This window comes from Lathyrus oleraceus, chromosome 5, assembly GCF_024323335.1.
Source record: "Lathyrus oleraceus cultivar Zhongwan6 chromosome 5, CAAS_Psat_ZW6_1.0, whole genome shotgun sequence".
In the NCBI taxonomy this organism is placed as follows: Eukaryota; Viridiplantae; Streptophyta; class Magnoliopsida; order Fabales; family Fabaceae; genus Lathyrus; species Lathyrus oleraceus.
Window position 1 is genome coordinate 384353866 of NC_066583.1, and position 72089 is coordinate 384425954.

The window sequence follows — 72089 nt, forward strand, 5'->3', positions numbered from 1 at the left end:
ATCCTTGTTTGTTTTCCAATCTGACATTCTCCACAGATTTTTCCCTCATCAATCTTTAAGTTGGGAATTCCTCTAACAGCTTCAACAGATATGATCATTTTCATACCTTTAAGGTGGAGATGGCCCAATCTTTGTTGCCATATCTTCGCCTCTTCTTCTTTGGCTAAGGTACACATTGAAGAGTATCCAGTTTCTTGAGAGCTCCACATGTAGCAGTTGTCTTTGGACCTAACCCCCTTCATGATTACTTTATTTTCTTTGTTAGTAATCAGACATTCAGTTTTGGTGAAGTTTACATTCAGACCTTGATCACACAGTTGACTGATGCTTATAAGATTAGCAGTTAATCCCTTAACAAGTAGGACATCATCAAGGTCAGGAACTCCAGGGCAATCCAGCCTACCCATTCCCTTGATTTCCCCCTTTGCACCATCACCAAAGGTAACATAACTCATGGCATGAGGATAAAGTTCAGTTAGCATATATTTGTTCCCAGTCATATGTCTGGAGCAACCACTGTCAAAATACCAATCTTCTTTGGCTGAAACTTTGAGGGAAGTGTGAGCTATTAGACTTGTGACCTTTGTCTTAGGAGCCCATTGCTTTTTGTTGACAGTCTTGTGATGCTTGGACCTTGATTGGTATTGAGACTGAACAAGGCCAGGATAGCCACATAGCTTATAGCAAAAGGACTTTAGGTGGCCAAATTTTCCACAGTATTGGCATTTCCATCTTTGATGCTTCCTTTTTTGTTGTTGTGACATCTGATGTGACATCTCTTGTTTGCTTTTAACATGGCTGCACTTAGGTTTGGATTTTGATTTGCAACCAGTGTAACTGCACTCAGCCTTGAATCCAATACCAGATTTGTTTCCTGTTATTTGGCCAGTCTGGAGAATCTTGTCTAAGATAGCAGATCCATTGTTAAGCATTCTTACATACTTAGTTATCTCATCTAGTTTGGAATTCAAGAATACAGTTTCCACCTTCAATTTTGAGATGGTTTCCACAAGCTCTTCCTTTTCATTTTCCAGCTGAGCTATCACTTTCTTCTGGCTTTCAACTTGTCTGCACACTCCTGCCCTTCTATGGCACAACTCTTTAAGGGTTCTTTAATCATCAATTGACTCTTCCTCAGACCCCCATCTTTCTGTCAATGCAGTCACATGGTTTGTAGCTTCTTCTGTTTCACTTCCATCAGACCAAGAGGCCACAAGACTCCTCTTTTGTTTCTTGAGGTAGGTCCCACATTCAGTTTTGATATGACCATACACATTACACTCATAGCACTGAACTTCTTCGGGCTTTTCTTCAGACTTTGGTTTCTTACCAAAGCTGTTGGATTTACTGATGTCAGATGTGATGTTCTTGACATTGCCCTTTGCTCTCACATCTACCTTTTTTATCAGTCTGTTGAACTGTCTTCCCAGCATTGTTATCTCATTTGCCAGGTCTTCATCAATATTTTGACCACCTTCCTCATCTTCTTCTTCAGTGTTTGACATAAATGATATGCTCTTGGCTTTCTTTTCAGCTCCATCACATATTCCCATCTCAAATGTTTGGAGGGATCCAATTACCTCATCAACTCTCATATTTGAGATGTCTTGAGATTCTTCTATGGCTGTTACTTTCATAGCAAATCTCTTGGGGAGTAATTTGAGTATTTTTCTTACTAACTTTTCATCTGACATCTTCTCACCCAAGGCTCCATAGGCATTGGCAATTTCAAGGATACTCATGTAGAATTCATGAATATTTTCATCTTATTTCATTCTTAAGTTTTCAAACTTAGAGGTGAGCAGCTGAAGTCTAGACATCTTTACCCTAGAGGTGCCTTCATGAGTGGTCTTGAGAATGTCCCAAGCATCTTTGGCCATTTCACAGTTGTTTACCAGCCTGAAAATATTCTTGTCTACCCCATTGAATATTGCATTCAATGCTTTAAAGTTTCCAAGAGAAAGATCATCCTCTTCCTTGGACCATTGTTCTTCAGGTTTCTTCTCAGTAGTGGCTTCTCCTTCTTTAGTGATGACAGGATGCACCCAACCTGTTAGCACAGCTTTCCAAGCCTTGTTATCAAGGGATTTCAGAAACGCTACCATTCGAGGTTTCCAATAGTCATAGTTAGAACCATCCAAAATTGGTGGCCTATGAACAGATCCTCCATCTCTCTCCATTGTACCAGAAAGTATTGCCCCTAGATCTCACCCAGAACCAGAGCAGGATGCCTGCTCTGATACCAATTGAAATTCTGGTATCAGATAAAATGTCGAAGGTAATGTCACGACACTAATATCTGTTAACACACAATGGATAAAAAAATATACAGAATGGTAAAGCGAATAACACAAGCAATTGTTAACCCAGTTCGGTGCAACTCACCTACGTCTGGGGGCTACCAAGTCAGGAAGGAAATTCACTAAAATAGAATTAGTTCAAAGACTTTCCGTACACTTCAACAAGTTACAGTCTTTCTCACCTAATCTGTACCCGTGCAATTTCTACGTAAGCACTCTTAGATATGAGAACCCACTCACTTCCCTACAATCACACACCAGTGATTTTAAACAACAATCCCTTGTGAAAAGAAAATACTTTTCAATTACACACTCTTGATTTTACTTCACAGTTTCAATCAAGAACACACACTCTTGATCTTGCTTCACAGCTTTGATCAAGAAGACACACACTCTTGCTTAACAGCTTTAGAGTGACAAATTACAACCACAAATCAGTCCAATTCAATCATCAATGGATGACTTGAATGACCTATAAGTCTTACGACTAAACAGACACAAACCCTAGCTCTCTCTCTATATTTCGCTCAGTATTGGTTGTGTGTTCAAACAGGTTTTCTAAGTCCCTTTTTATAGAAACTTTCAGATGGGCTTGGACATCTTGAAAACCCTTCTATTTTCCAATCAAATCTTTTTATAACAGCTGGTTAGATCTCCTTGGAAAATAAGTAAATCTGGTTGTAATCCATGATTGAATGCACCAGCTAATCATATATTCAATCATACAAAGATTGTCATTAATTGTGCAATCACAAAACACCAGACATTCATACTGAATGTTCTGTGTACAGGATGTCATGACATCGGGTCTGACATCCTGGAAAAATCCTGCATAATTCAATAATTCCTTTTATAACTTCCAGCAGGTACAGCCATATCAGATGCCATGACCTTGTGTATGTCATCTGAAACAATCTTGCATGAACATGTCTTTCATTTAAGCTCCCGCAGGTACATCCAATATCAGAAGCCTTGTCATTGTATGTGGCATTCTGAAACAATTCTGCATGAACATGTTCTTGAACTCCAACAGGTACATAGGATATCTCATGTTAAGACATCACATATAACATCTTGTGAACACTCTTTGTTTTACCAAAATTGCTGCCAACACTTAGAATCAACAGAAAATAACATCATTAAAAATTAAGATACAATAAATCATCAATAAAGAATATAAGTACTTGTTAATTTTTCCATATGCCTACTTGATGATCGTTACAAATAACATGTACATCATCTTTATCAACTTCTCATATGAAGTAGGCACTTGTTTTGGATAAGAAGGAGAAGAAGAAATATCAAAACTTTCATCATCCCTATAGTGAATGTGTTTTCCTTTGAGAATAATTGACCATCTATTCGATAAGTCGGCATGGTCTATCACATAAAAAAACTTGTTTTTCCTGAGTGGCCATGATGAATTGTTCGGTGTTATACGTTGCCTTGCCAAGGTCAACCCGCATGAATCCCAACTCATCAGTATGTAAACCATTGTTATTAGAAACTCACTTGCATTTAAATAAATAGATTTTATCTTTCAAAATCTCTTCAATCACACTATAAAATGTTGTGGTTGCCAAAATAGGATTCTTTTCTTTCAAACTAGAGATACATGGATTCGTCCTCAACCATAACCCTACTATATTTCATTATACTTCAATCATCTTTTGATTTTTTATAAAAGGACTAATTATAAATGTCATATGTCGTCCAAGTTATCACATTAAGTTTTGACATGTATGACAACCATTTAATTGTCTCAGACTCCCAACCATCATTAGAAATCGCCTTATTAAATTAACTTATGAATTCCTTGTTATGTCGTTTCAACAACTATTTTTCATTCGTTTGGGGATATTTTTCTTTATAACTTTTATGTGTGTAGCTATTTAAGGTTCAACTACACTAAGATTATTCAATATATAGAATTGTGCTTCAAGTACGACATCCCAATTCATTGACTTGACATTTAAATCTTGAGTACCTCTACCTTCAAATATATCATCATGACGAGACTTTGGAATTCCAATAAACTCTGTTTGACAAATGATTTCAACAAAACTCAAGACCTTCTTTTATGATGTACCTTTCAATGATTGAAGCTTCAGGTCGGTGATGATTCTTCGTATATCCTGTAAATATCTTCATGTATCTCTCTATAGGATACATCCACCTTAAATAAACTGGACCACAAAATCTGATTTATCTCACTAGATGAACAAGTAAGTGAACCATAATGTAAAAAATGGTTGAAGAAAATATATCTCCAATTGGCACAATATTATTGCAATCTCTTCTTCTAATTCATCTAATTTTTTGAAATCAAGAACTTTATTACATATAGAATTGAAGAAAAATCACCAGTAGAAGTTATTACATCAAGACAATCATGAGATTTTAAGCCAATTAAATTGAGATGTTTCACTAATACATGTTTCTTGATATTTGAAGAGTAACCTTGGGGAACTTTAATACCATGCAAACACTCGCAAAAACTTTTCTTTTCCTTTTTAGATTGAGTGTGACATGCCAGAGGCAAAAAAGATCTTTTTCCTTTATCTTTTGGAGACAATTGTTATCGTATATCCATCTTCACCATATCTAAAACGAGAATTCTTATTATCTTTAGTCTTGCTTTTAATGTTTATAAGTGTTCCTATCAAACTCTCACACATATTTTTCTCCACATGCATCACATCAAGACAATATCTTACAACGAGTCTAGACCAATATGGAAGATCAAAGAACATCGAACTCGTTTTCCAAATATTTATCTCAACGAGACCGTATTTATTCTTTCCAAAGACAACATTAAGGTGTTCTTGTCATTTATAAACTTCAAAACTAGTTAAAGGTTTATGAGTGCTTTCAAACTCCCGCTCTCAGTTAAAAGCCTTTCGCAATCTATGATAACGATGATTGGGTTTTAGAAATTTCTGATGCCCAAGGTAAACGGTCTTTTTCCAAACTCAAGCATGTGAAAAAATGTATTAGATTTACATATAGGGCATACTTTATGTCCTTTGACACTATATCCATCCTAATTCCATATGCGGGAAATTCTTTGATTGTGCAAAATAAAATTGCACGCATCTTAAATATTTCACCAGAATATGCATCATCAGTGTTAACACCTTTATCCTACAAAAGTTTTAAATCCTAAACTAATGGACTTACATCTATGTCGTTTCCAGGTTGTCTTGATCCATAAATCATCATGCTTAACATCATATACTTGCGCTTTAGCACAACCAAGGAGATAGGTTATAAATCGTGAGAATAACAGGCCATGAAGAATGGTTACTACTCAGATTACCAATGGGGTTCATGTCATCTGTGGAAATCCAAAGCCTAAGGTTTTTTGGCTCATGGTCAAAATTTTGAAACAATGAATCAATTTCCTTGCATTGCAAATAATCAGCTACATGGTGAATGTTTCCATCATATTTTCTTTCATCTACATGCCATCTAATGTCATTTGCATCATTCGCATTAGCAAAAAGTCTCTTTAAACGTGAAATTATTGGCAGGTAACATAAAACTTTAGCAAGAGGACGCTTCTTACTAACATTGTTATTGTCATCACGATTGTTGTTCTTCAACTTGTAACGCTACTCACCATATTCTAGACATTGATCCAAATTTGCATACTATTTCCTGTATAATATGCAATCATTAGGGTATGCATGTATTTTGACATAATCCAAACCCATTGGACACAATATCTTCTTGGCCAACAATTTGACAAATTTTTATCTTGTGGTAGCATTTGTTTCAACAAATCAAGCAGTTATGTGAAACTTTTATCGACCACCCACCTTTTACCTTCAAATTAAACAATTTTAACAACGCAAACAATCCTATAAAATTGGTTTATCCTTTATATAAAGGCTCATCTTTATCGATACCTAAAGTATCATAAATATGGGATTTCATATAAGACGATTCTCCAATATCATGAATCATATCTTCTAGTCAATCATCCATATCTTCATCATATGCATCCATTTGTGACATCGGGTTTCGATTATTATCCACTTCTCCATGCCACATTAATATCATATAGTTTTTACATATTACATCACAACATAGATGATGGAATATTTCTTTCTTTGGCCATTTTTTGATATTCCTACAAATAATACAATGACAATAAAAGATACAATCATTGTCGGGAACATTTTTTAGTGAATTCAAGGAATTCAAGAACTCCATTCTCATACACCAGACATAATCTATCAGCTTTCATCCAATTACGATTCTGACAAATTCTAAAATTTATATCAAAAGACTAATGTGAATCACAGACTAATGCTACACACAGAACATCCAAATATTGATTATATGCACATGATCTGAATAAAACATGAACACTGACACATGAACAAAATAGAAACACCTAAAGCATATTCACCAAATTGCAACACAAACATGGCAATATAGCAACACCTAATGCATATTCACAAAATCTGAATAAAACATGAGCATGAAAATATGAATAATACACATGACAATATCAATGCTGAAAGCGTTGATTCATGAAATGCAACAACAGCCAACATCATTTATTTGTTAAAACAAGTAACCAGTAACCCTAGCGAAGAACATAAACATTTAGAAGCATCAAGGACAAAGAATGGTAATGTACCATAATTCATTCACTAGGGCAGCCTTGTGTGTCAAGAACAAAAGTAGGTACATGTTATGTTTTAGTTTAGTGGGAAAAAATTTCATAAAGGTTGCAAGCTTCAACCGTAGTGAAATATGGAACATATAACCACGGTTAAATGAAACAACTATAGTTGTTATACTTTAAATTTTTAAATAACAACAAATGTGAAGGGACACGCGCTTATTTTTATTGAAAAAATGGGAAAATGTTAAAGTTGGGATTCGAAGCTTGTCATCCAATTTCTATGACAACGGCTAGTTTTAGGAATCGTGATGAAACGTTTCTTAGTAAAAAAAACATGTGCATAAAAATTTGACATGACTACGGTGGAAAAATGGATGTTGTAATATTGTGTCACCGAAGGTATATTTTCTAGTAGTGTGAGATAAATGATGAGTTACAAAATGCCCAAAAATCATTAATTAGTGTAATTTTTTCTTCCAATATAATTGTTCATATAATTATTTTGTAAACCAATTTGAAAAGTTATATTTTCAACTAGGGCTAAATGATACAAGCAATCCATATTAGGTATAATAAATTCAAGCTTATTTTACCCTTCGACTATATTTCAAAATTAAGGGTGCAAGACCCCAATTTTGACCCGAAGATGCCTCATGCAATTTCATCATAAGCATCAGCATTAGGATCATACCTTGGCATCCTCCTTACCCCTCTTTCATTGGGTTTGTTTTAGGAGAGATCACCAAGCACCATGTGATTGTATCATACTTGTATATTATCATTTTTACTAACCAAAATACCAAAAATATGTCTTTGCTTTTGCCTAACTCTTTTGTAGGTAGAGCATGATCACCATTGATCTATCAAGTTTACATCTAGGGTTTAAGACCCTCATGGCTAAAAGCACAAACCAAGGAATGATCCACAATGTCTCTAAGCATCATATATGAGTCCCAATTATCTTTACATGTTATTTTGATCAAGATTTCTTCAAGAGTTTGGAGTTGATTTTCCTTGGAAACCCTAGTTTATCTGGATATCTTGAGTAACTTCTTCAACAAGCTTCCTCACCAATTGATCAAATTTCTCAAGGTACACTTAAAAATTCCACCCTCTTATGCATATATGATCTACCATGAGCCTAAAAAGTCAAGAGAATTGCAAGTTAGCAAGTTGGTTGATGGTGGTTGGCCAGATGAATTCATCTGATCAAAACTAGGTCTCCCTAGACGCTATCTCCTACAATTTTCATCATATGAATATGATTCCAAGCGAAACTTTACTCTAAATGACATTCCAAACAACTTTCATGTTGAGGTCTAGAGCTAATTTAGCTTGGAAAGTCATTTTCTATGTTGAAACATTATAGGTCATTTTGTCTAAACCCTAATTTGAAAGACAACTTCCCAAGGCCATAACTTGCTCAATTTTTATGAGATAAAATATTTCCAAGTTGCAAAATAAAATTCAAGATGTATAATTCAACATTGATGTTTGGATCTAGAGCTAAATCAACTTTTATGAGCATGTGATATTGTCGCATTACGCGAAAAAACCGACGGGAAAACAAAACAGCAGAGCCGCCACCGTGCGTTATTTATCCCAAAAGAGGGAAAGGAAACGCTCGAAGTAAACCTGGAAAAGACATGGTCTCGCGACCAAAGAGAGATGGGATCGGGAGTCGGTTATGCGAAGGGAAGGTATTAGCACCCCTACGCATTCGTCGTACTCGACGGGATCCACGCACAAAAGGAAGGATAAAGGTTGCTAAAAACTGCTCAAACAAACATCAAACACTGGCTGAAAAGAGACACAGAAAACAACAGAAACTAACTCGGCAGGATATCGCATCCTGGGCCTACGTAGTCTGTCAGGCGCAGACATCAGAGTCGACGTAGTTCGGGACTAGGGGAAACGTGCTCGCTAGGATGTCGCATCCTATGCATACGTATCTTCTCAGACTAAAGAAGAATCAGAGCACTCGTAGCTCGGCTAACGCACGCCAAACAAAACACAAATAGGAAACCGACTGCCAATCGCTGGACTTACGTTAGACTCCACACAAACAGGCAAACATGGAAACCGAATGCCAATCGCTGGACTTACATCAGACTCCGAACCAAACAAACACACACTGGAAACCAAATGCCAATCGCTGGACTTACATTGGACTCCAAGCACACAACAATAGGATACGGAATGCCAATCGCTGGTCTTACATCCATCTCCTAACACACACAAAGGACAAAAACAAAAAGGGCGCCCGGAGAGATCAGCTCATCTCCTGCCTACGTACCTCATCTGGTATGAGGATCAGGGCGACGTAGTTCCCCTACGCAGGGACAAAGGACTAGCCTAACCAGATACAAAGGGAGACACAAACTACTAGGGAGACTACGACTCGAGCCTAGAAGTTGTCATGCATACGATCCCTAAGTTAAAGTTGCTATCTAACTTGCACAGGGAGCAAGTTATCCTAAACAGCACAGGCAAAGCAATCATCACACAAATAGCACACACTATATACAAACAAAGTGGGCTCACACAAGGTTAGGCTTTAGTCAAGGGGTCATGTCAACCTCGACAAACAAGCCACTGTATCAGGGTGATGTTAGCTCTTAACCCTAACATTGAGAGTTAGGGTGAAGCAAATGAAATGGGAAGTGAAGATAAGACTTCACAGCTCTTATCCCTGGCCTGGGAGAGCTTGACTCAAACGAAAGTGTGGGAGTTCAGAAAGTTGGAACTCTTCTATCCACATATGACTGACTCAACAATGATCTTGGGTTAATATCCACAATGCATCAACATGTAATGTGAGCAAAGGGATGACACACTGACTAGCAGGAGATGGACTATACATCTCTTTTATCTTCCAATTGCCTTATCAAAGGACTTTTCCTGCTTGGCACAAAGATAAACAAACACAAGCATTGCCTCTTAAGGAGGACTTCAGACAGGTGCCTGCCCAAGTAACAGGACAGGTCTTCCAGACTACATGAAGTCGGTGAATTATACCTCAAATGGTTAAGCAACCAAGCAACAGCAAAAGCAAGTTCAAAAGAACTTAGGCAACTAATGTACCTGAAAACAATCCAACTCAATCAGTACACAACTCAAAAAAGTCAAACAGACAGTTAACAGTCAACAGTCCACAAACAATGCACCAATGTGCAAGGCACAAGATCAACTCAAATGAGCTAAAAGCCACCTACAAAACAAGTCAAGATTAGTCAACATTCAACAATCAACCAACTTTAAGCAAATAAGTCAATCTCCTCAAGGCCATATGCTTCTTATCCTGAAAAACAAAGCTCAAACATAAGCACCAACCACTAGGACAACGCCTAGGGTCAAAGAGGGAGAAATAATTCAAAACAGAACATGAAAATTGACATGAAGCAACTTCAATCAATTAAGAACATCATCCAAAAAGTTCCACATCCATATCATGCACCAAAATCATTTCACAAGTCAAATAAGGCAAAGCATACAAGTTGAAAGCTCATTGAAGCAACAGAATAAACAAATCCACATTAATTCAAGAATGATTCAATAAATCTCAAGACAAATCATGGCTAAACAGCACACATAACATGATCAACACACCAATAATCAAGGCATTTGGACAAATCTAAGCATGGCAAATAAATTCCATAAGGCAAGGTAGGCACAAACAAGCTCAATTGAGACACAAAATGCTACATCAACTTAGCACAAGCCTAAAACAGAATTGACAAATGATAAATTCCTCAAACCAAAGCCACAATAAACTTCAAAGTGTCTAGAAACAATGGTCATCCAGAAAGAAAAATGTCAAACAAATCAGAAATGAGTCTAAAAATTCCACAAAGATTCATGATCAATCCTAACATCCAGAAGTAGCATCATGCAAAAAAACACATCAATTGACATTTATTTGGCATGGCAAAGAAAATAATCAAATTGAGCAAGCAATGGTGTGACACACATTGTCACACCTACATTAACCAGATCATAACTCAACAACCAGAAATGAGAAAAATGCAAACTCAACACCAAAATATCCTTAAAGATGTCTAGTTTAAGCATGCAAAGTTTCAAAGGCATTGGATTAAAATTCACTCATTTCACAAGAAAAATGGCAAGGTAGGTCAAGAAAGCACACATGTGAACAAACCCTAGGCAAAAATATTTTTCAACCGTGCACAATTTCTGGAAAAATAGTCATAAAAAACTAGAAATCATGAGGAACAACATGCAAAAATCCACACATCATTTGGATCATTATTGATGAAGTTATGCATTTTTTAAGTGAAGAGAAAAATAAAAAAATGTGAATAAAGCATAGTATGAACATGTGAGAAAAATGCAAAAGGCTTTTGAAAATGTCCATCAGCCCGGAATCGAACTGGAGAGAGTTTTGAATTGAGCGCGTTCAACATATGAAATGCGCCGTTTCATTAAAGTTGCGTGGCAAGGCAAAACGAGCTGAACCAATCATAACGCCATGTAACTGCCAGCGTGGACCAATGCATGGGCTTAAACATGAAACAACATGCAAACATGCGCTAACAAGATCTACAGCGTTCTGGAAAACGAAAACCTAACTTCTTCATGCACATTCATCATGTTCTTGAGCTCAAGAACACATATGTCCAGAAATTGAAAATAACCACATCATCTTGTAGATCTTTCCCCGTACATTAACATGCTATGCTCAATTTGACCTAACTCTCACTAACATGAATGGATCGAGCAAGAGAAGTTTTATCCATCAAACTTAAAGTCACAATATCTAACTCATTTCTCCATGGAAATTGATGATTCAAAGCTCAATACACTCAGTGTTCAAAGATCTACAACACGCATATCATAATTTCAAGAATTGTGAGATTCGAATTCTGACCTTAATGGAAGTGCAGAACTGGATTTGATGGATTTAGGCTTGGCAATGCAGAAACAGATGATCCTAAGCTCTCATATGACTTAATGGATGAATGTTGATAGCTCAATCTTGCTTGATATTGCTTAAATCTCCAACTGCCATTAATGGATGTATGCTTCAACAGTCTCAAATCTGCACGAAATCCTTGAAACCTTGCTTCAATCTTGTTCAATTATGCTTGTGGATGATGGCTTAATCAAGAATAAAGCAATGGATATGAAAATATTGGAGAAAAGTGAGAGAGAAAATTGTGAAGATTGGATCTAGATCTGAATTCTGGTCTTGTTTTTTTCCCATTTCTGTTATGATTATGCTATATATATGTTGTGCTAATGAAACTCCTAATCACAATTAAGCTAATGCCAAGGGATTAGTGAGAATGGAGTGTAATGCCAATATGTCAATTCACCCTCATGTAATGCATGCCAATGCTACAGTACACGAAATCTGTCTTAATTCACTTGGAAATGTTGTTTTTAGCCAAATGCAAGTGATACAACATGAAAACAATGCATAATTTTTGAATTTAAACTTTCCCTCCAAAATTCAAATGGAAAGTCAAATATTTTTGTAATCACAATGCATGGCCTATGATGCATGAATTGGATAGTACATGTCAAGAGAGAAATGTTGCAAAAAGAACCACTTCAATTGGCCTTATGGTGTGAAAGTTATACACTTGTGAAGTTCAAATTCATTTGACCATGATTGATCCATATCTTCTCAACCATACATGAGAAATTCATGTTCTTGGACTTTTTGGAAAGGTGAGAGCAAGATCTTCAACTTTCATGTTGGACAAAATTTCATTTGAAGCTTTCTTGATGATGTAATCTTGAGGAGAAAACCTTTCCATTTTTGGCAATTTCAAATTACAGGTCACTTACTATTTTTGGAAACTTTTCATCTGACCTCAAATTCTTCATTGTTGATGTTTGAAATGTCAAATGAGACTTGTATGGACATTAATGAGGCCTCTCTAACCATCTCCCACCTTCAAATCCGTGACTGAATTGACAGTTGACTTTGGTTGACTTTTTAGGGTTTCAGATGAATTGCATCTTGACTGATGATCTCTGAACATCCAACCTTTGGCCAAACCACTTCAAAATGATCCCTAGGTCATATGAACACAATGAACCAACCCTAGGGCTTTGCTTCCATAGGAAATGCACTTGCTTGCTTGCACAACTGGATCTCCTGACCAGTCTTGACTGATGACTTGCACTAGGCAATGGACAATGCAATGCTATGCAGTGGACAATGCAATGCTGATGACCTAAACATGAAAATGAATGTACAAAATGGTGGGTGCAAATTTGAGATGCTACAGATATGAGGATACATTATAGGTTATTTTTTACCAATACCATTGAACAAGTGATTTTCCTCAACTTCAAAAATACATTACTCGCTCATTATAAATCCAAATGATGTCAAACTGGTGACCATTTTTAATGTATTTGAAATATATAAAACTTTTATGAAGACACTTTTCTCATTTGGAGCTCACATAAAACGGTAAGCAAGGTGGAATAATGAAGTATATGACTTGACACTCAGAAAAAATTTCAACATGTTGAAATTTCAAAACTTCCACCTTAAAATTCATCATGATACAAGTTCCAAATGGAAAAGTGTTCAACATAAGACTTGTTTCTCTTGATCTAAGATTTCCAAATATTCCTAATTCATTCATTTTGGACAAGGTTTGATAGGGTTATACATGGTGTTAACAGGCCTGCATTAGTTGGCAAAATCAAATCTTCAAGTGGTCATGTAACTTTGCCTTGCCATTCAAGCTTCATTTAGACCTCAACATATTTGATTTTGGACCTAATTGCATTGCTTCATGGGTATGTACACGCGCATGCAAGCATGAACATAGCAATGCTAAAATTGGACAAAATTTCAAGTGTGCAAATAACATTCCATTTTGCTATAAATAGAGACCCTATGTGCTCATTTCAAAGGACCTTTGCACGCCAGCTTTTCCTCCACTCTTCAAACCCTCACATTTGAAAGGAAAACCTGAGAATTTTCATTTGAAAATTGAGTTTGAATCTCACTGTTTCGAGATTCAAAAACTCCAGGATCCAAAGCTTTGTACCAATCCTAAGCCACTTCTGCAAGCTATTGGAGCAAGATCAAACATGAATTGAAGCAAGAGAGATCAAGTTCTGCACAACATTGAAGGTATTTTCCTGATTTTTTCTTCTCTTGGATTCTCACTCAATTCTCATCAATTCTATTGGATCTTTGGTTGTCTGAAGTCCTAACAATGTAGGCAAGAAGATTGAGTTGCTTTGAGGTCAAATCGAAATAACTCAATTGAGACACCTCAAAATTCAACTCCACATATCTCTCTATATATTTGGAGTTAGTTAAAATTTAAGTGATATTCATGATCTACGCCATTTTATCTTTCAGATCATGTCCTCTTTTTTCATTTTAGTGATGGTTATGATTGGATCAGTCCGACGAGGCTCGCCTGAGAAGCTGACCAGAGATTTGCTCCGGTGGTGAGTTGGCATGGTCCATAGCCACATGATCTATTGAAATTGTTTTAATCATGAGCGTTGGTTTTGATTACCACTTGTGTGGCGCGCTGACTCTTTTCCATCATGGAACGCGCGTTTGTGACCACTTGATCTGCCACCTCAATTAATGAGGGAGATCAAGTGGTCCACGTTTTTTTGATTTTCTAATTTTAGTTTTTATTCCTTTGATTTTCATTAATTCATATTAATTTTAATATTAATCCAAAAAATATGAGAGTTTCACCAAAAAAATTTAAATAAAATCCTCTTTCATATTTTGAATTAAAATTATTTTTTGGATCATTATAAATATTTTTCATGATTTAATTGATTTTGTGAATATTTTTAATTGTTTAAAATTACTTTTAAGTCTCCAAAAATTCTGAAATTTTTTCTCCAAGGTCCTTTGACCTTGTTTGACCTATGATAAATCTCATGGCCATTTCTTTGGTGTTTTGATGAGGTTTTAGGAAATTAACCAATCATATTTAATTTAATGTATTATTTTTAGTATTTTAATTGAATAAATACCAAATAAATTATGCAGAGCCATTTTGATTGACTTTGTAAGTTTGACTTGTGTTGTTGGGCCTTGGTCAAGGTTGATTTGACTTTGTTAAGTTAAGATCATTGGATTTAGGGGATTGATGGAATGTACATTCCATCTCCCAAAATGAATGAATGATCTTAATTTGGTAAAAGTCATCCTTTGTCCAATTTGATTTTGATCCATTTCCCCTCCCTCTTCATCTCATTCTCCTTCCTTATGCATTCATGTCATGGACCTATGATATCTCAATATCCTAAGGCTAGTTGGTTGCAAAATCAACATAAGTATGGATGAGATTAGGCCCCCACTTTTGCATATTCTTTTTGTGTGTGGTATGTTTCATGACCATAGTCCATTGTACTATGTCTCTAACATGCATTAGCACCAAAATTTTATTGCCCGGTCTCAAATAGTTGTGACTTCTACATAAGTCCAATTGTGATTGCTTAACATAACACTTTTCTCATTCTAGTTAGTGAGATTGTAAGTCTCCCTTCTTTCATGGTATTGTGTGGAAACTTGGCCTTTTTTCCTTCCTTTGGAAGATATCTTGGTTCAAGGATCCATGCTTGTGATAAGTGGCTTTAGTGTTCTCCAAAGAATGACTTAAAAAAGCAAAAGCAATACTAACTTCTAACTCATTAATAACTAACATTTAATTTCAAGTCATTTACTTTTAATGCACTTTATTTTTAAGCCTTATTCATTTGCCATTATTCATACCATTCTAATTGTTTATGTTAAGGTCATTTTCACTTTGTCCACTTGGACCATATTTTGTGATATATTTTGTTTGTGTTGGTTTGTATGGTCTTTGACCATTAACGTACATAATAAGAACAAAAACCCTAAAAAAACTTCTTGTGTGGACTGTTGGTTTGATCTGAGACAATTGGGCTTAGAATTTAGGCAACAGTCCCTATGCAAAGGACTTAGCCAATACCAACTTTCATGTAACCAAGTGCTTGTAATTTGAAACTTCATCTGATACACCATTGAAGATCCATTTGAGTTCACCTGCAACATGATCATTGTGAAGCTGTTATTTTGATCATGTGACTTGTGGCAATGTGGAATTCATCTTCTACATGGGCAAATTTGAAGAAAATCATGGAGTGACTATGCTTGGATGTGGCTATCTTTATTTGATGCCTTTCTCTTCAATTTGATATTTTGTGCATTGTTTGTTGCTTGATTCTAATATCCAAGGGAATTTGGGTTTCTATATGACATTCTTGTCTATTGGATTGCAGCCCATTGGTCAGATCTTTTCAACTCTTAACTTTTAAATTTATGCTGAGGATTAGTCTCTTCATCTTCTCCCCATTTCTTAAATTTCAAAATCTCTCCCTCCTTTTAAAAAAAAAACTTCTTTGCTTGTGTTTGTGTTTTCTAAACCTAGATCATATTGCAAACTAGAAACTTTGGCCCTATGCCATTGCATTTTAAACTTCTTTTCTTAATCAAATTTGTAAACAAACTTAACTATACTTGACTTAAAATTTTCAAAATCCAAAAATAACTAACTCATTCAAACCATTTTTAGGCCTTTGTGCCTTTCAAACTTGAATTTTTGTTAAAAAGCAATGCATCCACTTTGAAATTTATACCACGAACTACGAGGTTTTAATCCCTCATTTTTATGTTGGTACGTAGGCACAAGTTCGAAGGTCTTGTCAAACACAAAAATATAATTAATGAATTATTTTCTCATCCCCCCATTCTATTTGCTTGCAAACATCATTTGTACAAAAACACATATGCACACAAGAAAGGGCTCCCTAGGAGTACCTAGGACACTTTGGGTGCTAACACCTTCCCTATGTGTAACCAACTCCCTTACCTGTAATCTATGGCATTTTATTAGTTTTGATTTGAAAACTTCTTATTTATGGGTTTTGTTCGTACTTTTCCCTTTTCCCTTTTCCCTTGGAAACAATAAAAGTGCGGTGGCGACTCTTGTTATTTGAAGTCTTGCTTATCCATAGTTTGATGATCATGAATTTACCGCTACAAAGGGGATAGTTTTTTTTCCATTTAAAAATCCTTAAAGGATATCACTATGGATCAAACCAATGACAAATTCCATTTTACCCCTCGTTTATTCTGAAATTGACGGGTAAAGTGGAAATTTATCATGTTGCCCTATGTTACCTTGCTTGTGTAACCGAGGTAAAATCTACTTTGCACCCGAGGAAAGATCTATTTTTCATAGTAGTGCTTGCATCTATGAACTCTTTTTATGATTGCATTTAATTGGCATCATTAAAAGCATATTCATCATTAAGAACATGTTATCGAGAGCTTCCTTGATTACTTAACCTACAAAACATGGTTCCATATTCTCCCCTTTTTTGATGATGACAACGAATCTCTCAATGAGGTGGTAAAAGAAACAAGCAACTATCTTTGTAATGGTTAAACTCCTCATAAATTGAGTAGAGAGTATACCCTACTCCCTATGAGAGTATACATCTTCCCATTTGTCAAAATCTAAAAGGCGGGTAAAAGGTGCATTGAAAAAATTTAAATATGCAAACAAATTGGAAAAAAAAAAGCATTTATGAAAAGGTAAGATATACTTTTATTAAATAAAATTTTCTGAAATTAAAAGTATAAAAAGCATGAAATTGATTAAATTTAAGAGTAGTGCATAAAATAGAAAATTTCGGAAGTAACACGAAAACAAATACACTTAGGCACACAAGTGAGACTATTCATTGCCATAAGTATCATCATCCCTTGTGATAACTTACTCGATACCTTCCATTTATTTGGCTATATTTTGGCATATCTCCAAGACATTATTAATTTTTGTGTCTTCCGATTCTTCTAAATCTTCATCTTTGATTATTGGGTTGTTCTTTAATTCTCCATGTTTGATGTGGACCTTCATCTCTCTATGGGAGGTATAGTTTATCTTGTTGTTGGAAGAGTATTTGGTTTATCCCATGGTATCAACATTTAATGTTCCTTGAAGTTTGGTGAACATTCATTACACACAGATGCACACATACACACACATGCGCACACACACACATACACAAACACGTGTGTGCACATACATGCACGTACACGCACGCACACACACACACTAAAACAACTATTTAAACCTATTTTACTCAAGAAAGTATTTCTAAAATTGTCTTGAAGTCATGACAGATGATTTGGGAACTGTTAGAAAAGTTCTTGGGGGAAATTTGTTCCTACCAATCGAATGCCATTTCACCTAATCGATTTGGTCAGTGCAAAAATGCATCCTAAACGTTTATGACATAATCTTAATGAGTGGTAACATCTATGGATACTTTCTTACCTTTTAAAATAAACCAAAAAATTATTTTTTGGCCAACCAATTGATTGGCTCATGTGAAAATCGATTGGCTCATTAGTTTTGGCCACACAAAACTTCCTTTTTTGTGCCAATAACTAGCTTATAAATAGAGGGCCCTTCCCACATATTTTCACATCTAGAAATGTGACCTTTCATTCCTCACTGTATTTCTAAAATATTTTCTCTTTAATTTCTCTCCATAAAATTTAGACGTAGTGGTTTTGAGAAAGTAGTTTTGTATGTGGGGTAGTTGTATTTCTGGAAGGGATTTTATAGATTTGTAAATTCACCAAGGGATTTTGTTTTTACCTTAGTTGAATATTTCATCCATTTAGGGATAATTGTTTTGGGTTTGAAGCAAAACCCATTAAAAGCTTGGTTTTGGAGATTTAGTTATTAAGTCGATTTTTCAACTCGAGGGCCCAACCCATTTATAAGTCTTCATTTGAATTGAGATCATCCCATGGTTAAATGGCATCTTGGTTGGTGGTTATCCTGTGTAAAACCTGTTTTTAAAAATGTCACCAATTTATGTGAGAACATTATTTCATTCCAATAATTCCAAATCAACCAAATTGCAGCATATACCAAATCAAAAGGATACCCCCTAATCTTAGCCAAACCACCACACAAAATGAACATCTGAATGGGTCAAAGAGTGTCTAGGTAAAACAACACTCTAACCTAACCATCTAAAAAATTTATACCAAATAGTCATTACTACCTTACAAGTCACAAAAAGATGAGATTACGACTAAAGAATTTCCGAACAGAAAGGACAAGAGACACCCCTGAAGATTAGAGTGATCCCCATCATATGAAGGTTTTATCTTGTAGGAATACGATCCAGCAAGAGCTTCCAGAAGAAAACAATAACTTTAGAGGAGGTTCAGCTTCTATAGATACTAGAGAGAACCAACTCCACAGACTTGACCCGACGATCAAAAGGGAACTCCCATTTGAGAAACAAAGAGTACGCGGAGGCCACAGAGTAAAAATCAACCTTGGAAAACCACACCACCATATTTCGAGATGAGAGGAAGGAATAAAGTCCTTAATCTCTGAGAGAAGATTGAATACCAACACCTTCTTATGCTCAAAGAGACGAGCCTTTCTCCGCTTAAGATCCCAAAGCCACAACTTACCCTCTCACCTTCCCATCTCCCCCATAAATTTATCTTTATGATCAGAGATAGAAAAAATCCTAGAAAATCTAACTCCGAAGGGAATGTCCCTAACCCTAGGGTCACTCAAAAACAAAGTGAGAAGACCATAACCACCTTTCTTAGCCATACAATCTTTAAACCAAATTGTAAGGTCCTCCTCTTTGACTCCAAGAAGGGAGACCCCTCTCCACCAAGGACACAAAGATTAAAGACACCCAACTCTCCTTTCCATAATAAATGAGGTTAGAGTAAATCAATATTTAGTAGATAAAATATTACTACGAATAACATATTTTATGATAAAGCTTTCACCTTACCCAAAAAGTATATGAGGTATAAACTCTAGGCGCACCATATTTTTTTATTAAAAATAATTTAAATCTACTCCCTTGGATGCAACCCGTAGCTTAGGGGTAAATTAACTAAGGGACACTCTTTGAATTCTAGCAACTGCAGATAATGTTCTATTCATTTTTTAATTGGCATTCTTTTTTATTTTATTTTTTATTTTAATACTATGAAGTCTATTACTTTGGTTATCCTAACAACCTAGGGGAATGACTACTCTTTTTTTTTCCTATAAAAGCATTTATTCATTAAGTTTTCCCCAACCTAACACATTAGGTGCCGCTTAAACTCATAAACATCATTCTGTTAGATGGATTACATGACATAAATATATTTAAGGTTCCTTAATGAGTTAGAAAAGATTTCAAAGTTGTGCTGTGTTGTTGTTATTGTTATTGTTGGTGCTGGTGGTCGTTGTAACACCCTAAAATTTCCCCACGTAAATTTAAAATATTTATCAGATTAAACAAATCAACATGCAATTTAGGATGCTACACTACAACATATAATCAACCTGCTCAATCAAAAAGACATGTAACACTTGACAGTTATAAAAATAGTACTAATGACCACATGTATGAATGTTAACTTTTATTAAATATCATCATAACAACAATAATAAACGGTTAACTCAACATATCCAACATCAACATAACATGTCATAATAGGAAATTTTAAAACATAACGAAAGACACAACGTTCCAAATTCCCTAGTGTTACACATCAGAGCAGACGCTGACATTAAAATAAAATGGAAGACTTTATTTTTCACTCACATCCGAGCTCCTACTGCGGATTATCTGCATGTTACCCACATGGAGGTAACATTCAAATAGAAGGGGTTAGATATCATAATTATATAAAGGAAAGCATGATAATAAGTAAGCATCAGATTATCATATGCACATCACCCATTCCATAACACAATTCCGCATAGATCCAAACAACATTTATTCACAACATAATAGTAACATAACAATCACCCACAGAATATAAAATGCAACCAATATACAATGCAATAAGACGTCTAACTCGATTCAATGCATGTGGTACTAATACATGAACACTCGGGTTCACCGCTTCGATCTTCACCTCCTAGGATCAAAGCCACCAATTAGTTACCATCACATCCGATAACGTCTCACTGATTCCATCATCTCCGAAATAAGCTATTGGCCCAATCCATACAATGGAATTTGAGGCTCACCAACAACGAACCATTTTCCCAACAACATGAATGTATGTAATATATTATACATGCAACAACAACATCATGCACAATGACCCACCATCATAGTAAATGTACACCACTAATACTGGACATCATGCACCAACGCATGTTATATAGCTCAATAACATCAACACACAATATAACAAGCAACAACAATGCATTTAAGGTTATGTCACACCACCATATAACATTTCAATGCATATAAACACCATCACATAGAAAAATATTCACTTTCATCTACTATAATCAATTTTTAACTATAGTACATGCTCTTAGCTTTTTGACGCTTCAAACGACACTCGAATCGGACACTCAGAACAATGAATTTTTTAAGTTTTTAAGAAAATGCTCCTAGTGTAATCGGATATCCCAAAACCAGTAACCGGTCACACTACATCCAGTAGCGTAACCCACTGCCAACACAAACACGGTAACCGATTACCCAAAAATTGGTAACTGGTTTCACCCCCATTTTCATCCCCTGCATGGCCTCTATAACACAGGGTAACCGGTTACCCAAAAACCTATAACCGGTTACACCCTCTAATTTTTGCCCAAAAACGTGTTTTTAAGTAGTATAATCGGTTACTCCCATTCTGGTAACCAATTACACTATCGCAGAAGCATTTTTATGCAACTTTTTCAAAACACAAATCACATAAAATACATCCCAAATCCCCATTTTTCTCACAAATCGTGTATACCACATATTAACACGAAAGTCATTTTTCCAAAGCTTAAAACCCCAACTTATTTACACCTAAAACATTCATAACTCAGTTCCGACTCTGATCCAAAACAATATCAATCATACAACATTGACAACAACCAATCCAATCAATTTTATGATTCTAACAACAATAATTCATCATACACACAATTCAATAAGTAAAAATTATCACCTTGATCATGAACATAGAGAAGAAAAAGACAAACTTACATGACATAATCTACCCAACATCATCATGTTAACCCTTAGATAATCAGAACCTCACTCTTACCTTAGATATCCTAGCAATAGATTCTTTGATCTTTAACAAAGGTGAATTCTCCCCTTGTGCCATACTTCTTCTCCCTTTCCCCGTTTCTTCTCTTTTCTCCTAAATGTTACATTCTCTGAGTTTTTCTCCCATAATCCCCTTTTTCTATTTTTATTTTTCATTCTTATTATTTTATTAACTTATTATATTATCACTATTTTTTAATAATAATAATAATGATAATCCACTCAATTAACTAATTAAGTTAATATTCATCTAATATTAACTAATTAAATTAAATAATAACTAAAATAGTTAATTAGTTTTACTCACCACACCACCCTTTCTACACTTTTGCTCACACACTCCCAACACCTTAATTTCTAAAGAAACTACCCCACACCAAGGGTACACAATGAAGGAGAATTGCGACCCAAAGCGCAGCGGAAATTAAAATTTCTCCTTTAGAGATCCTTACGAATGGTCATGATCAGTGATAGAATATTTACCTCTTGTGATGGTTGAAACCTTTGGTGCAGATCTCTTGTGACAATCAAAACCTTTGATGCAAATCCACGAAGCGATCACGAACGTTGAACGATGACAACGTCTCTACTCAGTCCACACGAACGGGTTCCTTCAATCTCAGTGCTAGCTGGTACGAATGAAGGCTTTGAGTGTGAGAGAGAGAGAGTGAGAGAGAAAACGAAAATAATGCAACCGCACTTTGTGCTTCTGCACAAGGGTTCTATTTATAGAACCACTTGTGTGGGCTTCAAGCTAAAAGCCCACTTAAGTGTATTTTGGCTCATATCTTATAATATGCCCAAAATCACTTAAGCCCATGGTACCTTACCATATTTCGTATTCTACTCAAGTACAACGTACCTTACGATGTTCTATAATTCACTTAAGGGCACCGTACCTTACGGTATTCCTTAGTTACTCTATCTCTCATCAATCCGTCCTTTGTGTGTGACCCTGTAGGTTTTCGCGACGTTGGCAATTATATTAAATCACGCATTTAATATAATAAACAGTGAGCGGTATCTAGCAACACATCACTGCTACCCAAGACACGAAAATGTCATGTGATCTGACAAAACCATCTGTGATAATAATTATGTGTATAATTACCCTTTTGCCCTTATGTCTATATTGAACACAAGGCATAGACCGTGTCATCCTTGTCCAGTTCAATATTGGGCCCATAGACATTTATCCTGTTATGCAGGATGGGCAAATTCCATCTAGGTCACTCATGTCCCTCAGCATGCTTTGTGGAGTACCCATCAACTGCCTTTATGGTTATCCAGTTACGGATAACGTTGGATCAGCAATAAAGCACTCGACTCTACATCTAGGATCCATAGTGGTTTCAGGTCGAAGAGTGGAATACACTATTATCACCATGAGAATAACTTATGACACCTTGCATAACTTTCTATATAGTATTCTCATAGCGGGTCAATCCGGTATAAATATTACTCCTAATATTCATACCTATGTTTAAGACTTGATAACTCTTTATCCATGATCCATGAGATGTGATCATCAGTCTACAAACATAATAGTCTTAATGCTTTAATGTTATCCCACTTCACACTAAAGCTCGACTACGGATACTTTAGGAATAATGTCCTTATGTTTAATGTGTTCTCATGATTAAGTCACACTTAATACATTAAACGGACTATCTATTCCAGGGACTTTATTAATCAACCATAATAAAGAGAATGCCTTTTATTATTCGATACAAGTACCAAAATGTATTGGCCTCTAGGGCTTACACCAACACACAACTCACCAAAACATCAATGAACACAACATAACCACAACTATCACATAATTAAATTATGAAAAATAATTTTAAAAAAATTGGGGCGTTACAGTATTATTGTTGTTGTTGTTCTTGTTGTTGTTGTTGTTATTGTTGTTGTTGTTTTTATTGTTGTTTTTGTTGTTGTTGTTTATGTTCTTCTTCTTCTTGTTGTTATTTTTGTTTCTATTCTTGTTCTTGTTGTTGTTTATCCACTTTGATCAAACATTTCTCTGCTCTTGCATTTCATATCAAGGAATGTTGTGGTTGTTATTTCATTGTCTTACAACATTGAGAAACCTATTTCTAATCATACATAAAAATTTGGCAACCCAAATAGAAAATGGTGGATGGAAAAAATCTTTAAGTGATATACCTTTTGGGTATACAATAGAAGTAATCTATTCCCTCGGTTGGTCAGAAACCCGAGGGGAAATGTCATTATTTAATTTAATTTTTTATGTTAAAAATAAATAACCTTTTACTTGGGTTCTTAGGAAATAACCGAGGGAAAAAGTGTCACAGTTATCTTCATAAGCAAATCTTTGTCGGTTATTTATTGAGTATTAATGCTCAAGACACTATAGTTTTATTTATATACAAATCGTTTTCGTCTATTTATTGAGTATCAATACTCAAGACACTGCAATTTTGTTCATAAATAAATCTTTGTCATTCATTTATTGAGTATCAATTCTCAAGACAATGCAGACATATTACTCTACTAGAAACATTAATGATCCATGTGGTACCCTCATGACAGCCATTCAGAATATGAATGTCGTACTATAGATCTTGGATGCTAAATTGTGAATCAAGAATATTGATGATAAAAACACTAGGATTGAAAAAAGTGAAACTTAAAGGAGCATGGGAACAATCTTTGTAATGGATTGCAAAAGTAGAAAATAGTATTTGTTCAAGGTTTGTGTTCTTTACATAATCTATTGTCTTTATACAAATAAATCCTTTGTTAATTCTATATAAGAAAACAAATAAATCTGAAGCAATAGAGAACATATTGTAATATAAGGATATGCAACCTAGGTAAAACACCTTTTTTAACCGACTTAAAAGGGGTTTTTCATAATAGTGAAATCTCTCTCTAGATGCCAGACGCACCAGATACCACCATCCACCTCCACCTATAAAAAAGAGGATGATAACAACCTGAAGGTCATTGACCGAAAGACCTTCCAATGTTTGAGTATTACACACATCAGACTGCCTAAACCAAGCAATTTTAGAATCCCTTTTAACTTCACCCCAAAGAAAATTCTTATAAATTCTCACAATCTTCTTATATACCTTAACAAACATCTTTAATAAATACAAGAAGAATATAGGGATGGTTTTAAAAACATAACTAAGAAGGAACACTCTTCCACTTAGGGACACAAACCTAGATCTACAGGAGTGAAACTGTCTAGAAATGAAACTAACTAGAGGTTCTCAAGTTGAAGATTAAAGGGGGTTGGCATCACCAGAAGACCAAGGTACTTGAACAGGAGAGACTCTAGTTAACAATGAACGAACACAGAAGCACTATCTAAGAAAGCAGGGACATAATTCACCCTAGTGAGAATACTCTTAAGAAATTTCATGTGAAATCCTGAGGCTAACTCAAACCTCAGAGAATAGCATTGACGGAACAAAGTTTCTCAATGGACGCATCAACCAAAATAATTATGTCTTCCGCATATTGAAGATGGGAAACCACCAAATATGAGGAACCCTCTTTAAACCATGAAAAAAGCTAATGATCCACAATCTTAAAAAAGATCTCATTGAGGCCTTCAGCTACCAAAACAAAAAGGAAATGAACCAAGGGATCACCTTGCATCAACCCTATTTGAATACTAATCTCTTAGGTTAGATAACCATTGGTCAAGACCGCGAGATTATTATAAAATACATAAGGATAAAACCAAACTTTCCATTTATCATCGAACTCAAATCTAGAAAGGATATAGTCCAAAAAGGACCAACTCACCGAGTAATGAGCTTTCTCAAAATTGACTTTTAAAATGACACACGCTTTCTCTATTCTTAGCAAGGTTCACCGAATCATTCACAACAACAACCTCGTATGTCTGGTTAGGAGAAATAAGTTTATCCATCACACAATAAAGCCTACTCACTAAGACTTTGGCTAAGAAATTATATAAAGACCCGACCAATGGATATGCCAGAAGTCTGTCATCTAAGAAGGAGAGTCAACATCTGAGATCTAAGTGACAAAAAAGGAGGAGAACCCATAGGAAAGAAAAGAAAACTTATGGAATTACTCAAATATTATGTCAAAGTCATCCCTAAGTATACACTAGATTCTTCTAAAGAAAGAAAAATTAAAATGATCAGGGTCATAGGTCTTATTCTCATTACACGGAGCAACATCCCAATCAATCTCAATGGAAAGAAAAGGAGAGGAAAGACCAACCAATCCTCCTCAGAAAGAGATTGAAAAGAAAGATTTCTTCAAATTTTAGATAGAATAAGAAACCCAAATTAGATTATTATTTTTATTCGAACGACCTAATTGAAATTATTTTCTTCCTTATTTCGTTTTATCATCATGAAACTAGAAAATGAATATATTTAAATTATTAGGTAGAAACACAAATACAAAACGACAACTTATGAAATATTTGTGTCCAATCTTAAGTAAGAAACTAAATACAAAATAAATCCAGAACTTAATCTACAAGGCGAGACTAACATATCTACATATTTTATTCTTACAAATCACCATATATGATTTTGCACCCAAAAGATTTGAGCAATCAGAATGTGTCACACAACTCATATGTTTCAGTGCTGCAAAAAAGAAAAGAATATAACTTTAATAATATAAGATAAAATATTTTATGCAAATAAAAGAAGTTTACAAGGGATTAAAAATGGATTACCTTCGATGTTCTTTGCAACGAGAAATATCAAAATAAATATAATCATAACATAAGCAAACATGGAAATTAAAACCATTTATTCTCTTGTGCGTGTAACAATTTGAGTAGTTTTTAGTATTTTTGTAGTTGTAAAAAATCATTCCTTCAATAATAGTTATTAAATATACCTTAAACACAAATTGTATAGTATTTGTCCCTTTAGCACACTAAATAACATGTCACATAAAAAAACTAACTAAATTACAACCCGTGATATTATGAAAGGGTAAAACACAAAATATGATTAATATTTTTTATAAACTATTGAAGATTAACTATAGAGATTTATTTATCTAAGTTTCTCATGAAATAAAGGTTATTGGACCTAAGAAATAGTAACAAACTAACTAACATAAGAGATAAAAGGGAAAAAGAAATAACAGCCTAAATAATAGCCTATAAAAGTGGTTATGATAAAACTTATCTCTAATACACCCCCTCAAGTTGGAGAGTGAGGATTATGAACTCCTAACTTGGACAAGAAGTCATGGAAAATCTTAGCTCCTAAAGATTTGGTGAATATGTCAGCTTGTTGGTGCTGAGTTGAAACATGAGCCGTAGTGATGGTGCCTAATTGGATATGATATCTGATGAAATGGCAATCGACTTCAATGTGTTTAGTTCTTTCGTGGAAGACATGATTGGAGACTAAGTGAATGGCTGCTTGATTATCATGGTATAATTGAGTAGGATGTGTGCAAGGGACTTGTAGAGTATTCAGTAAGTTGCAAAGCCAGATAATTTCACTTGTAACATGTGTCATGGCTTTATATTCATCTTCACTGGAGGAGCGAGAGATGGTCACTTGTTTCTTTGTTTTCCATGAAACGGGGGCATTTCCAAGTTTCATCAAATATCCTGATGTAGATTTTCGTGTTATGGGACATGATGCCCAATCAGAATCACAAAAGGAAACCAGTTGGAGGTCATTTTTTTTAGGTAAGATGATGCCTTGACCTGAGGGAGGACTCTCATGGCTGCGTCCCAATGATCTTGGCGGGGTGTTTGCATGAACGGGCTCAACAGATGGACATGGTATGTTAATTTTGGCCTTATGATTCTGAGGTAAATAAGGTGACCAATGAGTCGTCTATATTTTAAGGGATTATAGTATGATGGTCCATTAGCCAAGGCAAGTTTGTGATTAGCCTCCATGGGGAATCGGGAAGGCTTGGAACCAAGCACGCCACATTCAGTGAGAATATCAAGTGTATATTTTCGTTGACAGATAAATAAGCCTTCTTGGTCGTGTGCTAGTTCGATATTGAGGAAGTACTTAAGTTTTCTAAGATCTTTCATATGAAAACATTGACTCAAGTAGTGCTTGAATTTAGCACAAGCTTCTTCATGGTTTCCAGCAATGATTAAGTCATCAACGTAAACAACGACAACTATGAAAATGAATGATTTGGTGTACGTGAAGAGGCTATGATCAGCATGGCTCTCATGGAAACCATAGTCAATCAAAGCTTTTGATAATTTGGAATACCAACTTCGAGAGGCTTGGTGTAACCCGTACAATGACTTCTTCAACCAACACACCATATTAGGAAGTGTAGTTTTGTAGACTTGTGGAGGTTTCATATAGACATCTTCATATAAATCGCATGAAGGAAAGAATTGCTAATATCCATTTTATGGAGGATCCATTGTTTTGTGGCTGCAACAGTTAGTAAGCATCGAACGATTGTCATTTTTGCAACGGGTGCAAAGGTTTCATGGAAGTCCTCTCCTTCAATTTGAGTAAATGCTTTTGCAACCAAACAAGATTTATGCTTCTTAATTTCTCACGTGCCTTTGCGCTTAATCTTGTACACCCATCAACAATCTATTAACTTTTTGTCAGGTGGAAGAGTGGTTAGTTCCCATGTTTAATTGTCTGCTAATGCTTGAAGTTATTGAGACATGGCATCTCTTCACACTTGCAGTTTACTTGCCTGAGTGTATGATGTAGGTTCTTCAATGATCCTAATTGCTGCAAGATAAGTTTTGTGATTCTGGGAGAAGTTGTCATAGTGGAAAAAATCTGAAATAAGATATTTGATATTGGGATGCACATTGTAGAAATAGAAGTGTGTGAGGTGTTGTAGTGGCTATCATATTTTTGGTGGTAACTCTATTGCAGCATGATATGGTCCTCAGTGTGCTCCCTCTCAATCACATCATCCTCATTGGATGAAATTTGGGAAGCTGAAACTGGGTTGGTTGGATTATGATCATCTTGTGCAGAAGTGTTGCTAGGTGATTCTGGTGAGTGATTTGCATGGTCCTGGTGCAAATTATCAACAACAGAAGTGTCAGGATTTATCGATGTAGTGTGAAGTTCTTGTGAATTGATAGGAGGAATATATGCAAGAGATGGAATCAAATCAGTTTGTGGTTCTTCGTCACTATAGTATTCTGCAGAATTGTGAACCATGTTGGTGGAAGATGGGTTTGATGCTTGAAGGAATGGATGAGTATCCTCATAGATGAAGATGTCTCGTGATATATGGAAAGTATGAATTTGAAGATTATAAACTTTCCATCCTTTTTGTCCTTGTGGATATCCAAGGAATAAACATTTGTCAGCTCGTGGATCAAATTTGTCTAGTGGTTTGGAGACATTCTTCATGTAGCATAAACATCCAAAATTGCGTAGATGATCATATTGGGGTGCCTTTTCGAAAAGAAACCCATAGTGAGTGAGGCCTTTATTAGCAATAATAGGGGTAAGATTGATTAAGTATGCTGCAGTCAAAATGCAGTCACCCCAAAAGTGTAGTGGAAGGTTGGCTTGAAAACGTAATGTTCGCGTTATATTCTATATATGTCTATGTTTACGTTATATGCGTCCATTTTGCTGTGGGGTGTAAACACAAGAAGTTTCATGAATTATGCCCTTTCGGTGAATGAAATTTAAGAATTTGGAGTTAACAAATTATGTACCATTGTCGCTGCGGATTTTCTTAATAGTTTTATTGAATTGTCGCTTGATCAAATTACAGAAAATAGTCAAGTGATGCAATGTCTCAGTTTTTGATTCCATTAGGTACACCCAAGTTCCTATAGTGTAATCATCATTAATTATGAGAAAATATTGTGCTCCATTATGTGCAGTAGTATTGTATTTACCCCAAAGATGACAATGAATCAAATCAAAAGTTGCAATAACTTTATTATTACTAGAAGGAAATGAGTTTCTACATTGTTTTGCTTTATGACATACACAACAGACTGATTTATGTGAGTCAAAAGTACATTTGAGATGATGCAAAGTTTGTTGTAAAGCTTGAGGAGAAGGGTGTCCCAGGGTTGGGTGGGATGATGGTGGATTGAGGTTCTTGCTCAGATTGATCATCATCGGAATCAGTGTGCTCGGATGTCATATTGAAGATTAACTATAGAGATTTATCATCTATGTTTCTCATGAAATAAAGATTATTGGACCTAAGAAATAGTAACAAACTAACTAACATAAGAGATAAAAGGGGAAAAGAAATTACCGCTTAAATATTAGTCTATAAAAGTGGTTATGATAAACCTTATCTTTAATATAAACATACTTATGAATTAATAGAGTATGTTATTATATAAGGATTAAATTATTTTTATCGAAAAAATAATTAGTAAGATGTTTCGAAAGTTACAGAGACGTATTGGCTTTGTTATTCACATTTACGCTATTTTTGAAAAGATTTAGTGAAAAAGTATTTTGTGTACTAATTAAGCATGATTTTTTTTTAAGTATTTCATTTAGAATTTACATGATTTATTTTAAAAGAGTTTGTGTGAGAAAGAAAATTAAATGCTAACAGAATCCACATCAATTGAAAAGATTTAATTTATTACTACTTTGTGTGGAAAAAGAAAATTAAATGCTAACAGAATCTACAATAATTGGAGTCTTGTAGTGTGTTTGCTAAAGTAAAACTCTATCCTTTGTTATTTATTACTACTTAATAGAGATAGATCGATTGGTATGTTTTTGCGAATTTGTCACGTTGAAAATATTTATTCTAACAAACATCGAGTATTTGAAGGGAAGTTTCTGAAGTTTTAGTTGAAATTCACAAATAATATTATAAAAGCACATTCAATTATGATAGTCCAAATGAGATTGTCATATACTATTGCCTAGTAATTAATAAAAAAGATTGAATTGAACAACAACCCACTATATATAGGTATATATAGGTGACAATTGCAGCAACCCTAATTACCAACTATTTGTATCTTCTATTTATTATATTTTAATAGTTTTTAGATTTATTTATATCATTTTTCTTGTTCATTATTTTAATATTGTGTGATATCTTCTTTTGATCAAACAAAATTTTTAATTGCATTGTTTGATAACATTTAATTACCATGAGTGTATTGTTTTTCTAGTATATATATATATATATATATATATATATATATATATATATATATATATATATATATATATATATATATATATATATATATATATATATATATTTCTTGTAATACGACAGAGTTTGTTACTAAAAGCAAAAGATTCATAAATAATTATCTATAGGATTTTCAATGACACACACTTTTGCCATCAACTATAATGAAAGATGGAGGTACGGTAAAATGAATGTCAATAATTTCTAACTAGGATAAAAACAAATTACTCATAGTTACCATAAATCACACTATATACCATTATATTTTATCACAGTCTTATATACTTATAGTTTTTTAACGGTAGGTCACTAGAAATTCCTTAAATAATTTTTTTTATTATATTAAAATTTAATTAATTTATAAATTTAGTTTTTTAATATTATTAATATAATATAAAATTACTCATTAAAAAGATTTTTAACTATATTTTGAGGGGGAAAAAGTATATTTATAACCATGACAAAGATAAATAACTAAAATTATAAATTCAATCAAATAATATAGTAAAAACATAATATATTATATTAATGAGAACTACTTACAAGAGTATTCAACTCAACATTCAATCAAATACTTCAATATAATAAAATAGCTTTATAGAAGACATTATCAATTTAACATGTAATTAATCTTATAAATCAATTCAACATATGTAACTACTCTTAAATAAATTAAACATGTTACCAGTCTTATAATTCAATTCAACATATGTAAACCAAAACCGCTACTATTTACTATCCTCATTTGACAACACTATAAAGTCCATAGACTATAAAGTACAAACTATTTTCTATTATTTCCAAATCCTCTCAATTTTACCCCTCTCCTTAAGCAAATACGAAGTAAACGGCACTCGAATTGATCCCCAGTTGGCAAACTATACATAATTTAATTCATCTATCAAACCAAGATGTATAGTGTAATTAATTCATATATCATGGATATAATAAATAAAGATGTAAGTTTATCTCTCCATCAAAGTTTCAAGCACAAATTAATCATAAAAATTTATAAATTAAAATTCTATAATTTTAAAATTACATAAATTAGTTGTGTAACTTTAACCATCATTAAAAATTATTATCATCTTTTTTAAAGTTACATACTTTAATATTATTTATAAATAAAGTATGGACCAAATCGATAATAAAATTTAAAGATTGTTAGATCTTGTGTTGGGGTTTGCTGCAAAATACGAATAAGAAGAAGATGAAGATGTTATGATGAAAGTTGCACAAAATAAACTTCAAATTGTGTGTTTACACTAAGTTTTATGTTCGATTCGCCCCCACCAATTTAGACAAATTAGATGCAGATGGGTAATTCGATGAACCCCCTTTAGAATATCTTCGAAACCTTAACATGAATCACACATTCACATTAAATATATCGATTAACGATATTTTACAGAATAAAGTTTTTTCACTTATTATCGTGCTAGAAAAATAAAGAAATGACTTAGATATATATTTTGACTCTTGAAATCCAACGACGGTTACATTTGTAAACGCATACAAGATCCATATATAGAAAATTGCAATGTTACATCAAAGTTAAACTGAATTTTTTTAATAGAAAAATCAAAGTAAAATACTTGGAAGAGACATAACATAATTGCAATGTTACATCATAGCATTGACTTTAACTACATAAAAATTCATAAACAATCTTAATATATTAATTATAAACTAATCTTAAACATAAGTCAATCATAAATTATCTAAACATATTATCAGGAAACATCCTAATATATTATAAGTCAAGCTAAACATAATATATGGTTTTATTTATTTTATTAGTTTATAATTTAAAAAAAAAAAAGGAAAACTAAAAATATGGTGGAAATAAATAAATAAATATATAAATATTCTTTAGGGTTGGCCTAAGCCCGTGCTAAGTTAAAAAATATTAATTACTTATAACAATAAATAAATAAATGGAGGCAAATGTGAAATTTATTTGGGAGGAAATAAAAACTTGTTTGCATCAACTTTAGCGTCGATCAAGATCGATGCTCATATTAAAATAATTAAATAAATAAATATTAATAAATTATCTAGTAAATATACATAAGCGTCGACTTAAATCGCCGCTAATATAATTTTTTTTATCAAATAAATGGTTAAAAGAATACATGTTTAAGAAGTAGCGACAAACACAACCGCCGCTAAAGTTTCAATATAAACTATTGAAAAAAAGTAAACAAATGCATATTCAGCGTCCATTGTGGCCGAAGCTAACATTAAAGATCTAATAAAAATAATAAGAAAAATGATTTAACCTATTTGTGTAACATCTCAAATTTGATTAATTAATTTAATTTAATCATTTGATGTCTAGTGTGTCTTTAAAATAAATTTGGTGATTATATGTATTGTTGGGGAATAATGGTAATGATAGAGCGTGGTGAGAATATAAGAGTTTGGTAGAATAATTAGAAAATAACTAGAATATTAGTATTTTTAATTAATATTAGAAATAAATAAAAATAAAAGTTTGTGACTTTATATTAGAAATTATTTAATTAATTATATAATAGAGAAAATAGGAGTTAGTAGGACAATAAGAGACAATGATGATATTTAGGAGAATAAGTTGGGGGTAGTAAAGAAAATACCAAAATGGAGAATTAAGTTCTGTTTATAAATATGAGATCGGATGGAAAATTAAATTTATTATTAATATGAGTTTAATAATTAAATTAGAAAAATAGAATAATATGAGTTTTTGGTGATAGTTTGAATTAAAAGTGTTGAGGGTTAATGAGGTATTTAAAAAGAATTGTGTAGAAAACCCTAAGTATATATTCTGAAAGGTGACATAGAGTTAGGTTTCATCAGATTCTTAGAGAACTTGAGAAAGAGGCAAGAGTAGAACTCTAGAGGTAGAAGAGAAGAGAAAAATCATTGGAGAAGAACTTGCTTGCTGGAATTCTAAGGTAAGGGAGAGAATAGCCTTCAATAGAACTTATGCATGAAAGTTAGGGTAAAGAAGTCCTTAACCTCCAATAGGGCACTGGGTTTCTCATAAAATTTTCATTTTCTATTATATTATGATGTTGATTGGCTGAATTGGTGTGTATTTCGTGTATAATTTGGTATGTGATTAATATTTTGAAATTATTAATATTTTTCACCATTGTTAAAGGTTTGAAGCTTTGGGGTTAATATGTTATCGAGAAAATTGAGAATTGTATATGTTAAATTTTTGTTTTAATCATTAGATAATTGTAGTACAGCGAATTTTGAGATCAGGGTTTTTTACAGAATCAAAATCGGGGGTCTGGAAGGGCTTTTATGGTGGAAAACATAGAAAATTAAATTATGGATATTTACCCACGGATTCTAGGATTTAGTGACGAACTGGCCGTGGGAAAAACCTCAGTTCTAGGTGACGTTTGTCAACCTTCATGACTTTCGCTATGCCTAATAAAAAATATCATAACTTGAGATCCGTGACTCTGTTTGGGATGTGGTTCGAAGTGTTGGAAAAATAACGCGTAGTACTATCTCATGGTCATGCCTCAGGAGGTTGAATGTGCACTTAATGACATGAATATACTATTTTACTTAAGATGTAATGTCAATGGTTGTGTTTCTAGATGCTGAGTTGGGTTTTAGGTGTTGCGTTATTGTGTGATTCATATTAACTATTGTTGGACATGTTTTAGGTGACTTAAACTAATTAATTGCATGACTAAATTGGATTATTGAGTGTTAATAATAGATTTAGAAAAATTATTTAATTGTTATAATTAAGTCGATAATGCTATTTGGTTATGTTATGTGATTAACGAAAGATAATATTTGGTATGCATAAATTTGGTTGTATATGGTGCATTAAAATTTGAGTTATGTGATGCTTGTATGTGAATATGCCTAATTGTTGTTGTGGTGGTGGTAGTTCAAAGGGGGGCATACGTTGTTGTATGCTATTTATGTTTTGATGTTGTTTATGGAATATTGTATGATTAATTGTTGGAATCCTTATGTTTGCATAATAAGTTGATTAAATTTATGTGTTGTTTGAAATATAATTTTATTGAGATGAATTATTAGCATGCTTGTATGGTACTGTTGATTGATAATGTGCATTTTATGATTTTGGTGTGATGTCATCCAGGGAGGGGATTACTAGAGTTATCAATGTATTGCGTTTGGATCAGAAGAGGGGTCTTAACACAGTGATTTGATGATATGATCATGCATCATAAGAGTTGTGTCAAGAGATATGTCTGCTAGTTTAGAATAGGGGACTAGTAGCTTGTCCCAAGCTCAGAAGAGGGGGCTTATGGGTTCAGAAGAGGGGGTCCAGTTCCAGAGAAAACCGAATATTGAGTTGGTACCACATGCATATGCATAAAGTTGCATAGTCAAGTTGCATTGCATAATGAGTTATATGCATAATTGTTGAGTTGATTGATGAGTTTGGGTGTGAGATTGTGATGAGATATACTGTGAATGAAATTATATAGATGATGTTAGGTTATTATCATACCTTGCAGTATATGCATGTTATTATTGTTTGTCATTTCTCACCCGTTATGTTTGAATGTTATCTTTACATGAGCATCATGCAGATACTCAAGAGTACAAATATTGTGAGTGGAAGCTAGCTCCAAGAGTTATTTACTTTAGCTTTGTTGTTTTAATTTTGGTTATACTCTGATATGTAACACTAGGGAGAAATTTTCTTTGTTTCATGTTGAAATTTTCTAAGAGACAATATATGCTCTCGTATGTTTAGGTTTTAGTGTGATAAGAATTTAGAGAAGACTTACGAGTCTAGCTTTTAACTATAATATGAAGTTTTATAATGAGATTTAAATTGATGTGTGTTATTTATGATTCTGTTGTCATGATATCATGAGTTAGATGTTGTGTAAACATCCCAAGTACAGATCATATGAATTGATATCGTGTAAACATCCTAAATGCAATTGTAGGAATTAAAATATTGTGTTCCATATTTATTTAAATTAAGTGTTACATGATTAGCATGCGTGTGTGTTTTGAGAGATGTAACATCCTATGTAAAAATATTGTGAAAAATCTCTAATTTAATTATAATTATGCATTAGAGAATTAGGGTGTTACGAAAATCATAAATAAAAATAATTCACATTCTATGGATTTCATTTACATTTTAAGAATATTTTAATTTTAAAATATTATTTGTGAAAAATCATGTAAAAGTTTTATAAATCACATCAGTTTCTAATATAGTGTTTATAAATATGTAATTCTGAAACAAAATAACAAATGTGTGCATTGGTGTTGTGGTTACGTGTTTCTCCCTACAACCTACCTAAACCAAGTGTGAATTTGGTTTGCTTCAAACTTTTTCTTTTGATTCTAATCATTGTTTAATATTAAAATTAATTGAAAAAAATGAATATTACAGGTAATTAAAAATAATCAAAAAAATATATTAGTTCCATGTCAGCATATTAACATTAAAAAAATAAAAATAAAAATAAAAACAAAAAATCTCAATCAGCACGCCTTATAGTTGATTTTTCTTAATAAAATTCATAGAGGGTGTGTTTGATTTATAAAATAAGAAATACTTGACATGACCGTGGATATATATGATAACTTTTTGTATTTTACTATAGTTGATGATTGATATATTGTACAATATTTTTGTCTATTTTGTTTGATATATCTATGCACTAAATAATATAATTTTTAGTATAATATTTTTTATTGGTATAATATATTGATATTAATAAATCAAAATATAAAATAATGAGAAAGAGAAGAAAAATTATGAAGAGAGAAAAAAATTTACTCTACTTTATTTGATGTATATGAATCAGAAAAAAATAGTATAATTTTATCATAATATTATCTATTGATAGATAAAATATTAATATTATATTTATAAATCAAAATATTAAATAGAGATGGAGAGATTAAAAACGGTATTTTAATATATTTTTTGGTAATTTGTGTTTGGGATAAAAAGTTGTCCTATAATTTAGTGAGGGATAAGAATTCATATTTTTGTCATTTTATTCATATTTTTATCATTTTCTTTGTCATATATTTTGTTCAATTTTATGATAAATTTGTGCTTGTAATAGAGTAAAAAAAATTATCATATCATGTCCTTCATTTTTTTTTAGCAAATTAAATGCGCCCAATAGGGTCTAATGGAACAATAACTTCATGTGGAAAGTTTAGAATCACAATTTATTTTTATAGGATGTAATAGAAAAAGATTAATTGTTATATATTGTCAGTGTAAAAAGTTTTACATTGTCAATTCATCACAATCATCCGTTTGTATTACTTTTTAAATGGTTAAAATAAAAATCAAACATTTTAAATAAATCAATGGTTGTGATTAACTGACAGTGTAAAAAATCTTTACACTGTCGGTGTATATAATTAAAAATTCATCAGAAATTACCGGTAAGACAAGAGATAAAATGATATTAATCCAAAAAATAAAATATTTTTACCCCACTTTAACGATACACATTAAAGAAACTCATCCTACCGGATTTCTCTCTCAAAGAAAGCCTAAGTGCATTTTTATTCCTCAAAAGTTTCAATTCCACTTTCCCTCCTTTGTTAAAATAGACATGCAATTATTTTTATTTTATTTCTAAATCTAAAACAAATATTCAACCTATTTGTCTGTCTTTCTCTATAATTTCCCTCTCAATCACATTATAGGTCATTACTTCAAATTCCAATCGCAATCAACACCAAGTCCAACAAAAATGGTTTTCCTATAAAATTGTCCAAAACCAAATCAGTTATAAATCACACCCTAATGGGTCACCGTGTATTAGATTTGAACAACAATGAAAGAAGATAGTTCTACTTGGTTTTCACGATGGAAATAAAAACTACCTCTCTTCCTAAAGAATTCATCCATTTATCATAAATCTAATAACTCTGGATCAAGCCATATATGTAGCCATAGTTTGTATTAAGTTCATTGTTCATTTCAATATTGTATAGTTATTGATGAATTTTAGTTTCTCATAAATTAGCTAAATATCAAGTGAGTAAATAGCATGTTTTTTATTTCAAAACGTATGATTTGTTATGATATAATTGTAATTCCTGCACTTAATTCATGGATATATGATTAATAATACACAATTTAGTCTCTAGAGTGACTGATAGAGTGAGTTAAATTTTTTTTTTTACCTATTTAGGTAAATGATGAGCCACTGAATATTAATTGGAAAAAAAAGTGTGGTTAGTTAGTAAAAATTAATGGGACACCTAAGGCGTGAAAGTAATGTTGAGCGAGAATATGGAGGATTCAACGATCTAAAGGGTTGAATGAATCAGTTAATAAAATCTTAGTTGAAAAATAGTTTTAAAAACTTTTATCTTATTTTTAAAAGGAAAATTATTTGATAGTCAGAAGCAAATTTTGATATAAAAAGATATTATATGTATAGATTGGAATTTGCACATAATCACTTCGAATCGAACGGTAAACAGAATAATCAAAACTAAAACACAAAATTAACCAATTGAATATATGCCAAAATTATATAAGATGCGTGTTTTTACAATGTCAAGATTCTACAATCACACTTATGATTCTAATAAAACCTATGATATACAAATAAATCGTTACCAAAGTAAATTTTAGTGGGTTGTAATTCTAGAAAGCAATAAAGAACAACCTAACATGTGATTTCTATATGTGTGTGTGAGAGAGAAGTGTAAACCAGGATTTATAGTGGTTTAGTTATCGTTATCACTAAGCTTAATCCACTATCCAATGGTTGACCATTGAAAATTTTGGTCATTCACGATGATTAGTGACAAAATTTACAAGAGTTTAATATAATCACAATATCCAAATTAACACTTAAAATATAAAAATATTTTATCCGAATCCTTGATTTGTAAATAGTCTACGAATTGACCTTTACGAAATCTTTCAACCCCAATAACCTACTCCAAAACCTCTGTTCTGCATTGATATTTTCTCGATCCTACATGTATCTTGAGTATTGATATGTCCTAAGATTAAGAATAACTCTCACCTTGTTTGTAGGCTTCCACACAACACTACCAAGATGAACTTGGAGAGAATAACCTCATTATTTTCCAGTGTAATTGTCAAAATCAATCACAACACCACACAATTTATAAATATTTGAAATCTTAACCAAATCCTTAAAGAAACATCAAATTTAATAAACGAATCTCCTCAACAATCAGAAATCTCTAAAGATGAGATTTGGATTCATGCACTAATGAAAAAAGTGAGGTGGAATATGGAAGAAAGTGTTTGCCATTGTTCACAAAATATTCAAAACTCTTTTTAAAATGAGAGACTAAGGGCCCGTTTGAATGAGTTTTAGTTTTTAGTTTTTAAAAACTATTTTGGAAATTAAGTTTTAAAAAAAAAGTTTTGAGGAAAAAACATGTTTGATAATCTAATTTTTAAAAATTGTTTTAAAGTTGAATATCGTTATAAATTTGCCATTGATGAATATAGTACCATTTTTTCTTATTTTGTCATTTTCCTAATTTCTAAAACTAAAAACCAAAAAATCAAAACCTCTAAAACCTATTTTAGATTTTTAGTTTTAAAAACTCACAAATAGAAAATAATTTTGAGAAATAGTTTTATAAAATTAGACTACCAAACAAATTTTATAATTTTTAATTTTTAAAAACTAAAAAACAGTTTTCCAAAACCATATCAAACAGGCCCTAAGTGGTTTCTAAGTTTTCCATATTGGAAGTGTATGTTTTAGAATATTATGAAGGTTTTGACAGAAAATGATATTTATATGTTCTATAGATCTTGCACAAAATGAGTGAAAATGGTGCATGATTCGAGTTAAAAATAAGAGTTAAAATTGAAATCCAAAACCAAGTGATTTGAATCAAGAAGAAAAATCTATATGAATCTCATTTGAATGATTCAAGTCACAAGATATGGAATTCGAGTCACTTGATTCGAGTCAAACTCACTGATGATTTGAATCAGAGTTCCAGAAATAATCGGGAGAATTTACTATTCAATTTGATTCAAGTAAGACAATTTTGTGATTCGAGTCAGAGTGTTTTGATTTGAATCAGACCTTTCTTTGCTTCAAACTATGATATCAGAAGATACATATCTAAGCTCATTCTAAATATGATTTGAGTCAGCTAACTGAATGATTCGAATCACACAAGCATAATCACTTTTTCATTAATTTTTAAAGAATTTTTGATATTCTACAATGGTTATAATTTGAATCATTCTCAAGCATATTTCCTTATTCAAAAACTCAATAGATTAAATTCAATCATATTGCTTAATTTATAATCAAACATCTTAATTTATGCATTCTAACATATAGATCTAAAACTAAATCAAAAAATGAACAATTAACAAAAAGATTCAATAATATAAAACTAAAATCAAAAACTTAAAAAACAAGCAATAAAATTATAACCCTTAAGTATCAGATACATACAACTTCAAATTGTTTGTTTATAAACCTTATTTAAAGTTAGATCGTGAATACCATATATAATGTAAGTGTTTAAAATAATATTAATACTATTTCTAAATGCAATCTAATTGGGATATATTCTGTGCTAGTGTGTCTCACTAGTTTTTATTAATTAATTACTTGTACTTATATTAGTTATATATCGTAGTTGGATAAGGATTAAAGCTAGTAGATTAAGTGTTGATTGTATGAATGGAGTTGGTGAAGAATAAGAAGAATAAGAAAACCAACAACTCGTAAAATTAATTATATAATTTGCAAGCTCAACTAAATTATAATAATCTAAACAAGCACACACATAAGCCACGTCCAAAATAAACAATTAATAAAGTGCAGGTTTCTATTTAAAATAAATGGTATCACAAAAATTATTTAGATTATTATAATTTAACCAACGACCACTAACACTTAACCACGACATGGGAAAAAACACACCTCCTTCTACCAGTGACTCATGGCAAAATAGAGTTATTCAAAAGGATTAGCTTTCTTGTATAAGACATTAATGCAGAATTATACAGGAACATAATGAAAGAGAGATGTCAATCTAACACATGTGCATTGTTTATTGTAACACCGCATTATCTTTGGTGGCATGCACATATAATTGAAACGATAACAATTATTATCGTTTTTACATCTAGCAATTCCTATATCGAAAAATGAGAATAAAAGTTAGATATTATTTGATAAAACATTTTGTACAGATTAATAAAGAATTTTTTTAAGTATTATAAAAATGAATTACTTTCAGGATTGGATGGCACCAACAATAATGAGATAAAGATAATCATAATATAAACAAACTTGAAAATTCCTGCCATAGTTCTTCCTTATATCAATTGAAATATTATTGTCCTTCATATAGTTGTAAAAAAAATTCTTTTTAAAATTGAATTTTTTTTTGAAATACATCAATGTGTTGTATTTGTCCCTCTAACCTATTTAGTAGGCATTTTAATTTTAAAAAAGTTAACCAATTTTACTGAATAGTTCAAACCTTCCATGATATGAAAGATTAAAACAAAAAATAAAAGTTAAATAATATTCTAAGAAATGGTATTTATAAATCAATGGAGTGTATTGTTGGATGAAAGTAAGAAGCGGTAAATTAGTTTGTTTTTTATTATTTCTATTACTCTTTGTAGCTCTCCTATAGAGTATAGATTTTATAACAATTGATTTAAATTTTATTTTATAAAATAAGGTTGATAAGTTTGCTCATAGTGTAAATCAGATAAGTTAACTCATAGTGTTTGTCCATTTTAACAAGTAAAATCAGAATGATATCAAAAGATGACATCAAATTTCTAAGTAGAAATAAAATGAACAAAATAAAGTATTGTGTGTTACATTTCCGTAGATATATATGAATGTTAGGCGTTGTATGGAAAATCTCGATGAATTAAGGTACCCAATGGAAAGGAAAATCGTGGGTGTTTGGTTAGTAAATAGTTTGAGGTAGATTTATAATTTATCTGGTATGTTTTATCCAATCTTAAATTTCTAAGACTATTCTTATAGTTATATTATTAAAAAATGGCATAGGTTTTATCCCTTTCGGAAAGCTCACTGAGGTGGAAGTATTTCATATCACTCTATTGATTATTTTTTATGGGTAAGTTTTTCATCCAAATCCAACGAAGCTGGATCACAGCGAGTCTAGATTTAAAATTCTATATTATAGTTTTAATATAAAAATTCTTAGGTTATAAAATATTATCAAGCTTCTTTTTTTATAAAATATTTTAATTAATTTGGTATTCAATTATTAGTGAAATTTGAACTCTATAATAATAAATAATGTTTATGTATTGAGAAAAATATCCAATTTGATCAACTATCTGATTATAAAATGCCTCCATTCTCCCTAAAATTCCCTTTTCCAAAATTGAAATTTACTGTACTAAATACCCTTAATAGTAATTAGCTTAATAACTAAAGTCTCTTCCACAAATCTCTCTCTCTCTCTCTCTCTCTCTCTCTCTCTCTCTCTCTCTCTCTCTCTCTCTCTCTCTCTCTCTCTCTCTCTCTCTCTCTCTCTCTCTCTCTCTCTCTCTCTCTCTCTCTCTCTCTCTCTCTCTCTCTCTCTCTCTCTCTCTCTCTCTCTCTCTCTCTCTCTCTCTCTCTCTCTCTCTCTCTCTCTCTCTCTCTCTCTCTCAATGAGCAAAGGAGAAAGACAACCTACCTTACATTAACAACTTATTTAACTTTATCATTTTGTATGCTAGTAAAATTGTTTCATCTCATTTTTGTGTTACTTTGAACATCTCATTTTTGTTTTGGAAATTTGTCTCATTGTTGAACTGTGATTTTTTTTTAAATAATCAGTTTTTCAATTTTTTAAAATAACCATTTTTTTAAAAATATTTACCAAAATAATCATTTTTCAAAAAATATCTAACCTAGGCATCAGTTGCATTGGTACATTCAATGAAAATATTATTCATTGGCGCCACATGCAATGACGTATGCATATGAAAGCGACACATGCAATGGAGTGTATTGTTGGATGAAATGTAACTTTTAACTTTTAAAGAAGATAAAAGTAAGAAGCGGTAAATTAGTTTGTTTTTTATTATTTCTTTTACTCTTTGTAGCTCTCCTATAGAGTATAGATTTTATAACAATTGATTTAAATTTTATTTTATAAAATAAGGTTGATAAGTTAACTCATAGTGTTTGTCCATTTTAACAAGTAAAATCAGATAATGATATCAAAAGATGAAATCAAATTTCAAGTAGAAATAAAATGAACAAAATAAAGTATTGTGTGTTACATTTCCGTAGATATATATGAATGTTAGGCGTTGTATGGAAAATCTCGATGAATTAAGGTACCCAATGGAAAGGAAAATCGTGGGTGTTTGGTTAGTAAATAGTTTGAGGTAGATTTATAATTTATCTGGTATGTTTTATCCAATCTTAAATTTCTAAGACTATTCTTATAGTTATATTATTAAAAAATGGCATAGGTTTTATCCCTTTCGGAAAGCTCACTGAGGTGGAAGTATTTCATATCACTCTATTGATTATTTTTTATGGGTAAGTTTTTCATCCAAATCCAACGAAGCTGGATCACAGCGAGTCTAGATTTAAAATTCTATATTATAATTTTAATATAAAAATTCTTAGGTTGTAAAATATTATCAAGCTTCTTTTTTTATAAAATATTTTAATTAATTTGGTATTCAATTATTAGTGAAATTTGAACTCTATAATAATAAATAATGTTTATGTATTGAGAAAAATATCCAATTTGATCAACTATCTGATTATAAAATGCCTCCATTCTCCCTAAAATTCCCTTTTCCAAAATTGAAATTTACTGTACTAAATACCCTTAATAGTAATTAGCTTAACAACTAAAGTTTCTTCCACAAATCTCTCTCTCTCTCTCTCTCTCTCTCTCTCTCTCTCTCTCTCTCTCTCTCTCTCTCTCTCTCTCTCTCTCTCTCTCTCCTCTCTCTCTCTCTCTCTCTCTCTCTCTCTCTCCTCTCTCTCTCTCTCTCTCTCTCTCTTCTCTCTCTCTCTCTCTCTCTCTCTCTCTCTCTCTCTCTCTCTCTCTCTCTCTCTCTCTCTCTCTCTCTCTCTCTCTCTCTCTCTCTCTCTCTCTCTCTCTCTCTCTCAATGAGCAAAGGAGAAAGACAACCTACCTTACATTAACAACTTATTTAACTTTATCATTTTGTATGCTAGTAAAATTGTTTCATCTCATTTTTGTGTTACTTTGAACATCTCATTTTTGTTTTGGAAATTTGTCTCATTGTTGAACTGTGATTTTTTTTTAAATAACCAGTTTTTCAATTTTTTAAAATAACCATTTTTTTAAAAATATTTACCAAAATAATCACTTTTCAAAAAATATCTAACCTAGGCACCAGTTGCATTGGTACATTCAATGAAAATATTATTCATTGGCGCCACATGCAATGACGTATGCATATGAAAGCGACACATGCAATGGAGTGTATTGTTGGATGAAATGTAACTTTTAACTTTTAAAGAAGATAAAAGTAAGAAGCGGTAAATTAGTTTGTTTTTTATTATTTCTTTTACTCTTTGTAGCTCTCCTATAGAGTATAGATTTTATAACAATTGATTTAAATTTTATTTTATAAAATAAGGTTGATAAGTTAACTCATAGTGTTTGTCCATTTTAACAAGTAAAATCAGATAATGATATCAAAAGATGAAATCAAATTTCAAGTAGAAATAAAATGAACAAAATAAAGTATTGTGTGTTACATTTCCGTAGATATATATGAATGTTACGCGTTGTATGGAAAATCTCGATGAATTAAGGTACCCAATGGAAAGGAAAATCGTGGGTGTTTGGTTAGTAAATAGTTTCAGGTAGATTTATAATTTATCTGGTATGTTTTATCCAATCTTAAATTTCTAAGACTATTCTTATAGTTATATTACTAAAAAATGGCATAGGTTTTATCCCTTTCGGAAAGCTCACTGAGGTGGAAGTATTTCATATCACTCTATTGATTATTTTTTATGGGTAAGTTTTTCATCCAAATCCAACGAAGCTGGATCACAGCGAGTCTAGATTTAAAATTCTATATTATGATTTTAATATAAAAATTCTTAGGTTGTAAAATATTATCAAGCTTCTTTTTTTATAAAATATTTTAATTAATTTGGTATTCAATTTTTAGTGAAATTTGAGCTCTATAATAATAAAATATGTTTATGTATTGAGAAAAATATCCAATTTGATCAACTATCTAACTAGGATTATAAAGTGCCTCCATTCTCCCTAAAATTCCCTTTTCCAAAATTGAAATTTACACTACTAAATACCCTTAATAGTAATTAGCTTAATATTCCACAAACCACTCAAATTCACTTGCTTCTCTCTCTCTCTTATAACCAGTTTTTCAATTTTTTAAAATATTTATTTTTCTAAAATATTTACCAAAATAATCACTTTTCAAAACCTTACACAGGGTCCAGCTTCAGTACTAACATAACTCCTTGCCAGCTACCAGAAAGTATCACCCATGGATCTCATCCAGAGACAGAACAGGATGCCTGCTCTGATACCAATTGAAATTCTGGCATAGTCAGTATTCAGATGTTCTACTTCAAGTCATGACATCTGATCTAACAGTGTACCTATTACAGCAAGACAGTTATTTCACTCTGCACCTTTTCACAGTGTCACGGCCTCTCCTTCTATGTCATCCTAGAATGGAGGGACACCTAGTTATGTGCACATTATCATTCCCTTCTGTTGTTTTCCTACACAGATATCAGCAAGATGTCTCAATCCTGTCTTGGACATTATCTGTTACATTGTTCCAGTTTGTTGGTCATGTACTTGTATTTCCTAAATTAAAGGTTGTAACAAGTTAAACTAATCTCCACTTATTAAGGAGCTAACAAATAGATTATTTGTTAGGTTCATTAATTGTAGCTTAGTTGTTAGTTTCCTAGATTTTAGATCAGCTGGTGGATTCCTGAAGAATAGCCTGAGAAAAATCCTGAAACAGAAAACTAACCATCCAACAATTTAGCATATGCAGTCGTGAGTGAATGTCACAACATTCCGTTTGACATCCAAGTCCAGAACCCTATGCTAAGTCTGTTTGGTTCCTGAAACCAGACTGTGCTAAATTTGCTGTACTGTAAAAGACCAACCAGTCTCTACTTCAGTATCAGCTTACTGGAAGAACTGTCAAGACATCCAGTTTGACAGTTTCACAATGATCTTTTGGCCAGGTCTGTTGTGCTCTTGAACTCCAGACTTCACTACATACTGAACTGAATTCATCAGCTTATTAAACAGTATGTGCTGTTGTTGATGAATGTCAAAACATTCTGATTGACATTCCAACAGAAGGCTATGTATCAGGTCTGCTATTATCTTGATGAACAGACTGGAATACATGCTTAGTTATGGCAGACATGATTATATCATACAGAAGGAAAACAAACACAGGAAATTGTTAACCCAGTTCAGTCCAACATGACCTACATCTGGGGGCTACCAAGCCAGGAAGAAGATCCACTATTAGTAGTATCAATTCAGAGTTAAACTCCCCCGTTTACAACTCATCACTTAATCCCTACCCAATGCAATCTATACCTAGGAACTCCTAGATAGAAACCTCCAGTTTCCATTCCTATCACTACAAATACAATGTAATGTGCAAACACCTTGAACTTGCTTCACAGCTTCATTCAAGAACATAATCACTCTTGCCTACAGGCTTTGAGTGACAAACACTCTCAGGTTTACCACTGAGAGACACATGGTAACCTTCCCACAGATTGGGAGGTTTACCTTACACACACCCTTAAAAATTCATTCTAAGAGGCTTACAAAAACTAGATTACAATCAGCTATTTATAACCTAATCACCCAACTGGATTTGGGCCTTCAGAAAGTTGCAGCAGACTTGTTCTTTGCTGTTGCAACTTCAGCAGAAAAATTCTGCTACAAACAAGGTCTTCAAGTTCCTAAACTCTCTCCATATATATCTCCATATTTTGAGCCTATATATCTTCTGATTTAGTCTTCAAGACCTCCACCTGGGAGTTAGGATATTCACCAGATATCCTTGCTGATCCCAGAACATATACTGAATTAATTAATTCAGTCTTCTCCACATGTGCGATGTCACAGACCTGATGTCTTGACATCGTACATGACATGTTGGTCCAGATGTTGAATTTCTTCAACCCAACATATTAAAACAACAGAGATGATTACATTATTTGTTTTCTAAAATTACTGCCAATCCTAAGGAATCAACAATCTCCCCCTTTGGCAAATTTTAGCTAAAACAAATAAACAATACACTGGACACAGCATCCCAATTTGGGAATGCTCTTCATCTCCGTCATTGGCTCCACCACCACAAACACCAATGTTGGTGTACATGAGGAGGTAGAGAAACAAGGCTCAGTTGTTCCAGAACCCTTCCCTTCAACAGGAGAGCTTCCTGAAGAGTATGTAATGCTGGTTACATAGACAGTGTAACTCAGATCACAGGGCACAACTGTTCTCTTAACTCAGATCACAAGACACAAGTGGAAACTCCAGTTGGTGGATTTTGTGCCTGATGCCAACTTCTGTCTGCTGCCACATCCACAGTTGGCTTTCTTCTGGTACATTCTCATCCCCAGGACTATATTTCTCTCCCCCTTTTTAGCTAAAGGAAGCCCTCACAAAACCAGATCCAGGCGCAGCTTGCCCAAACCTTAACATACCCCATGATTCTGAGAATGGAGTGTTTTTCTTGTGAGAGGAAGAGGGCTATTGCATCCTTTAAATAGCCCTGCCTGTGCCTGGGAATTTCCGGTAGCAATAAATGCTTGGTCAAGATGCATTTATTTTTGCTGAGAAACAGTCAGAGAATCACCAACAAAATCTCAGACTATCTTTGAATACCTTTTATAGCTCTTGACTGTTTCTTTTCCAAAACAGCCGTTCCAGTGCATGGAGACCATTCCATATATGCAGTCAGACACGTTGCACGCGATGTCTTAACATTCCTGCATTCAGCCTGTATTCAACTTAGACCTCTGTCATACCTCCAGACACCTAGCACTGCTACAGCCAACTTTCCACACTTCAGTTGATGGTTACTCCCCCTGTACCACACAGCTGTAGCCATCAGGCTTATTCTGGTCTATCAGACATAGCCACATCACCCTCATAATTCCTAATGACTTTAAGATTCAGAAGGAATTAACAGCAATGTCATGACACCCGGTCAGACATTCTTCTGCTCACTCAGCCTTGACACCATCACAGCTCCCTGATGACTACCTTGTCATCTGAGAGCACACAGACCGCAAGCTTGGTGATTGCTTGCACAACTCCCCCTGTCATGGACAACCTACTCTCTTGGAGGTCACACATGATCATCTCCAACACCCCAAGGTTGGACCTTCACATACTTCCTGATTCAAAGAGATTCCAGACCACTTGATGAAAGGAAAACATAAGACGCATCTTCATGTCTTCAAGAGCGCACCCTCTGTCCAACCCTCTTGGCTGAACACATCCACACTCTGTGTCAATTTCTCTTCTTACCAGAACAGAAGATCACTTCACAAGATGTTTGAACATCAGCTGAGACTTCCTTCACAGCATCACAGGGAGCACTATCTGATAGACTTCAGATATTACTGAGTCCTCAGCTTGGGCCAGAGGAACCCAGACATACATTGGGATATATACACTCTCATCCCACTACCAGAGACAGTCTTCCATAGATAGCTCAGAACTCCTACCACAAGCTCCAAGGGATGAATGGGAACCACCTCCTTTTGTCTTCAACTTAATACTTTTCTGCCCAAAAGTAATTTGTCTTAGACTTTCCTCAAGAATAATCAGCTGCCTTATGTTGATTATCTTGATTCTTCGAACTCACTTCTGAGATAGACCAAATGCCACTGGTTGATTACCTCCTTCATGAATTCTCATATGACAAGGTCAAATGCTGCCTTTTGACCTTCCCAAGTTTATCAGACTTCTCCCAAAGATATTCTGACCTTTCAAGTGAGATTTGAACTTGAAGTGTCCAATCTACAACCCTGTAGATCCTTCTATCTCAAGTTGATGTGCCACTTCATCAACTAAGAATCTGATGCAGAACCGAATGTCACAACATTGTGCTTGACATCCAGCTGTTGAAATCAGCTCCTTCTTCTGCCACTTGAAAGAACTTCCTCCCTTCACAGAACAAGAGTTCAATGTTCTCATAGACTTGATTGTGGAACCAAGTTTGAGTAAACAACCTCCAGCCTGTAGATTTGCAGTTAAGTCATCCAAGCTCACACCTTGATGAATCCCTGCTTCTTCTCCAAAGACATCAGACACTCTGATGTATGAGTCTTCAGAAGGACCAGTTGGAAACTAACCCTTCAGCTCTGCCAAGGATTCCACTTCCTAAAGCAAGGCTGTTTCCATGATGTCAAGAATGCTGTCACTTGTTCTTGACTCCACAGTGTGCATTAGCCAATGCACTTCCTTACCTAGATCAGAAATAAGCTGATCCAAGTAACCACCATCAAGGCTCTGATGTCTTCTTCTTCTTGGACATGCCAAGGCTGAACATGTTTCTTGCCAGGAAACCTTTTCAGAGATCATACGCTTTTGCTGCCACCAAAGAGATAGATCATAACTCAATGTACTATCCTTCTTGTGATTCTTCACAGGGTCTTGAAGAAGAGATGTTCCAACATCTTTAAGAACATCAGTTGTCTTGAGCTCCAAGGATAATCAATTAAATACTTGTACTTGACACAAGTAGACATTGATCTTAAATCCTTTCCCAATTATCCTTTCAGATACTTCCACCATAAGAATACTTTGAAAATACTCTTCTAGTGTCAACATCTTCTGCTTGCAAGCACCTCAACAGTCTTGAGACTCTTTCCAGATTAGATTCACCCTTAGGAATGAGAGAGATGAATCCTTCCTTGCAAATGTGTCACACATCAACCAGAACCCATGTGACACAGGTCAACAGCCAACCAGACCCAAGGCTGACCAAACTTGAGGAGGTTAACCAAAACTCCCCCTCAACTTAACAATCATGGAGACTCCACACTAGTATCCATGCATTGTATACATATGTCTCAATATGACATACACTATCCCTACCAGTGGCAACTAACTCCTCCAATCAGACCAATCAGACTTCAGCTGATCATAAGTACTTGTGAGACACACACCAGTCAATAGTAGATATGCATTGCCAGAGCATATTACCTCAACCAACCTCTGAATCTTCATATTCTCACTCCTAGTAAGAACTGCCACTTCTGAACGTGGTGTTTGAATAACAAGACTCATGGTTCCAACCCCCTTAAATGATATCACAATCAGGTTACCCCATTATTGACTGCTAACATCCAGGAGACTTGTCTTCCAACACACCATAGTACTTCAGGGAACAACTATCCAATCCTGATCAAATTGCAGGAAGATGCCTAACAGCAGGAGATTGCACAATGTCACATCTCAACCAGCTCAACTTCTAGGGATGACCTTCTTGAGCACACACCCAGTTGACCCTGCTCTTGTCAACTTAGCACACACAGATGTCTCCTCTTCCAGGTCAGGAGTAGGTTCCAAACAGAATTATCCCTTTGTTTGAACCCTAATACATCTGCTCTTCAACCAGTAGCTGCATACTTGTTGAACAACATGTTCTATCATCACATAGAACATTGGTTCCACCTCCTTGGAACAAACCTTCCTTGAAGGTCTTCAAGGTCTTCATATACACTACTCAAGAGAGTAAGAGAATCAGTAATTAAGTGACTCTTACCATCCTGAAGTGAGAACGTCATGATGAGAGGACTTGAGGAGACTCAAGTATCTTTGACATCTTCAGTAGATTATGATGAGATCTTGACCACAGCAGCCTTTCATCCACATGAGGGGAAACTACATCAGAGTTTGAGTTCTGCCAGGTATTATGCAGCGGAAATCATAATACAACTCAACCTGTGAACACACACTTCACCAGATTGGCCTCCAAGACCATACCAGGTTTGAATGTGATTAAGTACTGGCACAGCTGTCTCACACTCAGGCCAATTGCCAATCTCCAGAGACAGGAACACACCATTCCTGTCATGAACAGTCCATCCACCTACTTCAAGGGACCATTCAGGGAATTGCAGAACCTTACACAGGGTCCAGCTTCAGTACTAACATAACTCCTTGCCAGCTACCAGAAAGTATCACCCATGGATCTCATCCAGAGACAGAACAGGATGCCTGCTCTGATACCAATTGAAATTCTGGCATAGTCAGTATTCAGATGTTCTACTTGAAGTCATGACATCTGATCTAACAGTGTACCTATTACAGCAAGACAGTTATTTCACTCTGCACCTTTTCACAGTGTCACGGCCTCTCCTTCTATGTCATCCTAGAATGGAGGGACACCTAGTTATGTGCACATTATCATTCCCTTCTGTTGTTTTCCTACACAGATATCAGCAAGATGTCTCAATCCTGTCTTGGACATTATCTGTTACATTGTTCCAGTTTGTTGGTCATGTACTTGTATTTCCTAAATTAAAGGTTGTAACAAGTTAAACTAATCTCCACTTATTAAGGAGCTAACAAATAGATTATTTGTTAGGTTCATTAATTGTAGCTTAGTTGTTAGTTTCCTAGATTTTAGATCAGCTGGTGGATTCCTGAAGAATAGCCTGAGAAAAATCCTGAAACAGAAAACTAACCATCCAACAATTTAGCATATGCAGTCGTGAGTGAATGTCACAACATTCCGTTTGACATCCAAGTCCAGAACCCTATGCTAAGTCTGTTTGGTTCCTGAAACCAGACTGTGCTAAATTTGCTGTACTGTAAAAGACCAACCAGTCTCTACTTCAGTATCAGCTTACTGGAAGAACTGTCAAGACATCCAGTTTGACAGTTTCACAATGATCTTTTGGCCAGGTCTGTTGTGCTCTTGAACTCCAGACTTCACTACATACTGAACTGAATTCATCAGCTTATTAAACAGTATGTGCTGTTGTTGATGAATGTCAAAACATTCTGATTGACATTCCAACAGAAGGCTATGTATCAGGTCTGCTATTATCTTGATGAACAGACTGGAATACATGCTTAGTTATGGCAGACATGATTATATCATACAGAAGGAAAACAAACACAGGAAATTGTTAACCCAGTTCAGTCCAACATGACCTACATCTGGGGGCTACCAAGCCAGGAAGAAGATCCACTATTAGTAGTATCAATTCAGAGTTAAACTCCCCCGTTTACAACTCATCACTTAATCCCTACCCAATGCAATCTATACCTAGGAACTCCTAGATAGAAACCTCCAGTTTCCATTCCTATCACTACAAATACAATGTAATGTGCAAACACCTTGAACTTGCTTCACAGCTTCATTCAAGAACATAATCACTCTTGCCTACAGGCTTTGAGTGACAAACACTCTCAGGTTTACCACTGAGAGACACATGGTAACCTTCCCACAGATTGGGAGGTTTACCTTACACACACCCTTAAAAATTCATTCTAAGAGGCTTACAAAAACTAGATTACAATCAGCTATTTATAACCTAATCACCCAACTGGATTTGGGCCTTCAGAAAGTTGCAGCAGACTTGTTCTTTGCTGTTGCAACTTCAGCAGAAAAATTCTGCTACAAACAAGGTCTTCAAGTTCCTAAACTCTCTCCATATATATCTCCATATTTTGAGCCTATATATCTTCTGATTTAGTCTTCAAGACCTCCACCTGGGAGTTAGGATATTCACCAGATATCCTTGCTGATCCCAGAACATATACTGAATTAATTAATTCAGTCTTCTCCACATGTGCGATGTCACAGACCTGATGTCTTGACATCGTACATGACATGTTGGTCCAGATGTTGAATTTCTTCAACCCAACATATTAAAACAACAGAGATGATTTCATTATTTGTTTTCTAAAATTACTGCCAATCCTAAGGAATCAACAATCTCCCCCTTTGGCAAATTTTAGCTAAAACAAATAAACAATACACTGGACACAACATCCCAATTTGGGAATGCTCTTCATCTCCGTCATTGGCTCCACCACCACAAACACCAATGTTGGTGTACATGAGGAGGTAGAGAAACAAGGCTCAGTTGTTCCAGAACCCTTCCCTTCAACAGGAGAGCTTCCTGAAGAGTATGTAATGCTGGTTACATAGACAGTGTAACTCAGATCACAGGGCACAACTGTTCTCTTAACTCAGATCACAAGACACAAGTGGAAACTCCAGTTGGTGGATTTTGTGCCTGATGCCAACTTCTGTCTGCTGCCACATCCACAGTTGGCTTTCTTCTGGTACATTCTCATCCCCAGGACTATATTTCTCTCCCCCTTTTTAGCTAAACATTTGTAAAGGAAGCCCTCACAAAACCAGATCCAGGCGCAACTTGCCCAAACCTTAACATACCCCATGATTCTGAGAATGGAGTGTTTTTCTTGTGAGAGGAAGAGGGCTATTGCATCCTTTAAATAGCCCTGCCTGTGCCTGGGAATTTCCGGTAGCAATAAATGCTTGGTCAAGATGCATTTATTTTTGCTGAGAAACAGTCAGAGAATCACCAACAAAATCTCAGACTATCTTTGAATACCTTTTATAGCTCTTGACTGTTTCTTTTCCAAAACAGCCGTTCCAGTGCATGGAGACCATTCCATATATGCAGTCAGACACGTTGCACGCGATGTCTTAACATTCCTGCATTCAGCCTGTATTCAACTTAGACCTCTGTCATACCTCCAGACACCTAGCACTGCTACAGCCAACTTTCCACACTTCAGTTGATGGTTACTCCCCCTGTACCACACAGCTGTAGCCATCAGGCTTATTCTGGTCTATCAGACATAGCCACATCACCCTCATAATTCCTAATGACTTTAAGATTCAGAAGGAATTAACAGCAATGTCATGACACCCGGTCAGACATTCTTCTGCTCACTCAGCCTTGACACCATCACAGCTCCCTGATGACTACCTTGTCATCTGAGAGCACACAGACCGCAAGCTTGGTGATTGCTTGCACAACTCCCCCTGTCATGGACAACCTACTCTCTTGGAGGTCACACATGATCATCTCCAACACCCCAAGGTTGGACCTTCACATACTTCCTGATTCAAAGAGATTCCAGACCACTTGATGAAAGGAAAACATAAGACGCATCTTCATGTCTTCAAGAGCGCACCCTCTGTCCAACCCTGCAGGATTCCCCTACCCTAACAAGACAAGGCATGTGCCCTACTGTTAGCCGGAGATTTCGACCATTAGGTTGAAGTTTTTTGAAAATATTATGTTTTGGAGAATAATATAAAAATGGCTTTGTGAAGCTATTTATTAAATCCTTTTCTTGGGAGAAAGGACCTTTTTGTCGAAGCTTAAGACTTAGAAGCTTTTAGGATCTCCACAAGTTCTCTCCGACATCGGCGTTTGGTAGATTCGAAGCTTCGAGCGGGAAAGATTTGAAATTCAAACGAAGTAGTTTCGTCAGGCGAACGCGTGGAAGCATCTGAGACACGCAGCGCTTGAAAACGTCGAACGTGGCAATCATCTGTGTAGAGACCGTTAGGGTCGAATTGTTATAAATAGGAGTCTTAGTTTTTAGATTTCGTGTGTTCAAATTGATATACAAAATTCACTAAAAATACTCAAAGTACCGGAGCGAGAGAAACGAGTCTTTGCTGAAAATGTATGTATGAAGAACACCATGATTACATTTCATGTTATCTTTTTAATGCAAGTTACTTAAATTAAACCATTTACTGTCTTTATTTCTATTTAAGCCTTCTGTCGAATTGCCTTTATCTTCAAAGTTTTTCATCATTGCTTTTACCTTTACATTTACATTTCGTCAAACTTTTATTTTCAGCACCTTTTCAAACTTAAAACCTTTTACTTCAAGCTATTTATCTTTACTTTTGCCAATTACCTTTGTTATCTTTAAAAAAAAAACCCTTTTTACAGAATTACTGTCATTTATCCTTTATCTTTAAAGTCATAAGCCTTTAGATTTCGTTTAGAGTTTATTGTCGAAACACCTTTTACTTTGTACCATTAACGCTAGATAAAGAACCCTAATTACCATTCATAAACCAGAAACAAACTTAATCATGAATCAAATCACCATAACACTAGTTCTTGAGACACATGTCCTAGGATCAATCTAGTCGATCCTGTAAGTTACCAAGATTAATAATATTGGAGGACTAGCGGTTGTTTGTCAGAAATTACTGGTAAACAAATTGGCACGCCCAGTGGGACGGTGTCAAAAGAACTGTTAATTATAATAGTTTGCTTTACTTTTACAATACAAAATTGTTGTTATTCTTTTGAGTTAAAAAATCATAGTGTTGCATGAACCTTAGAAGTGGTAAGATAGCCAACAATTCGCAACCTATAACCAAAAGAAAATACACAAAAAAATGGTTAATACAACTAGTCAAGGGGAACAATTTCCTCCCCAGGGAACAGGAACAGTCAGAACAAGTTTGATTGATGCATCCACTGAGATCCCTAGTACACAGGTCATACCAACATCTGGATACATGGCCTTAATTAATTCAACAACAATTCCTATTATGTCAAGCGTAGCAGACGTTTCTGCAAGTTCAATCCCTGGCCCGTTTTCGACAATTGTCGGAACCCAACCAACACCTACTACCCCTAGGCCACCGGGATTTGAGAATTTTAGGCCTTGGAGAGAATACCCATATGGAATGCCATCTACTTCCATGGCAGGACTTCAAAATAATACTTCCATATATACTCAACCCCATAATACAGTTGTTTCGCCAATTCAAAATTCTGGTTCTGGCATGAACCATGTAGGTCGAAATACCTAATCACAAGGATTATCCACCCTATTACCTACCCTTACAACGAATAATCAGGTAGCCTTTAGACAACAAATGGATGCTAGTAACCATGATATGGTAGGAGTTCTTTCCAGAGAAATGAGTACCATTTTTCTCCCCTAATACATAATGTAAATAGGACTAACAATGATAATACCCAAACATACCAACAACTGTCAGCGCAGATGGGACGCATAACAGATTTCCTAGGCGCCCCTCAGTCCTCTGTTCGACGCAGACCAAACCAAGTTATAATCCAGGAAGAAGAACCAACTATAAATCAGGTTCGACCACCTATACAAGCGCCTGACGAAAGGGTCATGGGGGCAAGATTAGAACAACAGCCAGTTCGACAGGAAGTCCCTGAATAACAACCTAGGAGAGTAATGATGGTTAATAGAGACCAGGATGCAGACGAAGTAATTCATAGGGTTAGGCAAGAAAACATGATGGAAAATAACTTAACTACTATGATAGAGAGAATCATGGCCCAGAATGGTCTGAATACAGGACTTCGACGACCATATTATACCTCTATTTTATCAGAATACGTCCTACAAACTGAATTACCAAGGGGTTGTAAAATCCCTAAGTTCACCAAATTCTCAGGGGACACTAGTGAATCCACTATAGAACACATAGCTAGATACATGACTGAGGCAAGGGATTTGGCGAACAATGAGAACCTAAGAATGAAATATTTCCCCAGTTCTTTAACGAAGAATGCCTTCACATGGTTTACAACTTTTCCACCAAATTCCATATATATTTGGCCTCATTTGGAGAGATTATTTCATGAACAATTCTACATGGGCCAAACTAAGATAAGTCTTAAGGAATTAGCCAGTATTAAAAGAAAATTCACTGAACCTATAGATGATTATCTGAATAGGTTCCGTTTGTTGAAATCTAGATGCTTTACAGTAGTGCCTGAACATGAATTGGTCGAAATGGCCGCTGGAGGGTTAGACTATTCCATTAGGAAAAAGTTAGATACCCAGTATCTAAGAGATATGGCCCAATTAGCAGATAGGGTTCGACAGGTCGAACGTTTAAAAGCTGAAAAGGCCAGAGAGAATAAGAATTATAAGAAAGAAAGGGTTGCTTATGTCGAAGTCGAAGATGAGGAGTCTGAAATCTCTAATGACCCTTATGGTCTCGAGGAATTCGAAGTAGATTTGGCTGAATTAAAAGAAGCACCACCTTATGCTTGTAAATTACTTACACCTTCGAATGGCAGGAACCCTGTCGAAACTGAAAAGAGTGATAGATTTCCTAAAAAGACTTACACATTTGATGTTACCAAATGTGATGAAATCTTCGATTTATTAGTAAAAGATGGCCAAATGATAGTGCCTCCTAATACCAAAATTCCTCCATTAGAACAACGGAAGAAAAGAGGCTTCTGTAAATATCACAATTTTTTAGGCCATTAAATCTCACAATGCTTTCTTTTCAGGGATCTTATTCAGAATGCAATTAAGGATGACCGCCTCAAGTTCGCTGACAGGGGGAGAAACCAGATGAAGGTTGACACTGACCCCCTCAACATTGCTGACACAAATTATGTTGAACCTGTCGAAATCAACATGATTGACATGGTGGAAGTAGAGGCTGTGAAGGAAACAGGAACTGAAGGCTATGTGCTAATAGGAAAGCAGGCTACTGATGGCCTAAATAATGATGTTCCCTTTGGAATTTCTATCGAAGGTGAACATGTTGCTGATGTCGAACCAAAAGCCATTGAAGGTCTTAATGGGATGGCAACTGAGGTTACTGAGGGCCTAAGGAAGAAATTTGAGGAAATTTCAATCGCTGATGGAGCCAATCTAGGTGTCAACATGGTGGATCTGAACCAACCCCCCCCCCCCCAGAGATGGAGGCAGTTTGGCTATTCCAAAGCCAATGAGAGCCTACATGAATACCTTTGGAGGTGTCACAAAAGAAATTCTGACATGTTGTTGTGCCCAAGGTGTAGCATCATGACGCGTCGAAGGGTGGCTGAGGACTATGAAAGATGGCAACGAACTAAGACTGAGAGAAATCGGAGAAAGGAAAGCCAACTACTGAAGATGTATCCCAAGCCTAGAGAAAGCCTTCTTGGTTTTATTGTGAGTTGCTACAAGTACGAAACAGAATTGATGTGTCCCAGATGTGGGGCAGTTTACCACAGGGAATTGGCTGAAGCGTTCGAGAGAATTCCATCTAACCAAGGTTGGGATGGACACGGAGGTAACCCGAATATGTACATATTCGGCAAGAGGGGATTCCTAGGAGGCAAGATAACCCTCACCCAAGGGCGAAAAGAGTTACGTTTAAGCTTCCGGCAGAAGTCCCTGAGGACAAATGGACTCAGATGGGGTCGAAGAAGGGAAAATGGAAAAGTTTTGAGGATGGAGGAAGAACATCTTGGGCTTATAGAAAACAGTTCCAAGCATCTAAGAAAGAGGCTATCAGACTGGAGAACTACAAAGGAAAGAATCCCATGTCAAGGTCCCAGTGGAGATGAACTCAGGTTGAAGATGAATATTTTTGTAAAAAAGGAAAAAGGAAGTGACAATGGGCTTTTATAGTTTTAACCTACGAGCTGGTTGGTTACACCTTGCAAAGGTAGTGGGCCACATGGTGGTTTTTTGTGTGTGAAGAAGGTGCAGCGATTACTGTTCATTCTTCTTGGAAGTTGAAATTCATGATGTTAATAACTGCACGCACGTCTTGATGAGACGTTTTGAAAAAGTAAGTCATGATTGACTGACAGTTATGGACTTTTAGGTCTATGAAAGGTCTCTGGTCGAAATCTGGTGATTATAAGAAATGCCCATTTCTGCATTGATTCGAAATAGACATTTATTGGAGGCAATTTGTTAGTTGGAGATTTCGACCATTAGGTTGAAGTTCTTTGAAAATATTATGTTTTGGAGAATAATATAAAAATGGCTTTATGAAGCTATTTATTAAATCCTTTTCTTGGGAGAAAGGACCTTTTTGTCGAAGCTTAAGACTTAGAAGCTTTTAGGATCTCCACAAGTTCTCTTCGACATCGGCGTTTGGCAGATTCGAAGCTTCGAGCGGGAAAGATTTGAAATTCAAACGAAGTAGTTTCGTCAGGCGAACGCGTGGAAGCATCTGAGACACGCATCGCTTGAAAACGTCGAACGTGGCAATCATCTGTGTAGAGACCGTTAGGGTCGAATTGTTATAAATAGGAGTCTTAGTTTTTAGATTTCGTGTGTTCAAACTTATATACAAAATTCACTAAAAATACTCAAAGTACCGGAGCGAGAGAAACGAGTCTTTGCTGAAAATGTATGTATGAAGAACACCATGATTACATTTCATGTTATCTTTTTAATGCAAGTTATTTAAATTAAACCATTTACCGTCTTTATTTTTATTTAATCCTTTTGTCGAATTGCCTTTATCTTCAAAGTTTTTCATCATTGCTTTTACCGCTACATTTACATTTCGTCAAACTTTTATTTCCAACACCTTTTCAAACTTAAAACCTTTTACTTCAAGTTATTTATCTTTACTTTTGTCAATTACCTTTGTTATCTTTAAAAAAACCCTTTTTACATAATTACTGCCATTTATCCTTTATCTTTAAAGTCATAAGCCTTTATATTTCGTTTAGAGTTTATTGTCGAAACACCTTTTACTTTGTACCATTAATGCTAGATAAAGAATCCTAATTACCATTCATAAATCAGAAATAAACTTAATCATGAATCAAATCACCATAACACTAGTTCTTGAGACACATGTCCTAGGATCAATCTAGTCGATCATGTAAGTTACCAAGATTAATAATATTGGAGGACTAGCGGTTGTTTGTCAGAAATTACTGGTAAACACCTGCATGATTCCCTGCAGAATTCCCCTGTCCTAAAAAGACAAGGCATACGCTCTTACCAGTGGAGCGTCTTCACATGCATCATGAAAAAAGACATTCATGCGCCCTTATCAATGACAGGTGCTCACATGCATCACATGCAAAAAGACACTCATGCACCCCTACCAATGGCGCGTTCACATACATCACATGCAAAATACATGTTCCCGTGAATGCAACTTACCCTCAAGCTTACACTCAACTTACTTTCACATCTATAAATACTGCAACACTCAACCTATCTGCAACACTCAACCTATCTTCCACCAAACACCGAACCTCGCAATCAATTCATGCCACACACCCAAACTCAAAATCAAGAACCAAACGCTAACCACCAACAACCCTACACTTCCATCACATTGTCTATAGCTCAAATGATTCAACCTCATGCCATTGTAGTCCCCCATTTATGAACACCCAAACATCTCATCGCCATAACACCCAACCATTGTTTGACTTTAATACACCACATGAACCATTGCTTTGTTTCCAAAATGAATTAATGTCCAAATTCGGGAAACCATATCGTCCATAAACCACTCAACCACAACGACCCAACTACGGAAACATGGACACCGAACTCAATTACGGAAGTGTCGTAAAAAAATTCTTATTTTAGTATTTTAATTGAAAAAATAAGTTACTTTAAAAAAATTCTTGAATTGTCATATGTCCCATAATGTCTTTAAAGTTGAACATATTCGATTGTGTTTTGCATTTCCTCTTACTACATTTTTCGGTTTGCTTTCACTTATTACTTTTTTTATTTGAAGTGCTAAAGTGTTTATGAATAATTACTCAAGTTTTAAACTGTATTACTTTGTGTACCGTTTAAAATGTTTCACTGTTAAAGTGCTTATGGATGAATGCTCAAGTTCTATCATTTGTTGAAGAAATATATTTTTTGATTCAATGTTATAAAGTTTGATTATGGAAGAGAAAGTTAAGTTTATTTTTAAAATTTGTCTCATTCTTTTAGTGTCATATGGCTCATTTAGTTTCTTTACATTGTAACATATTCGCTAAGTCTTGGTTGGAGGCTATTCATTTTGACTTGACAAGGACATAATTTATCTAAAAAATACTAAATAAATCTATATTTAGATATAATAGACTTTACCGCATCTGAGACATGATAAAATTTAAAAGAATTAGATAGACACAAATTATAATATATTGTTATATTAAAAAATAATTGATAATGATAAGAATGGTGTATTTTATAGAATTTGAGAGACGGTCATCAGAATAGTGAGTATGAGAGGATTAACACCCTCATCATCGTTTAGGATTTTCAGAGCATGACCATCGTGATTATATTTATGAGTTTTAAATTATAAGTCATAGAATATCCACAAAGAATGACCATCGTGCCCCTGTTGGAGGAGCCTTCACGATACATATGCTCTCCTCGAAAATGTGATTAAAAACCAATATCAGTGGGGGAGTGAACATCATAGAAAAGTCATAACCAAGATGAGGGATGTATGAAGTCAGTAACTTTGATCATATGAATGCAAAATATGATGCTTTACCCCAGAAAAATAACAACCTCAGTATCCCTCTCCAGCTACCGTATTTGTTGTGACTCCCAATTGCAAGATCGGTGGAATCCCTGGACACATCATTGTTGAGTGTCAACTGTTAGCTGAACCAACACCTATCCAAAAATTTAATGCACAAGGAAACCTGTAGTCCAACACGTACGACCCTTGATGGAGAAATCATCCTAATTTCTCCTACAAAAACAACAATACCATGTTTGCACCCAGTCTTACACCTAATACTCCACCTGGTTTTGAAGAAAAAAAGGAGCATGATCGGTCTCCAATTCTACTTTTTTTCTGACACTCATTCGACACTATTTCACGAAGTCGGTAACACATTATTCTACCTGTTTTGTTGTTCTGTTTAGTAAATTAGATGTTTGCATTTTTATTTCAGTTTGTTGATTATCTTTGGTTTGCGTCATTATACTCCATTTTTCTTGTGGTAGTTTTACTGGTTTCAGGTGTAAGCGAGAATACCGAAGGACTCGACAAGGGAACCGAATATTTCGGGCCCGTCGGAAGAGGAAATTTGATGATACAGTAGCCTTGACACGGCCACCTGTGTTGCCCAACACGGCCCGTGTCAGGAGAAGAGGGGCCAGGGCCAAAAACAGGGAGCTGACACGGGTGCCCGTGTCAGCCACCCTAGAAGGGGCGTATTAGCCCTTGTGGCCAGACAGCCAACACGGCCAGTCATGTTGCCTGACACGACCAGTGTTGGCTTAGACACCTAATTTTTTAGTTTTTGTTGTATTTTGCCACGGTTGATCCCGGAGGGCATTTTGGACTTTTGCTACATCAAAAATGAGATTAAGAACTATTTAGGGGATTTTTGAATACAGAGGAGAGGACTTTTTACACGATTACAAATTTGGTACGATTAAGATTGAAGCGATCAAGAGCTGCGAAGAACGGAGGTTCTTCAAAAGCGGATGCGATTGAAGATCAATGGAATTCCCTTACTTTTGTAATGTCTAAATTTTATTTTATATCTTATTTGAATAATATGAGAGGCTAAACCTGCAACAACCCAATTTTAGTAATTATTTCTTATATTGTTATTACTATATTTTATTTTATTTATTTGGAGTGTTAATTAATTAATTGGTTGTTAGGTAGTATAATAATTGATTATATTAATTAATTTTGGTGTGTTAATTAATTATTTAGTTGATATGAGATATAATTAAATAATTGTATTAATTAACTTAGTGTGTATGTGAGGTTAGTTTAATTTAATTGAACTAATTAGAGATATTTAAATATTAGGTCTTATTGGGCCTATTAATTAAATTAGAAGTATAATGACTTAAGCCCAAATAGAATACTAATATAAATAGTAAGAGGTGAGGAGAGTGAGAATTAGGATTCATTTGATCATTTGACAACAACAGAGAAAGAGAAGAGGAAAAGTAAGGAGAAGAGGGGAAGAACAAGAGAGGAGCTAGGATTCTAGAAAATTGAAGAGGTAAGGGGGAAATCCTTATTGTTATGGGTTAGTATGATTGGGTCAATGGGTAGATGTATGTTTAGGTTAAAATCCCTAATATTGTATGGTTGTTTGGAATTGTTAGGTTTGATGAGTACTCTTGATTGTGGTGATTTAATTGTGTTAAAACTGAAAATTAACGTTATATAATTATGGTATTGTATGAGTTATAAGTTTCTGAACGTGTAGCTTTTTACGGAAGCGAAATCGGAGGTCCGGAAGTCCTCCAACGATGAAAAATGCAGAAAATTCTGCATGCTGTTTTACAGTAACGGGTTACTCACCGAGCGTTAACCGGTTACTTGCTTAAAAATATGCATTCTGTTAAACTGAGTAACGGGTTACTCACCGAGCGTTAACCGGTTACCACTATTTGAAAAGGGAAAAATTGAGATTTTGAATGTTGTATTTATTTTGAAATGCAATCTAAGTGTGTGTAGTTGATAATTAGCTTATATTTGTGAATGATATACTGTTATGAATGTGTATATGCACCATTGTTGGATTGTGAATGATATATTGTTATGAATGTTTATATGTACCATTGGTGGATTGTGAATGATATATTGTTATGAATGTGTATATGTACCATTGGTGGATTGTGAATGATATATTGTTATGAATGTGTTTATGTACCATTGGTGGATTATGAATGATATATTGTTATGAATGTGTATATGTACTATTGGTGGATTGTGAATGATATATTGTTATGAATGTGTATATGTACCATTGGTGTATGATTCATAGAGTTGAATTATGGTGGTATGTGGAATGTTAAGATGGTAGAGATGATCTTAATTGCATATGTATTGGTATTTGTACATTCATTCATGGCATGGTCGGCTTCATTGTGGAAGCGGTGAAACTGTGGGTTCACATGGTATTAGACGTTGATCCTTAATTGGAAATAGGCGTGGTAAATAGACGTTGATCCTTAATTGGAAATAGGCGTAGCAGACGTTGATCCTTAATTGGAAATAGGCGTGGTAAATAGACGTTGATCCTTAATTGGAAATAGGCGTAGCAGACGTTGATCCTTAATTGGAAATAGACGTGGTGGCTTGGATTCTGGATATTGAATTGGAAAGTGGTGAAACGTTGGGTTCACATTATGGTACCACATGCATAGAGTCACATGTCTTGCATTGAGTCACATTAGAGTCATGTGATAGTTGAATGTTTGCATTGTTGTGATTGTGATGTGTGTATGAGATATGGTAATTGAATTTGATGATGTTTGGATACATAACTTGACTGAATATGTGATTATATGATAATTGTAGTTATGTGTATTTTTGGGAATATACTATTGGATTTGAATATTATACTCCTTGAGTTTTTATGTGTGCTTGAAACATGTGAAATAAATGTTGTTTAATATTATTTACATGGTTATATGAAGTGTGACGAATTCCTTTAATTGTTGATTTAATCATTGTGTTGTATTATACTTCTTCATAATGATTTGAATTCTCACCCTGTTCTGTTTGAATGTTACCTTTACATGGGTATCGTGCAGATACTCAGAAGTAGTATCGCTGAAGTAAGTGGACGATAGCTCACTCGAGATTAGCTGGAGAGCTGCGGTACTTCGTTTAGAGACTAAGTAGTGAGTCAATGCTCTGGTCATGTAACACTGGGTAGATTGGTAGTATGGAACTCATATCTGATTTGGATACGTTTTATGTTATTAATTGTGAACATGTTTAATTGAAGAGATTATTGAGAGATGATCATGGTATGGGACATGGATCATTTGATGACATGCATGGATATTCGTTATTTTCCGCTGCGAACGCATATGCTTGAATATTCATGATAAGTGAAATGTGTTATTTTAAATGACCAGGTGTATTGTATATTGATGATGAATGATGTTGGTTTTTGAAAGCTTTTAGTTTTTGAAAACGTCGATGTGACGCCCTTTTGTGTATATGCGTGCTTATTTACTCTGATTATATGTTAAGTATTTTGGGGTAGAAAAAGGGGTGTTACATTAGTGGTATCAAAGCCTGGTTGACCAGTTGGTCAATAGTCATTAGGGTTTTCAATCCCATTGTATTTGATTCGTGTATCTGACACGATCGATATTGTTTGTCTGATACATTAGTAGTATCAGAGCAGGTCGGTCCGTCCGGCCAGGTTGTTTAATTAGGTTTGTTCCCTAGTATGCGACATGTGTGTGAGAACACTGTCGATGCTTGTTTTATTTTCCATTGGCAGGTTGGGAATGGAATAAGTGGGGGAGAAGCGTCTGTTTCTCTTGGATGTTCCAATTGTATCGAGCTTGGATATTATGTTGTTACATGCAAGAGTGCAGTTGGCTAGTTAACCTGTTTTGAGAATGTTGTGCTTTTCCTGAACCCGAAGAGAGGTCGGATTCAAGGATGGTGTTAGTTAGAATTTAATCGGGTGTATATCAACTGTTTCGAGAAGACGATTATTTTTCCTGAGGTTGGTGCGAAGGAAGATTGGTTTGTGTCTGCTAAGCAAGTTGATGAATCAGTGCAAGATGGTGCCGAGTTGTTTATGTTGTTGGAAAATTTGGATATTCGTGAGAAGAGGAAGATTGAAGAATTGCCAATAGTTTGTGAGTTTTGGTTGAGTGAAGTAAGTTTTCTTGGACATGTGATTTCGAGTGGTGGTATTTCTGTGGATCCTACGAAGATTGAAGTTGTATCTCAAAGGGAAGCTCCTAAGTCTGTTGCTGAGATTCGAAGTTTCCTTGGTTTGGCTGGTTATTATAGGAAGTTCACTGAAGGATTTTCTAAGTTGTCGTTACCGTTGACGCAGTTGACTAGGAAAGGTCAAGCTTTCATTTGGACTTCGCAGTGTGAAGAGAATTTTCAAGAGCTTAAGAGAAGATTGACTACGGCTCCTATTTTGATTTTACCGGATCCGTTAGAACCTTTCGTTGTGTATTGTGATGCTTCTTTGTTGGGTTTGGGAGGTGTTCTGATGCAAAAAGGCAAGTGGTAGCTTATGCTTCAAGGCAACTTAAAGTTCATGAGAGGAATTATCCAACGCATGATTTAGAGTTAGCTGCCGTTGTGTTTGTGTTGAAGCTTTGGAGACATTATTTGTTTGGATCGCGATTTGATATGTTTAGTGATCACAAGAGTTTGAAGTACTTATTCGATCAGAAGGAATTGAACATGAGGCAAAGGAGATGGTTGGAATTCTTGAAAGATTATGATTTTGGTTTGAATTATCATCATGGAAAGGCGAATGTTGTAGTCGATGCATTGAGTAGGAAGTCGTTGCACATGTCTATGTTGAAGATTCGAGAATTTGAATTGTTAGAGCAATTTAGAGATTTTAGTTTGGTTTGTGAAGCGACGTCTTCGTGTGTTAACCTTGGTATGTTGAAACTTACGTGTGGCATTCTTGACGAGATTAGAGAAGATCAGGAAGTGAAGAAGCTTCGTGGTAAAGAGATTGCTTTGGTGAAAGTGATATGGGGCGGAGTCGCCAATGGCAATATTACTTGGGAACTTGAGGATAAGATGAAGGAATCGTATCCGGAGTTGTTCGTTTGAGGTATTCTCGAGGCCGAAAATCTTTTAAGTGGGGGAGAGTTGTAACAACCCAATTTTAGTAATTATTTCTTATATTATTATTACTATATTTTATTTTATTTATTTGGAGTGTAAATTAATTAAATGGTTGTTAGGTAGTATAATAATTGATTATATTAATTAATTTTGGTGTGTTAATTAATTATTTAGTTGATATGAGATATAATTAAATAATTGTATTAATTAACTTAGTGTGTATGTGTCGTTAGTTTAATTTAATTGAACTAATTAGAGATATTTAAATATTAGGTCTTATTGGGCCTATTAATTAAATTAGAAGTATAATGACTTAAGCCCAAATAGAATACTAATATAAATAGTAAGAGGTGAGGAGAGTGAGAATTAGGATTCATTTGATCATTTGACAACAATAGAGAAAGAGAAGAGGAAAAGTAAGGAGAAGAGGGGAAGAACAAGAGAGGAGCTAGGGTTCCAGAAAATTGAAGAGGTAAGGGGGGAATCCTTATTGTTATGGGTTAGTATGTTTGGGTCAATGGATAGATGTATGTTTAGGTTAAAATCCCTAATGTTGTATGGTTGTTTGGAATTGTTAGGTTTGATGAGTACTCTTGATTGTGGTGATTTAATTGTGTTAAAACTAAAAATTAACGTTATATAATTATGGTATTGTATGAGTTATAAGTTTCTGAACGTGTAGCTTTTTACGGAATCGAAATCGGAGGTTCGGAAGTCCTCCAACGATAAAAAACGCAGAAAATTCTGCATGCTGTTTTACAGTAACGGGTTACTCACCGAGCGTTAACCGGTTACTTGCTTAAAAATCTGCATTCTGTTAAACTGAGTAACGGGTTACTCACCGAGCGTTAACCGGTTACCACTGTTTGAAAAGGGAAAAATTGAGATTTTAAAAGCTGTATTTATTTTGAAATGCAATCTAAGTGTGTGTAGTTGATAATTAGCCTATATTTGTGAATGATATACTGTTATGAATGTGTATATGTACCATTGTTGGATTGTGAATGAGATATTGTTATGAATGTTTATATGTACCATTGGTGGATTGTGAATGATATATTGTTATGAATGTGTATATGTACCATTGGTGGATTGTGAATGATATATTGTTATGAATGTGTTTATGTACCTTTGGTGGATTGTCAATGATATATTGTTATGAATGTGTATATGTACCATTGGTGGATTGTGAATGATATATTGTTATGAATGTGTCTATGTACCATTGGTGTATGATTCATAGAGTTGAATTATGGTGATATGTGGAATGTTAAGATGGTAGAGATGATCTTAATTGCATATGTATTGGTATTTATACATTCATTCATGGCATGGTCGGCTTCATTGTGGAAGCGGTGAAACTGTGGGTTCACATGGTATTAGACGTTGATCCTTAATTGGAAATAGGCGTAGCAGACATTGATCCTTAATTGGAAATAGGCGTGGTAAATAGACGTTGATCCTTAATTGGAAATAGGCGTAGCAGACATTGATCCTTAATTCGAAATAGGCGTGGTAAATAGACGTTGATCCTTAATTGGAAATAGGCGTAGCAGACGTTGATCCTTAATTGGAAATAGACGTGGTGGCTTGGATTCTAGATATTGAATCGGAAAGCGGTGAAACGTTGGGTTCACATTATGGTACCACATGCATAGAGTCACATGTCTTGCATTGAGTCACATTATAGTCATGTGTTAGTTGAATGTTTGCATTGTTGTGATTGTGATGTGTGTATGAGATATGGTAATTGAATTTGATGATGTTTGGATACATAACTTGACTGAATATGTGATTATGTGATAATTGTAGTTATGTGTATTTTTGGGAATATACTATTGGATTTGAATATTATACTCCTTGAGTTTTTATGTGTGCTTGAAACATGTGAAATAAATGTTGTTTAATATTATTTACATGGTTATATGAAGTGTGACGAATTCCTTTAATTGTTGATTTAATCATTGTGCTTTATTATACTTCTTCATAATGATTTGAATTCTCACCCTTTCTGTTTGAATGTTACCTTTACATGGGTATCACGCAGATATTCAGGAGTAGTATCGCTGAAGTAAGTGGACGGTAGCTCACTTGAGATTAGCTGGAGAGCAGCGGTACTTCGTTTAGAGACTAAGCAGTGAGTCAATGCTCTGGTCATGTAACACTGGGTAGATTGGTAGTATGGAACTCATATCTGATTTGGATACGTTTTACGTTATTAATTGTGAACATGTTTAATTGAAGAGATTATTGAGAGATGATCATGGTATGGGACATGGATCATTTGATGAAATGCATGGATATTCGTTATTTTCCGCTGCGAACGCATATGCTTGAATATTCATGATAAGTGAAATGTGTTATTTTAAATGACCAGGTGTATTGTATATTGATGATGAATGATGTTGGTTTTTGAAAGCTTTTAGTTTTTGTAAACGTCGATGTGACGCCCTTTTGTGTATATGTGTGCTTATTTACTCTGATTATATGCTAAGTATTTTGGGGTAGAAAAAATGGTGTTACAAAACCCCCCAATGCCAGGGGGTGCCTCTGAATTGATCGTGTAATGACTCTGAATTGATAATTTCCTTAATATATGATGTTTGTTGTCAATTTCACTGTGCAATGTTCGTAATGCTTTCCTTATTAGAAAAATTAGGATTGTTATATGGTTAACAATTAGAGGGATTGCAATTGTTAAGGTTTTTGTACATTGAAGCCATAGTAGATGTCACCTAGGGCTAGGGATACCCTATGGTTACCGGTTTTATCTTGTTAATTTGTATTGCTTGGTTTCATTATAATCACTTAAGGACTTAGAGATTAGAATGAATGACCAAAGGTTTCTCTCTGAGGTCTTAGGAGGAAACAATTTTAAGATCCGGTAATTGAACATTTTGAATTGTTTAAGGAGATATACACTCAAGGTCATTACAGGAGATATTCATACACCATCCTTGGCATATTATTATAAATTGTGAAAAGATTTATTCTGTTTTATTTTCTCATACATTGACTTTTTACAAAACCCCAACTATTTGTTTTGTTCAATTGAGTCACAATTTAAACTTGTATTGTTGCACAATCCTCGAGATCGATATTTGGGAAACATCCCTATTATTACTATGCTGGCAAAATAATACACTTGATATTTCCCGACCAAAGCCCTTACCGCTCTTGTTGCCCCTAAAAAGTCAAACTCGAAACTGATGATGGATAATTTTATCATGACCCAAAGTTAGAAAAATAAGGAGTTTGTGAATCAGAACATCCATACTAACGAGATAATTAAGCAATTGGCTAATAAAGTTTATGTTTTCGCCACCCACAATAAGATGCTAGAGACCCAGATCTCTCAAGTGTCCCAACGGCAAGCAACTACTATAACGCCCCAAACTGCTTTCGGGATTATCGACTGACTCCACAAACCAACACTAGTATTTTCATCATGTTTTGTCCTCACTCACATGCTTTCCAAAAAGCTTTCCAGAAGGTCACCCATCCAAATATTACTCTAAGTCAAGCACGCTTAACTATGGAGTTCTTATTTGTCAGACTATCGAAAAGAAGATGCATCTTGTTAGTATAGGTAGTACCAATTAATCCTTATAAGCATTCGTTCAACCATGCAGTCTCATGCCTGCTTAGTCTCAGGATCCCTCTCATTCCGATGTGAATTCAGTTTTCCCCTAGAAGCTGCTAGGAGTGTCTAATTGTCATGCCTCGTGCATCGACAACCACTCCCTCACCCTCAGGTGTAACATGTAACCACTCTTTGGCCTCTATGGCGTTACAGCTACAGCTTCCCAACTGTAATATTTTTGGGCCAACTCAAAAGGACATGTTAACGCTATAACAATGCAAAGAGGAACAAAGTTAAAGGGATATGTCGATAAGAGAGTTAGAGCAAATAATATAGAAAAGGACACTGAAAAAAGGGTTGAATAGCAGATAGAGAGGGAACCGATAACAGGTGAAAAAGACAATGAACAGACATTGAAGGCTAAGGAGGTGGATGAAAAGGATAAAGAAGAACCATATGCACCTCATCCTCCTTACAAGCCTCATATCCCATACCCTCAAAGACCCGCGAAAGAAAAAACAAAGGGGAAATTTAGGATTTTTGTTAAGCTTTTAAAGACATTACATATTAGTATCCCTGATATAGAAGAAATAACTCATATGCCTTTGTACGCTAAGTTTTTGAAATAAATTCTAACAAAAAAGAGAAAGATAGATGACGGTGATAATGTGGCACTCATTGAGGAGTGCAACACCATTATCCAAAATAAGGTGTTGCAAAAGCTGAAAGATCCAGAGTGTTTCTTGATTCCCTATGTTATTGAAAAATATGTCATTCATAAATCCTTGTGGGACTTATGCGTGAGTGTTAGTTTGATACCTCTTTCTATCCGCGAGAGGCTTGTTGAAAAGTATATTTCGTGTCAGGTTTTTGTTATCGTATCCACAGAGATTGTAAGATATCACTGCCGTTCAATGGTTGAATTAATCTTAACTTAATGTAACACTAGGGTTTTGGTTTTAATCAAGTTATCTTGCATACAAAGTAATTAATTGCGGAAAAAGTTATGTTTTGATTAATATGAGAAATATTGTCAAAGTTAGGTTTCAATGACTACATTGCTTTGCATGTATTTGCTCGGTCAACAATCTTATAAACTCCTTTAGATGATAAATTATTTCACAAGGTCCTCTCAATGCGTTTCTCTCGAACACCCATTGTGAGTTTTGCCATTTTGATCCATTGTTTCTCTCGAACACAATCTATCAAAATGACAACTTTTTGGTTCAACCTTATGGTGAACAAAATCATTCGTTACTATCTCTAGCTAACAAACAAGTTTGGATGAAAACCTAGGTCAAGAATCGGTAAACATCTCTCGATCAAATACCAACACAAAGGGTTTTAAATAGAAACAAAGTTTTCATCATATATTTACCGTTAAAGAGTTTACATATGAGGATCCTTACATTTACACACAAAGCTAGCAATCACCTACATCTAACCTTGACAAATGGAAGACTTAGCTACTCATTTTCATGGTAGCTTGGTCGGCAAGTAAGGAAAGAGGGTTGATCAACATCCAAGTCGAATAATCGAGGTTGGATGGGAATCCACCTTCTTTTTGTGGAAGATGGTTGCTAGATGAAGAGAAATGAAATTAGGGCATAAAAGCTCCCACAAAACAATGCTGTAAAATATCTAGAAGAAAGTACAAAAAAAATGGAAAAGTTGGTAAAAATGAGGTATGGTGCCCAAAAGTGGCACCTGCTACTTATAGACAAGTGCAGAACTGTCATGTTCGCTAGGCGAGCAGAATGGCTCGCCTAGCGAAGGTCAAATATGAGCACAAAAGGCCCCTGCGCCCAGAGAAAACAGGGCGTTGGTGAACTGTCATGTTCGCCTAGCGAACATACCTTCGCCTAGCGAAGGAAACGCTTCAAGCTCGCCCCAGCGAGGTTGAGAAGTTTTGCTACTGGAATGCTCGCTGGGGACTCGCTAGAGCCTCGC